Here is a 60,948-nt window from a genome sequence, read left to right as displayed (position 1 = left end):
CGCATGTCCAAACAAGGCTAGATTGATTCTATTCCGGATGACTCATATCTCTTGAATTCATTTTATTTTTCCCAATTTTTTTTTTATCTTGATTCAGTCTTCTGACGTTTTCTTCCCCGCGCAAATGCTTCATTGGCATTCTACCCTATACCTTGACCAATCCCCCCCACGTGGGTATGTGCCATATTACTTGAGGAGAAGAAGAAGAAGAAGAAGAAGACTGCTTCCTTCATTGTATGTGCCATCTTTTGATAGGCTAACCACAACAACATTGCAGGTAAGCCTCAGCAGCGCATTTCTTTGCAGGGATACCGGTATAAGGGGCATTTTCTAGGTCGAACGGAGCCACCACATAGAAAACGTCACGGCCCACAAGTCTCGCGTTCACTGCTGCCCGAAGAAATTGTTGTGGGAAGGTCAGGGTTAGCACTGAACTCAACCGCAACAGCCCAGCGTCTTACATAGTATACTGTTCTTCTTTGCTGTGTTCTACGCCCTAATGCAAGGCGTGCACTGCCGACCATCGCCCGTGTATGTAATCGACAAGATCTCTTCTCGCTTAGCCCCTCCGTGTCGGTTTCACCCTGTAAATCCCCGCTGCAAATTCATAAATTCCTGTTACATTTTACTCCTAACCGTAATCAAGCAGCTGCTTGGTTTTTTTACTGAAACGCAGTTGCATGCTTAAGCGTATAGGTACACTGTACTTACTGGGTGTATTGCGAGGGCTGGGTCTACTGCTGTACTTAAGTTAAGTGTAGTAGTGAACGGATTAGAATCTAAGGCAGCGGATGACGTTGACCAAAGAACACATGCTGTTTATTTTTGACGAGGTGGCCCATAGGCAAATTGAAGGAGCGCTTTGTACTCTCGCAGCACTGGGGTCGCGCCCCGAATATTTCACAGTTTAATGTTGAGCGTATGATCCGAAAGCGAGCACAGCGGCTCCCTTCAGGCGAGAAACTTGTTCCGCAAAACTGCGATGCAGTGTTTGGCCATCATTTTTGTCCGCGGCTTTGCTTGCCGAAAGGCGGCCCTGTTTCAGTAACAGAAGGCAGGCTTAAAATGCAGCGCTTTTGCTTTTGTTGCCATATCTTTTCTCTCCAGCTAGGTGCTGTACTTTTGGCCTAATTAATGTGGCGGCCTTATTACTAGCGAATCCAGCTCGAATATTGCTTAACACAGCGAAATGAAAAGTTAAGAGCGGACTACAGCCTCTCTCCGAGCGAAGCTGGCCTATGCAGGCTCTATGTATACAGTATACAGGGTGCCCTCCGAGCATCACAAGAGACGATCTTCGCGCTTCATAGATAAGCGGACAACGCTCTGAAAATTGGTTTTTGAGGAAAAAATGACGCAGTGTGTGTATCACATCTCGGTGGGCATTCGAATTCCACGCCTTGAGGGAGGGAATAAAGGAGGGAGTGAGAGAAGAAAGGAAGAAAGATGTGCCGTAGTGGAGGGCTGCGGAATAATTTAGACAGACAGACAAAGAAACTTTATTTTTGCAAGTGAGTATAGACTCTGCTGGGTCCCTGGACCACTGCGCGGTCCTGCACTGCATCATGTTGGTCATGTCGGGACATGACGTCGGCAGCCCGAGCCACCGCAGCAAGCTGCGATGTCGGGTCTGCAGACGTGAGCAGGACCTCCCAGTCCTGCCAGCTCGAGATGGCGTGCTGTCCCTGCGGGGGAGGTTCAGCAGAGCAGCCGAAAAGGATGTGATAGAGTGTGACGTGAGGGTCACCGCATAGGGAGCATGCAGAGAACGTGCCACAATAGTGGGATAGCAGCTGAGGGGATGACAGAGAGCGTCTGGAGAGGATCTGTTGGGAGTGCGTAAGAAAGGGGTGGGGAGGGGGTAAGTCCGTTGGCCAAACGGGGTATTTCCGTGAGCTCTGCAAAGGTGTGCGCCCGCTCCATCGAGAATCCTGGATCGGGACTGTCCTGAGCCCGGCAAACCGAACTTCGGGCCATTTTATCGGAACACCTCGATTCGAGGGTTCCCAGAGTGAGCCGGCATCCACTGAAGCTCTACTCTGCGCGGTAAATTTTGGGTAGGGGTGTTCAACAATTGCCAGGAAGGGGTGTGAATCCTGCCTCTGGCAAAGTTGGACAGAGCCGTTTTGAAGTGGCTGAAGATGTATTGGGCGTCCGAATGTGCAAGGTCTAGGGCGACGGCGGTATTTTCTGCCTCCTCGGGCGTATAGCCCGAGGAAAGACGGTGAGTTATGCGGTGGGGTAGGGTTTGATTGTAGGCAACTGCTACCGCTTCATGCACTGTACATGCGGCGTCTACCCAGATTACACCGTGGGCTTGCCCGTAATGCTTGTGGAGGGTATTAGCGCATGCTACGCGTCGAGGGATATAGTATTGGGGATGGACGTTTCGAGGAAGGGGTTTCACAACGAGAGGTGTATGGATGTGTCGAGAGATGGCTATATGGGTTTACTGGTTAACGGGCATACTGATGCGAAGGCAGGAGAGCACATGGCAGCCAGTGGCGGTTGCGGCAAGTCTAAGGTACTGTGTCTGAAGGTACGCTTCAACTTGCTCCTGAATGGTGTTATGCATGCCTAGTGCAAGTAGTCTGGCTGTACTAGTGCTACAAGGTAGATTTAGGGCTGCCTTAGTCGCAAGGCTGATCATGGCGTTCACGCGTTCGGTTTTCGAGCGGTTAAATTTCAGATATGGGGTTGCGTACAGAATGCAGCCCACGTGGGGATCTTGAACGTGCACTGACATCGCACAGCACACGGGCGCCGTTTGCGTTTTGCTCCATCAAAACACGGCCGCCGCGACCGGGTTCGAGCCCGGGAATTCTGGCTCAGTAGCCGAGCGCTTTAACCACTGAGCTGCCGCGGCGGGTCAGACAAAGCTTTCTACACTGCTCATGATTCTGGTTTGCTGCAGTGCACAGTTGAGGTCTTGAGACGCATTTGCAGTGTCACCAGCTTCCCTACGCTTCGCAATGAGCAACTTGAATTATTCGTCTGATATTTCAAGCAGGTTATGGACGTACGAAAAGGAAAGCCTCAAATGCGGTCGCCTCGGTACCGGCGCTATGTGGCTTCGAGGATAGTGGCAGTTCATCAGCTGGTAGCCTTTCAGGGAACCACTGTAATGATCAGCAGCTGGATTATATATACACATCAAAAGCGTCTGTAGGCTGCGCGACTCACAAGGTCGAGAGCATAAGACAGTACACAAGGCAATATGTGACATCGTACTGAGCCTGAAACCCCTCGGTATAGAAGTAGGCTCATGTTTGATTTTTGGCCGATGGCCCGATGCAACCCTTAAGAACATTAGTTCAAAGTCACGTGAGAGCGATAAGCCAATCGTGCAGAGCATACCAACGCCACCTAGGGTTTCATCACGCTAAGGTTGTCGCAAAGACCGCTCGTGGTCGTAACTAGTACTATTGGGCAAATGTGGTCGATAAGTTGACGACCGACAGCGGTGCATTTGTAATTGCACTAACGCTGTTGGAAGAGTTCCTCACAGTCTTAGCAAATTGCGTGGGAGAGTAGGCTTGCGTACCTCGCTCGCGGAAGGTGACGAAGACAACGTTGCGCCTACTAGTTTCTTTTGGAGCAATATTAATTATATTCGAAGACACAAAGTGCGGCCCGACCAACGCCGACATAGGAAGCCGTCCGTTAGAAGCCACCTTGAAACTATAGACTTGCCATCTTCGTCAATGGTGCCTGAAACTCGGTGGTCGCTCTCCGCCAGATCAAGCAGGCCCCGCTAGATCTGGGCGATGACGAGAGTCGACTCGTAGCACTATAGCTCCAGGTGTATGTGTCCTCCTTGTTCTCGTCCGCTGTCTGCCAGCGCTGTACTTCTTGTAATGATTGTTAACCAACTCGCCCAGCAGCACACCTTGCTCAAGGTCACCACCTCCGCGGGGTTCTTCATCTTCTGTCCACAGTGACCCGTGGGGAGAGACCGCGTCCTACTCCTGCCGCTCCCATTCTGAGTAAAGGGAAGATGGGGCGTTTGTTTTCCCCGGCGTCATCAGACACAATCCCCCTCTATTGTGGGCGCCTGCCGGAATGGATTAGAGTTGAGCTTGGGGAGACCCCTTCCTTCACGCAACAAAGGGGAGAGACGGCGCTGCCGCCGCCGCTGTCTGGAGTCGGCGACGCGCCTTCGCGAGGATGACGGCGTTGCAATTGCTCACGGGACACGCGGGCTATGGCCTGCGTTGCTCGTAGGACAGTCACAGCAATGCACAATCCCTCCATCGGAAACTCTGGTTGTACTCAGTCCTGTGGAACGGGGATACGCCTTCTGACGAAGACGGCTGTAGCTCCTTGTCACCGGCACTCTTTCCTGAAGAAGTTGTCTACTGGTCCAGACGACGCAGCAGCTGAAACATCCTGCTTGTGCCTCAGAGAGATGATGTGCTTTGTTACGACTGAACGTCCACAACGCGCAGCCGAGAAGCTAGTTCCGCATTTACCAAAACGGACTTCAAGCTTCGATTTTGTCTCCTTGACCAGCGGGAGCTTTTTAACTAGCTGCTCGCGAATATTGCTCTTGCTTTCCAGCATTACCTTAAAAAGCTCGGAGAATAAAGTTTGAGCCGAGACAATCCTTCGCACCGCTCAACTGGCTTAACGAACGGAACTGGCTTCGTCAAGTGCGAATTTGGGTTTGACTATGGGTCGTGAGCTAAATCGGACCATTGGGCTGCAAATGACGACAGTCATGCAGACGCAGCCAGATTGTCGAACCCACAGCTACGTTTCGCTTGTCCAATATGAAAGAATGGGTAGGAAGTCTCGAGAAATCAATCATCGTCCTCAGGTAGTTGCGAGTCAGAGGTTGTTTTGTAGTTTTTAGTGCATCATAAAGTGGTCATCACTTGACCACTGCACCAGGAGTGGTAGGTACTAGCAAGACTCCCAGGGATCAATGAATGTATAGGATGAGCAATTCCGCATACATGGACATTGACCCATTATCGCTATCCGAGCAACTGCCATCCGTGAACAGTGTAACCGAAGTGGAAACCGAACAGCTCGCGCACCTAATTCGCATGGGGCCTAACTACGTAGTCGAACATCAGTTTTGTTCGCAGCCCCTGGTTCTTTTACACTAGTAGTTATAAACAGTGATCGTTACCAGCTAGCGCATATCTGCACTAACACGTACAGCACGGGTCCCAAAATCATATTGCTATGCAGGCCGTATTGAAATAAAATTTGTCTTCCGCTAGCCGGAAAAAGGCAGATAACAGAAAGAGGGAGAGGGGGTCACTAACTTCGTTTCTTAAGGGTCGTGTGAAGAGCTTCAATCGTGTAATGTGTTCAATAAAAAAAAGATAAATGGTCATGTCCAGACGACGTTTTATTCTTTAATCGCTGGAATTACTCTTCAGTTCTAAGCATGCTTCTAGCTTAAGTTTTACAACGCTCAGTAGTGACAAAGCATGCAATATGTGGCCTTCGGTCTTGTGCGGAGACGATTCGCATGGTTTTTCTGAGTTGCTCGTCTGTCATCTTTGAACGCAGAGCCGATTTATTCACTTGCAATACAGAGAATAGGCGCTAAAAAAAAGTATGTGCTCCCGAATATGGAAATGATCTTTGTCGCTTGGTGCCGCAGAGCTGCAATAATTTTCTCTTATAAAGAAGTGTAAAGCTCTGAGACACCTAAGCTTTCAAACTTCAGTCGGAATGTGGTGCTTGCTCTAAATTCAATAAACTGCGCTCAACATCGTCGACTCGCACAGCGAAGGGCACTGAGAAAATTTCAAACTGCATGAATCGGCTGCGGATGTCTTGAGACCGAATTTTAAATTCTTCGTCTAGATTGCGAAGAAAATCTGCGAAAACATCGCAAGAATCTCGGGCAACGTGTCCTAGCGAAATTAGAGTTGGAAAATGGTCCAGCTTATTCGTTTTTATCCGGCGCTGCCAGAGCTGCAATTTGGCCTGCAGTGCACGAACGCCGTCACTCATCTTCGTTGTGATTTTTCTTTTCCCTGGAGTTCTAGATTCAGAATGTTCGGGCGATCACATATGTCTCAGAAATGCAAAGGAACGAAGCCACTTCTCATTTGGCAGCTCAGCAATTTAGCTAATTTTTCTCTTTCAATAGGCTAATAATAATAATAATTGGTTTTTGGGGAAAGGAAATGGCGCAGTATCTGTCTCACATATCGGCGGACACCTGAACCGCGCCGTAAGGGAAGGGATAAAGGAGGGAGTGAAAGAAGAAAGGAAGAAAAAGGTGCTGTAGTGGAGGGCTCCGGAATAATTTCGACCACTTGGGGATCTTTAACGTGCACTGACATCTCACAGCACACGGGCGCCTTAGCGTTTTTCCTCCACAAAAACGCATCCGCCGCGGTCGGGTTCGAACCCGGGAACTGCGTATCAGTAGTCGAGCGCCCTAACCACTGAGCCACCGAGGCGGGTTTCAAGAGGCTGTCGATTTCTCATCTTAGGGAAAAGAATGTCTTCGGCAGTTTCCTACGGCACAGCCAGTGCACATCCACATGCTATAGTCTCTCATTATGATTGCATTGTTGTTCTTGTAAATGATAGGTGAACTGACTGTGGTTGAGCGCTCTTCCAGGAATAAAGCTCACAGCACCGAGCACAATATCCGTGACATATTTTACACTCGTGCTGCATTGTGCTTCCTGGATGAGATGAAGTGCACGGCTACAAACTGTTCACTGATTTCGAGCCCTTCAAGCTTCGTTTGGAAACATTCTACAGGACCGCTCCTGCTTCCGACCATTCATGGAACACTGTAAGTTGCCACACACACCATCCGCTCCCACTGCATGTCGGTGCGTTCGACAACTCCTTCAGGCATAAGAATGATGCCCGCACCTGTAGTGGTGCCTTTCATCGGGACAATGTCCAGTATGTCTTCCATACTGTGATTTTTGTCTACGCCCCTAATGAAGATTGCGCAGTGTACGTCATCTTTATTGTCAGTGCTTTCGTCAATGGCGAGAGAAAAGGCTTCGAAGCTCAGAAATCTGTTCACAAATACGTTTCCAATACCGTGCCCTATCCCAGTAATTCTCTCTGTAAACGGGTTGGGTAAAATGCTTCTTTTTGAATTCCTTTTACATGCTGGGACAGATTTCGTCCGCGGCTTCAAGCAAATCGTTTTTCACAAATAACACATCGGTGAAAGGGTTTGCAGATTTTGCATTGAGATGGGAAGTAATGGAGCTTGATCTCACCGTTTCTTCAGCTGTTTTGGCAGGTTTTTGGCAAAATTCGTGCTGTTTTCCGAGTGGCGCATTAAGTTGATCCTCATTGCAAGCTCTGTAAGCTTACAGTTAGAGCTTACAGCAAGACAGTTTTCGAAATTAGGTAGAGAAGCTGAAGGCAGCAGGATATCAAACTTATCTTCTAATCTCTACCTCAGAGAAGGGGCTAAATGTCAAAATATTTTGAGTTCAGGCCGCCGTGGAGCCACTGAAAAGCCAAAAGAAGAAAAATAAATGTCGCTGTTTTTCCGTACTTAGGATTTCACAACCTCAAGACGGTGGGTTCACGCTTCAGTAGTAATGTTTTTCTGCACCCGATAAGCTCTCAAAACTTTGTCACATGGTAAATTCTTCCACTTCAAGCAAGGCGAGCTGCGCCGAGAACCGTCAAAAAAGGTTTGTAGAGTGCACTGACAATGTTGTATACAGGATTCCGCTGTCATGTGTTAAACACTACACGGAACTAACAGGAAGATGTCTCAGTGACCAGCTACCGGAACACAATAACAACGTGAGCAACACCGAGGCCGGTCACCTGGGCATTCATTGCAGGGACTGCACGGAAGAAACAGAGGAGGAAAAGAAGAAACCACGTTACCCCATTTTCAGCCAGTGCGATGTTTTGAAAGATAGCTGCATCAAAGTCACAAGAGATATTATTGAATCCTTCGAAATTCATAGACGCCAAGATCGATTCGTAAACACCGCCTCAATAGCACTCTCACATAATGAACTGCGCTGTCTTGAAAGTCGTAAAGAAAATACGCACAGCTGGCCATGTGTCACTGTTGGCGCGCACAGAGCTCTTGTGGTCATTCTTCTCACTTGTATGCGTATGCATTTTCATCTGAAATTGTTCGCCACAGTATTTAAGCAGTGGCAAACCCTCAATAAAGATCAGTTGTAAATTCAGCGCCGTGTCTGTAAACAGATCTCTTCCTGGTTTTGGATTGGAAAACATTTAATTCGTCAGAAAAGGCAGAATGCAGACGATCCGTGCTAGGTGGCTATCAGTCCACGGCTGACAGCGATCTGGGTAGCCCATTCAATTACCCGGGTTTGAACTCCCAGTTTGAGCTGACCAACACGGTCTCCCACTGCTCGAGAGTAGGAACCTGTATTAGAGATTTTTGCGCTGTAACGATAATTAAAACACGCGCTAGAGGCGCAAGACGGGTTTTATTCGTTTCATACATCCATGGTTTCATGAACAATTACCGCCCTCTACTGCTAAGAATTGCAACTAATGCAATTGCCGACCGTGACTCGTCTCAGGCTGTGGAAGGAACGCAACATCGGGCCGGGCGAGTGTGACTCGTCATTGGCGATAATGGTACAACTTCTCATTAGGAGTACAGCTCGGAGTTGATGGTCAAATGGCAAGTGCAGCGCTTTTTGAGAATACGCCTGCTTCATAAGATTGGCGCCCTCTACTCCCCTACTCGTGAAGCGCTTTGTGTTTTCGAGAAAGCACTCTTTTCCGTCATTTTTGTGTCTTTTCCGGGACGCGGACCAAGTAGATGCCGATGTTCACCACCCGCGCATGCTCGGCCTTTCCGCGTAATAAAGGTCTGCTCTCTCGTGTGCATACCACAACCCAACAACACAACACCAGCGACCCCAATCACTCCAGGAAGCATAACGCACAATTTGCGAGACAAAGTCTACAGCCGAATCCACCAAACTCGTTGACTGCCGGGATCCGGGTTGCCGTACTTCTGCTCCTTGCCAGGCTGTGCCAAGGATGACGTCATTGTGCAAAGGGTTGGCCCTAAAAATCGCATGTTTGACACCAGGAATCCGGAGGATGGTTTAGCAAGAAAACCAAAGGGTTTTCAGTTGTGTCGTTTGGAAACACATACTATTGACTTTGAAAAGAACTTACGATACCAACTTTATTGTTATCTGTTAGCACTGTAAGACAGGCAATTGGGCTTTGATGGCCCAGCGGCCAGTGCAGACGAAAAAATTGTCGTAATTTCCGCTTAGCAAACGTTGTAAGGACTGCTGCAAGTGGTGGCCAGCTCCGCGCATAATGAATATACGTTTTTGTCCGCCCTGTTTGTCCGCAGCCATGCTATTTCGGCCCTTCCGGTTTCCGCGGAGGACAACGACCGTCTTTTGCTCTGCAGCTACCTTCCTGCTGTTGCTCTTTGGTAAGCGGAGGAGTCTACCACGCTTCCTGAATTGCAGCAAACTGCAAGCGGGTACGTGCTACAGGTAATCATTAGTCGTGAATAGGGTGGTCTGCGACTTACAACAAAGCGCACCAACGTACTTTGTCGCTAAACAAGGAATCGACATGTCAAAGTTCTTTTACTGTTCATCATATGGGAGAAAATGATGGTTCATGTTTGACTCATTAACTCCTATGGAATAGCACCGCAAGCGAAGGCACCTACGCCTCTATTTTTTTTGCTTATCTCATATACATCATCATCAGCCTGACTACACCCACTGCAGAGCAAAGGCCTCTCCCATGTCTCTCCAATTAACCCTGTCCTTTGCCAGCTGCGGCCGCCGTATGCCCGCAAATTTCGTAATCTCATCTGCCCACCTAACCTTATGCCGCACCCTGCTACACTTGTCTTCTCTTAGAATCCACTCCGCTACCCTTAATGACCAGCTGTTATCTTGCCTCCGCATTACATGCCCTGCCCAAGCCCATTTCTTCCTCTTGATTTCGACAAGGATGTCATTAACCCGCGTTTGTTCCCTCACCCACTCTGCTCGCTTCCGGTCTCTTAACGTTACACGTGTCATTTTTCTTTGCATAGCTCGCAGCGTTGGCCTTAACTGAAGCTGAACTCTATTCGTTCAAGAGGGGAGTCAGCCGGGCCAGTTGGTTCATAATTCTTTCTGTCTTTTCGTTAGCCTCCACGTTTCTGCCCCATAGTTGAGTACCGGTAAGATACAGCTATTTTATACTTTCTCTTAACGGATATAGGTAAACTGCCCTTCATGAGGTGAGAAAACCTGTCATATGCGCTCTACCCACCGGTGATACAACGGGTACAAGCTTTCCCTGGCCTGGTGCCCGGCTTATTAGGGATGAAATGGTTGGAAAATGGGTCGTTGACCCCACCTTGAGTAATCGTAACTACCTTGCGCCATGGCGCTCTTTGGCCATAGATGCCCTTGCGTCATAAAAATCCATAATCATCATCATCATCATCATCATTATCAACATTCTTATTCTTTTGGTTCCTTGAGCGCAGAACATTGAGCAATGAATATTTCCGTCTTGGACGCCTTCGAAGCTCAAGGCACTTGCAACGCATGCTGTGACGTAATGGTAGCATGTGGTGCTTCCACTTGGTCGTATCACTAGTTAATCCTGCTCTTTTGTCACCTTTGCAAAACTCCTGCGCCTGTACGTTGATTGCAAGTCTTAAAAATGAGCTTCCTTTCTGTCGCACCACTCCCTTCGTGTATTTTAACTTCTTGTGATATCCCAAGAGAAGGAAGCATATCAGCGCACTTTACGGCAGCCAGGTGAGCGGCTGATTTAGGTAGCATGGAGGATAGGGCGGCCGAAGATGCGCAGGATAAGATTGGATGCCAGTGGCAGGGAAGTTTCTCCTTGAAGCACATACACGTAGTGGGCCTACGATGATGCTCATTATGAAACTCGGGAGGTCTATTTGAGTTTACTGACGAATGCTGCCACCTGCAGAGGTGGTACCGGACCCATCCTCGTGGAGCTCTGAGGAGCCACTCAGCGTCTACGAGAGCGCCGGGCCAGTGAGGACAGCAGACGCCACGGTGTACGTGGTTACGCACACATACCTCCAGGCTACTCAGGCTCCCGATCTAATGAGGCTGTCGCAGGCGCTCATGTTGGCCCAGGCGAACATCTTCTGGGTCGTCGTCGAGGCCGCCGACCAGCCGTCCCAAACGGTGCGAGTGCTACATGGAGAGATATGGCAGCTCATAGCCTCCTATATTTTCTATGCCTGGACATGGACGCCAAGGTCAATGGATACCGATCGTCGCACTTTTCGTCAATGCGGCGAGCTCCGCTTCTCGGCGATAGGCAAAAGTAGGCGTGCGGCGATGAATGAGGCGCTCGCAACGATGAGGGGCTCGCATCGGAGAACACCTCAAATCTCGTTCATCTCCTAGTTCATCGCGGCGCGCATAGTCTTGCCGCTGGCCGTGATAAGACGCTCGTATCGCAAACAGACAACGCTCTCGCAACAGAGAGATTGATGTGCGTGCGAACCAGCAGCACGCGCCCTTTGGCGCGTAGTGAAACCCTCTCCTTACCTCCTCACACTTCAACCACGAGGAGTGCTGGTAGCCTTGACTAGTCTTGAACAACCGCTTTTGAGCCGATGCCCAGGCATGGAAAATATTGGAGGCTATGGGCAGTTTCATCCAGAATCACGCCCTCAAATGCATGCAAAAGAAAAGAAAAAAACATGCACCGTCTATACTGGCAGGCTGTCGCTGTTTCAACAGGACAGGGACAAAATGGAGACGAACACCGCCGACGAGTAAGTGCTATACACTAATGAGATAAGGGGTGGAAAGGAAGATAGGAAAGGGTAGTCACAGATCACGTGAGTCAGAGTTTAAGCGCTGTGTGCAATCGTGTCAATGCGTGGAAAGCATCCAGTTCTGTTCCTGTCCTGTCTGATCAGCTACGCCGAAACCATCCTGACATGTAACCACTATCCCATTTTCGACGTCCGTTGTTTTTCCTTACGCCCTCATCCGGGGGCGGTAGCAGTGAAAATGGCTCTTCGCTTCGCTCCCTTTCACCCCTCTCCCCTCAAAGAAAGAACCTGAATAGCATTCTCACTGACGACTGGGTAAACACCAGGGCTCTCTCTCGCGAGGTGCAACTCCGCTTACGTCGCTGATATTTACCGTATTACCTATTTGCTAGTAAGCTACAGGTATGAAACCATGACACGGGAGATAGAAGAATTTGTCCAACAGGTATGATAAAACCTTCTGCCCAATGTATTGCTGGGCTGCCTTCTGGACGAAACGCACTTTTCTTCACAGGGCCCAATGCAGCGTCCACTGAGCTTAACTGCGAACTCTAATGCGCAAGTCGAGGGGATCAGCTTACGCCCGGCGCTGGGTGACAAATGCTTTGTTTCTTTTTACTAGGGGAGCATTTATTAAAAAGGATTGAAAATAAAACGTCCTGTCCCCTGCCATTTATGTATAACGAGCTTAAATTAGTAAAAACAAAAAGAAGGCTAGCTAAAAAAAATTCACAGAGCAGCAAGTTCTAAGAAAAAAACAAAATTGTGAATAAGAGATTAAGACAGTCACGAAGGATGGGGCTCAAGGCAAACAATTGAAAAAAGCGTGTACTAGTAAACGATATAACTGTTTTTTTTTTGCTGCGTTGGCTTTTGAAATGAAATTTGTATATATATAGGAGATGCTGCGGAGATCTGGCTTCGGGATGCCTGTTCTTGGTGGGTCCGTCCTCGTTTCGCTGTTGCTTTGGATTTGGAGAAAATTTTCTGGAACAGAATCTAACAATATAATTGATCCCTCCACCCTTATGCTTATTTCGCGGATGCTGATTTGAGCCTAGAAAGAATAATAGATATGACAGTTCTGGCATATGCGTCGAACCCGGTTATAAAGAGCCAGCCGCTGAAACATCAGCACGGCTGAGACCACAAGTTTCGGGCGTGTCACTACGCCATTCCTCCAGAGCGCAGAGCCATTGCAGGCGCCGCGGTGTGCAACGCTTCATATCGGCACACCGCCCAGAAGTTCCTTGAGTAGCTAAAAGGACAGCCTTTTAATGCCATGGAGCTCGCACGTGCGTGAGATAATGTGCGGATTTAAGCATGGGTTCTGTGGGGTCACATGATGAAGGCAGGGGAAGGCGGTCATCTGTCGCTTTTATGTATCTGGGTCATATGATGGAGAAGAGCTGAAACGTGGTCAGAACAGCAATGTGCACTGTTCGGCTCGATGCGCTTTCCGTATACCATCTTTAGAGCCGGCCACGGAGAAAGACTATATAGGAGCGGAAACTCCGCTGTCTGCGGCGACCAGAAAAGGTCACAAGCCCACGGCGCCACTATCATGCTGGCGGCGCCTGGCGGCTTGAAAAGAAACTACTGCATTTTGGTTGCCAGGGCAACCGGTTGAGCGTGTTGCTCCCGTTCAGCCGTGCGCGCGTATGCTCACCTTCTCCCTGCAACACTTGTAACCACTTTTGCAATTTCGAACAAAACACCTGTGTCCCATCTTAGTCTAGCAAACTCCTAAGGAGGCTGCACTGCGCGTAGCAGCGCTGTTAGTATTACGGCCCTCGAACAGACACCAACAATACCGCCCCTGTTGCGGTTTGACTTAATTAAGGGCGCAGACATACAACGTCGCGGCGTGCCCGCTGAAGCAAACACCCGTGTCGTCTGCTTTGAGCGCGCTCCGCCAAAGCCGCCTGCCCGGGCGCTGCTTTTTTTTTTTTTTGCTGCGGCTTCAACGAGGCGCCGCATGGCGCCGCCACTGCATACGACTCCGTCGGCGCATGACTATCTGGTCGCCTGCGCTCGCTCGCGCTGACGGGAGTTTCACCTCCTATGTAGTCTTGCTCCGTGGAGCCGGCGTATGCCTCTCAATTCCAAATCTCCCTCAAACCGCCCACTGCCCTGAGCACAGAGAGCGATTCACGTGTGGACCGTCACATGTGATCGTTACGGCTGTGGCTAGTAGTGCGGCCACTTCCTGACAAGTGATGTTCGCTTGCAGGTGCGCCACATTGTACGTCGTTCGGGCTTGGCCGCTGTCCACCTGGCAAAAAGACCGTCCTCCACGATGAATGCGGCACTGGCCTGGCTGCGCGCCAACGCCACCCTCCCCGGCGTGGTGTACTTCGCCAACGAGCACCACACGTACGACCGGCGCATATTCGCCCAGGTGAGTTCGCGGGCAACTCTTCTGCCCAGTGTCTGCAGCTGCTGAATTTCACTAAGCGTCCCTCCCTTTAATTTTTCGCGTAAATTAATTCTCATAAAAGTACACTGCCTTTTTTTTTCCTGTCATGCGTCCCGGCTAGCTCACACCATTTTAAATAACGCCTTTGGCCCATAAGGATTAAAACTGCAAAATAGAAGTTAGACGTTGGTTTTCATGCTGGTATTTCTTGGCGTAAAGACAAAACAGACAAAAAAGCTTCATTTTAGCTAAAGGTTACCATCTTCTGTCTTACGTGTTTAAAAATGTGATAATCAGTTTGCTGATAATTACTCATCCTACCTTACATTACCTTACCCTACCCTACCCTACCTTATCTTACCTTACCCTATTCTAGCTTACCTTAACTTACCCAACCCTACCCTACCTTACATTACCTTACCTTACCCTACCCTACTCTACCATACCGTACCCTACCCTACGGTACCCTACCCTACCCTGCCCTAGCTTACCTTACCTTACCTTACCTCACCCTTACCGTACCTATGCCTGCCTATGCCTACCTATTGCTGCCTGCCTGCCTGCCTGTCTGTGTCTGCAGGATAGTTATCTCAACGCTTCTCAGCATCTCAGCATTCCAGCGCGCGCACACACACACACACACACACACACACACACACACACACACACACACACACACACACACACACACACACACACACACACACACACACACACACACACACACACACACGCACACACACACACACACACACGCACGCACACACACACACACACACACACACACACACACACACACACACACACACACACACACACACACACACACACACACACACACACACACACACACACACACACACACACACACACACACACACACAAAGATTAGATATAGCATGTCTGAATACATAGCGCGAACAATGTGATGGGTTGTAACCAATAAACTGAAGTTATGCACAATCAACACAACACAGAAGCGAACACGTGGCACCGATAACTGTTTAAAATGAGTTTAATAGAAGAGACCGCGTTATGCCAGGAATTAAGTCCCAATGTTCACTAGTACGAGGAAAAAGCTGTGTTTGTAATTATGAGCAAGATCGAAGTTTGGCTTAACATTAAGGCTGTGATGAATTCTGGTTAATCGGAGAATATCAGGGGTAAGATAGACATTAGGTGTGACATGAAAAAGTGAATTGACGATACAGTGAAATAATTTTAGTGAATCCACGTGACGGCGCACGGACAAGGGGGTTAGATTCAAAGCGGATAAGGAACAAGAAGGTTAAAAATGGCGATCATATCGACGATATATGAATCTGATGGCTTTCCTTTGGATGCTCTCGATTTGATCAATTACATTTTGTTTATGGTGATTCCAGAAGTGAGACGCGTATTCAATTACGGGACGAATTAAGGAGTTGTACATAATAGCTTAGTTTCTTTTGGTGCATTAGTTAACGTTCTCCTCAGATACCCAAGTTTTTTCAGCGCTTTAGTACAAATGAAGTTAATATGTTTCGCACAGGACATGTTAGTCGTGAATATAACGCCGAGATACTTACATTCGAAAGTCCTGTGCAATGGTGAATTATTGAAAGCCATAATTAAAAAGTGCAGGGGACGTGCATTTAGTGAAAGACATCACTACAGTTTGAGTAAAATTTATTTTCATTTGCCATGTATTACACCAGGCGCAAGAACTAATAATTGAGGCGTTTAGTTGCAGGTGATCATCTGGCGTGTTAAATACTTGATATAATAGTCATTCGCAGAGAGGCGCATTTGTGATGTGACATGGCGAGGTGAGTCGTTGATGCATATTAGGAATAATAAAGGGCCAAGCACTGACCATTGAGGAACACCAGATAAAACATCGACATGACAGGAGTTAGTAGAATTATAGGGAACAAACTGTCAGCTGTGGGAAAGAAAACTAGCAATCCAAATAACCAAGCAAGAATTTTTTTTAAATGGCGTTTAGTTTGCACAGGAGATTAGAATGTAGTACAGTGTCAAAAGCTTTAGAGAAATCTATATGGCGTCCACCTGGCCTCCAGTACCGAGGAGGGAGGAAAGGTCGTGCACAAATTCCATTAGCTGTGTTACCGTGCTGAAACCTTGTCTTAATCCTGATGAAAATTTTATAGCACATTGTTAGATTCCAGAAATTCTACTATATGTTTCTGTATTATGTGCTCTAATATTTTACACGAATACGACGTAAATGGGATTGGTCTTTAATTCGATTGGAGCAGTTTTTTATCGGATTTGAACAATGGAAGCACCTTCGCTATCTTCCGGGACGATGGCACTGCACCAGAGGTTAGCGACTCACGGAAGATTATGGTTAGATATTGAGCAGTCCATAATGCATAGCGAACAAGAAATAAGTTGATTATACCATCAGACCCAGTCGATTTTTTGCGTCCAATTTCAGTGTCAAGTTAAGCACACCCTCTTCACTAATTGTGATGGTGTGACGATGCAGTGCACTCGACCACCGAACTACGTCCTTCACTGCAGATGGCACGGGTGCGCCGCGTGGGAGTCTTCCCGGTGGGCCTGATCGCAGAAAACGCCCTCAGCTCTCCGGTGGTGTCTAGGCAGGGTGTCGTGGTGGGGTTCCATCACACGAGATCCACGTTCACGCATGGCCCCTTTAGCATGGACATGGCCAGCTTCGCCGTCAACCTTGAGTTGGTGCTGTCTGCCCGCTATCCCCGATTGCCTAAAAGGAGGGATCGACAAGCGCACGCTTTACTCGCTAGCCTCGGCGTCCATCGCTACGCATGGGAGCCGCTCGCTTACAACTGCACTAAGGTATACGTGTAGGCGCTGAGACGTCGGGGATTCAGTGGCGTAACCACATTTCCTTTCCGGTACCGATAACGTTGCAATTTTGCCTGATGCGTAGAGTACTCTTTTTGGGCTACACGTGTACGAGACATGCTCGTAAAATAAGAATACACGGCGCGCCATCCGGTTAGCTACGAATTAAGCGAGAGGTGGGGTTGCTGTCAATACGTCATATACGTTACATCTTAAACTTCCCTCTCCTCTCAGGTTTACATTGTTTCATCAGAGCATGGCCGAGTAGCACAGTTTATAAACATTTGCGCTTATCCAAGCTGCTGCCAAATGCGGGCTGCAGTCCGTGATGTGCTTTCTCCATGCACGCAAGAGGTGAACCTTCCGCCATCGTACGCAATCTGACATGAGCTGTTTAGACAGAATCGACAGAATGTCGTCAAGTGGCGCCATGTATTCTCGGAAGGCAGAGCCGTTGTTCACGCCGAAAAACCGAGCGCGAGCCAGTCTGTTCTCACTGATTACTTTGCAAAATTGAAGATTGAATTCCTTTGGTTAAGACAGCGACGAGGAGGCATATTTCATGAAATCGAACTTCGTGAATCTAGACACAGTCACTCTGCTGCATATGGTCGAAACTTGGAACAGTTACGGCAGTGCATTTAAAGCAAACAGCAGAGACTGCGGCAAGTAGCGTACGCCTGCTCCATTAGAGCGCCCGGGTCCATACCGCGTACGCCACAGCCTCGCTTGTGGCCAGATTCAAGTGAAAGGTCTAGGAGCATGCCATGCTTAGCCCGGTCCTGGTGCCCAGAAGGTTTTGCTTGTCTCTGCATCTGAAGAAATATCTCGCCGGAAAATCATTCACCGATAACAAGTTCACGAGAAAAGTCATGACGTAGTATACAGCTAGGGTAGGCGCCAGGCATCCGCGACCATAGGATCCAAACCATGGTGGTCAGCCTAAATAATCGTTTGGATAATGGCAGCAAATTAGTTCGAAAGTTAGGAAATCTAAAATTATTCATTCTTAATTTACTTTTTCTGGGGTAACGTTTTCCAGAGCCGCGCTGGCCTTTGCATCCATTTTCAGGACACGCCTCGTACATCTTTTAAAGGTATAATTCTGCAATGGACAGTCTAACAGGGATTTAAATAATACTCCGTGAAAGTGGGTCTACACTGTACGTAAAAGTTGAATCGGAAATTACCCGCGGTACTTTAGTGGAACGGGGAGTGCATCCTTCTTTCGGACTCGCCTACTTTATGCGGTCTGCAGGTCCCGCGGTAGTTTAGTGGAGCGGGGAGTCCTTACTTCTTTCGGACTCACCTACTTTATGTGGTCTGCAGGTCTCGCAATACTTTAGTGGAGCGGGGAGTCCTTACTTCTTTCGCACTCACCTACTTTATGTGGTCTGCAGGTCCCACGGTACTTTAGTGGAGCGCGGAGTCCTTACTTCTTTCGGACTCACCTAATTTATGTGGTCTGCAGGTCTCGCAGTACTTTAGTGGAGCGGGGAGTCCTTTCTTCTTTCGGACTCACCTACTTTATGTGGTCTGCAGGTCCCGCGGTACTTTAGTGGAGCGGGGAGTCCTTACTACTTTCGGACTCACCTACTTTATGTGGTCTGCAGGTCCCGCGGTACTTTAGTGGAGCGGGGAGTCCTTACATCTTTCGGACTCACCTACTTTATGTGGTCTGCAGGTCTCGCAGTACTTTAGTGGAGCGGGGAGTCCTTTCTTCTTTCGAACTCACCTACTTTGTGTGCTCTGCAGGTCCCGCGGTACTTTAGTGGAGCGGCGAGTCCTTACTTCTTTCAGACTCGCCTACTTTATGTGGTCTGCAGGTCTCGCGGTACTTTAGTGGAGCGGGGAGTCCTTCCTTCTTTCGGACTCACCTACTTTATGTGGTCTGCAGGTCCCGCGGTACTTTAGTGGAGCGGGGAGTCCTTACTTCTTTCGGACTCACCTACTTTATGTGGTCTGCAGGTCTCGCAGTACTTTAGTGGAGCGGGGAGTCCTTACTACTTTCGGACTCACCTACTTTATGTGGTCTGCAGGTCCCGCGGTACTTTAGTGGAGCGGGGAGTCCTTACATCTTTCGGACTCACCTACTTTATGTGGTCTGCAGGTCTCGCAGTACTTTAGTGGAGCGGGGAGTCCTTTCTTCTTTCGAACTCACCTACTTTATGTGGTCTGCAGGTCCCGCGGTACTTTAGTGGAGCGGGGAGTCCTTACTTCTTTCGGACTCGCCTACTTTATGTGGTCTGCAGGTCTCGCGGTACTTTAGTGGAGCGGGGAGTCCTTCCTTCTTTCGGACTCACCTACTTTATGCAGTCTGCAGGTCTCGCGGTACTTTAGTGGAGCGGGGAGTCCTTCCTTCTTTCGGACTCACCTACTTTATGTGGTCTGCAGGTCCCGCGGTACTTTAGTGGAGCGTGGAGTCCTTACTTCTTTCGGACTCACCTACTTTATGTGGTCTGCAGGTCTCGCGGTACTTTAGTGGAGCGGGGAGTCCTTTCTTTCGGACTCATTTAATTTATGTGGTCTGCAGGTCTCGCGGTACTTTAGTGGAGCGAGGAGTCCTTTCTTCTTTCGGACTCACCTACTTTATGTGGTCTGCAGGTCCCGCGGTACTTTAGTGGAGCGGGGAGTCCTTCCTTCTTTCGGACTCACCTACTTTATGTGGTCTGCAGGTCTCGCGGTACTTTAGTGGAGCGGGGAGTCCTTCCTTCTTTCGGACTCACCTACTTTATGTGGTCTGCAGGTCCCGCGGTACTTTAGTGGAGCGGGGAGTCCTTCCCTCTTTCGGACTCACCTACTTTATGCGGTCTGCAGGTCTCGCGGTACTTTAGTGGAGCGGGGAGTCCTTACTTCTTTCGGACTCGCCTACTTTATGTGGTCTGCAGGTCCCGCGGTACTTTAGTGGAGCGGGGAGTCCTTACTTCTTTCGGACTCACCTACTTTATGTGGTCTGCAGGTCCCGCGGTACTTTAGTGGAGCGGGGAGTCCTTACTTCTTTCGGAGTCACCTACTTTATGTGGTCTGCAGGTCTCGCAGTACTTTAGTGGAACGGGGAGTCCTTTCTTCTTTCGGACTCACCTACTTTATGTGGTCTGCAGGTCCCGCGGTACTTTAGTGGAGCGGGGAGTCCTTACTTCTTTCGGACTCACCTACTTTATATGGTTTACAGGTCTCGCAGTACTTTAGTGGAGCGAGGAGTCCTTTCTTCTTTCGGACTCACCTACTTTATGTGGTCTGCAGGTCCCGCGGTACTTTGGTGGAGCGGGGAGACCTTACTTCTTTCGGACAACGCCTACGTTATGTGGTCTGCAGGTCTCGCGGTACTTTAGTGGAGCGGGGAGTCCTTCCTTCTTTCGGACTCACCTGCTTTATGCAGTCTGCAGGTCTCGCGGTACTTTAGTGGAGCGGGGAGTCCTTCCTTCTTTCGGACTCACCTACTTTATGTGGTCTGCAGGTCCCGCGGTACTTTAGTGGAGCGTGGAGTCCTTACTTCTTTCGGACTCACCTACTTTATGTGGTCTGCAGGTCTCGCGGTACTTTAGTGGAGCGGGGAGTCCTTCCTTCTTTCGGACTCACTTAATTTATGTGGTCTGCAGGTCCCGCGGTACTTTAGTGGAGCGGGGAGTCCTTCCTTCTTTCGGACTCACCTACTTTATGTGGTCTGCAGGTCCCGCGGTACTTTAGTGGAGCGGGGAGTCCTTACTTCTTTCGGAGTCACCTACTTTATGTGGTCTGCAGGTCTCGCAGTACTTTAGTGGAACGGGGAGTCCTTTCTTCTTTCGGACTCACTTAATTTATTTGGTCTGCAGGTCTCGCGGTACTTTAGTGGAGCGAGGAGTCCTTCCTTCTTTCGGACTCGCCTACTTTATGTGGTCTGCAGGTCTCGCGGTACTTTAGTGGAGCGGGGAGTCCTTCCTTCTTTCGGACTCACCTACTTTATGCAGTCTGCAGGTCCCGCGGTACTTTAGTGGAGCGTGGAGTCCTTACTTCTTTCGGACTCACCTACTTTATGTGGTCTGCAGGTCTCGCGGTACTTTAGTGGAGCGGGGAGTCCTTCCTTCTTTCGGACTCACCTACTTTATGTGGTCTGCAGGTCCCGCGGTACTTTAGTGGAGCGGGGAGTCCTTACTTCTTTCGGACTCACCTACTTTATGTGGTCCGCAGGTCTCGCGGTACTTTAGTGGAGCGGGGAGTCCTTCCTTCTTTCGGACTCACCTACTTTATGGGGTCTGCAGGTGCGTAGTGCACGCAATAAGTAAATGTGAACGAATATTTTGTGGATAGGAATTCTATTTCAGCTATGCACGTCTGCAGGATCAGACCGCTCAAGCGGCTCAGTGGAAGCCCCACATTCTGGAGGCAACGCTCACTCTCTCTCCGGGTTTCGTCGTCTTTCCCATAATTATTCTCTTGTGCATCTGCACTACTAAAATAGAAGGAAACGAACAGGCGTGCACACCTTATATGTGACGACCAGTGAAATACTCCCACAGATTACTGCACTGCAGGAGCGGGGCGGGTGGCTCGCTGCAAGGCGGAGTCGAAAGTGCTACAGAACTGCGGTCGCTTACTCAACGAGCACCGCACAGCGGGCAAACAAGTATGCAGAGCTGCTACCGACAGCAACCAAATTAAGAAGTGTGGGAGACCACCTGAAGAATAGTACCACACGCAAGGAAGTGAAAGTGACACTGGTATCGGTTATGCAGGTAGTACTAGCCGGACACTGCTAAAGACCGTTCTTGTCAATTTTCTTCCAAATTTCTCTGAAAGTCATTTAGTACTTAGTGATTCTAGATAAAAAAAATGTGTTGCATTGTACTGTTTGAAACTGCGAAAATAAAGGCTTTATGCAGACCGCATTTCGTTCAGTTACCATCAATGGATATTGTCCGTTAACAAGAGCGACGCTCAGGAATTCGACTTAGAACTGAGCGCATAGTGTTGCGTTTCAGTCAGCGCAATGACAAAACCTCAGAATACCTTCGAAGCGTGTTTTTGCTTGTAAGCTTTCGCCTTTATCGAAGCACGGCCGCCGCGACCAGGATCGAACCCGCTGCCTTGCATGCGATCAGCAGCCGAACAAAGCCACTGATCTACCGTGACGCGTTTCAAAATATTGGGTTTACAGTGCAACTACAGCTAGAAAATGTAATTAGCCCCAGACGAATTTTCTCGCTAGCGATGTGACTATAGTTTCGTGCGAAACGTGATAGTTGGCGATGTCTATAGTAGCGGGTACCCTGTTCCCTTCAAGCGAAAGCAGGAGCTGAAAGGTTCACATTATTTGTACTCAAAGCAAATCATTTCAATTTTCTGACAGCGGCTAATTCAAGCAGGGTACTACGAAGGTGGAAGAAAAAGCCTGCCACCGCAAGCCGATCGTCCTGTATTAAGGCGAAAGCCTTTCTTGTCTCATCAGTATGCGCATGACCTGTCCGCACGAAACGCGTACAAGAAGTCTCCGCTTCACCTGTCAATCAAACAAAAAGAAAAAAAATTTAGACGAGGATGGGATACGAACCCACGCGGGCAGAGAACAATGGATATGCAGTCCATCGCCTTAACCAGTCGGCCACTTAGTCCGACGAAACGGGGGGGGGGGGGGTAAAGAAATATGTAACTTGAAACAAACCGGATATAGCGAACACACCGATGTAACGAAGGTGTAATATGCCGTAACTTGAAACCGAAAGTAATTCGAGAAGCGTTAGTGTTGAGCTCGAGAGCTCAACAGGACGACACGAAGGCTTTCGCCTTGATGCACGTAAGGAAACTTATAAGTTCTCCTCTAAATTTTTTTTTCAATGACGAACATGCCGACGCACATCATTCAAAGCGCGCCTGCACATTTAATTCAACTAATGATCGATTTCAATATGGAAATGAACGATTTGTATCTGCCCTGCCCTAGAAGTGGGACTCACCAGCCCGCAGATCTTGAGCTGTTTTTAACGAGCGCCTGAGAGGTGACCACTGGCGCTCGCTTAACGCCATTTCTCTCTTCAACAGGTTTTGGTGTGGCACGCGAAGACGGAGAGCGGGGAATTTCCTCCCAAGAAGATTCTCAGCAACAGAAAACTGGTGGACACTAATATACCGATATTGTATAAGAATGTGGTGGACATATAAACGGAGGACAGCTTTATCAATTTGTTTTTGACGTTTTGTGTGGTTTATTGTCCGTGGCATATATGCCACTTCGTCATCGCGATCATGCAGGCACTGCGTTAAAGCAAGTCCAGCTTTCTCGGGTGAAAATTTTGAAAATCCTAAAATTGTGAGACACTGTTATGAAAATATTGAAGGTAATGGTTCATTATTCTGATATGTAGTAAAATCTTTTTACAGAGTGTTTCCAGCGATTGCATCGAACAGTTTAAGACTGTCATAAAAAACCAATGGGGAAAGCTTTTGACGGCAGCAAAAACCTGAAGATAGAAAAAAAAACAAGACTGCCGTCGGGTGATCTGCGGATATATTGATTTATAGTGAAATCTCACACTATATACAAAATAGAGTTCATAAACAATTTCCCGCGCAAAAGTGCTTTTGTCCAGAATTTCTAGGTAGGGAAAAACGTCAGGTTGGGCTGAACTTCGCCTTTGCTATTGAATACACGAGTAAATGTCGAAACCTTTACTTTTTTACCGACACAACCGCTGAGAAAAAAGTGATTAAATTTCTTATTGAGAGAAGGATGTGCAAAATTTTGTTATTGTAAAAACGATTAAGATGCGGGTTCTGAGATTTGTTTGGATCGGTAACCTTGGGCCAAAATCACGCAAGATCACAGTGACAAAACTTAATTTGTACAAGTCTGCAGCTTTGTAACGAAAACGGATATTAAAACTCGGAAACTTCTCCATCCTAGGTTTTTGAGGCGAAGAATATAGGCAGCTTAATTTACACCTTCTGAATTCTTCTTAGATCGCAGAGAAGATCAGAGATTCCCTGGCTGTGAAAAGGTCATGAATTTTTCAATCCAATTTACACGCCTTTTTCGGGGTGTACTGTATGGCGTAAAGTGCTCAATTCACGCGATGCGCCTGTACTATTGTAAACGTGAATGTTTAAACGCATGGCTGCTTGGAATTGGGAGCATTTTATAAATTCCGAAAAATTTCGAGGTACATTAGTCAATTATAGCAACAAGAGCCTGAATCAAAATTCTGCTTAGTTGTAGAGGCACCGAGGAGAAATTGAAGTTGTCTTATATCTATAGAAAACCAGCTCCTAACCTCAAAAAGGCCACTCCTGCTGAAAACAAAACTTTTGTAAGGTAGAAAAGAGCAAGAACGCAAAAACAGGTATCGCCTCCGCAGGCCGATCTAGCGAGTGCAAGTGCGATGACGAAATAGCCGAAAATACTCCGGATATCTGAGGCTGACAAACGTGCATGAAAATTCTCCTTTTTCGATCATGAAGCTCAGAAGTTTGGTTTTGAAACCACCAGTGCACTTTTATCGCAGAAGGAAGACGGAGAAAAGACAACCTGAATGTTGAAAGCCAGAGATGTACTTGGCAGCGCAACAGGCAGCCAGCTGAGCTGCTGTGTGTTTTGGTGCTTCGCGGCTATGCGATTTGTGTTCCCGCGTGGTTTCGTTTTTGACACGCCTCAATTTAGAAGTGCGGAGCAGCAGAGGAATTCCAAGTGCCCCTCGAAGTGCTCCTCAGACGAAGTTCATGCCGCGGCACGCACCTGTAACGTGGAAAACACCCGTCGCTAGCTAATGTTGCACGATCCTCAACGTTAGCGAATGAGGAGTCCGGCAGCGTGTGCGCTTCGTCAATGTACCTAGACGCTGGGCTTTATGACCAGCGCTACGGGGACTATTATTCCAGAATTTAACTATGTCCGTACGTACCAGTCTCAACTATTCAGTCATGACGGTTGCTGCCGCACCGGTACATTGACTTGCTGCCCATGCTGCCGACTCCTCGGCTCTCGGACTATACGGACAGACCCGCCACCTCAGCCTTCAGAAGCATCGCACGCAGTGCGAAGTTCAGGTCGCTGAAGTGCAGGACGCAGTTCTTTGTTAGAATCTCGTTGTTCGGGAATGGGAACGGGAGCCATCTTAACGCTGGTGCAAACGTAAACGAAGCGACGGTAGTGACTGCTCATAGTGGCCTTCGACGTCCGGCCGGCGGTATAGTTTTAATTTCGGCTGGTGTTAGGCTGCACCGGTCGATGCCAGCAATAACGGAGTTCACATTTACTTCAATTTAGAAAAAATAGAGAATTGTGGCGGGCCATCGGGCAAGCTAAAACCAGTTATCTGATGTGGGAAAAATTACGCGGGACACGTAAGCTCCGCCTTAAGGTGATGACGCGAAAGCTAGGTTAATGTCCATATATGTACCCGCCGCTGTGGCTCAGTGGTTAGGGCGCTCGGCTACTGATCCGGAGTTCCCGGGTTCGAACCCGACCGCGGCGGCTGCGTTTTTATGGAGGAGAAACGCTAAAGCGCCCGTGTGCTGTGTGATGTCAGTGCACGTTAAAGATCGCCAGGTGGTCGAAATTATTCCGAAGCCCTCCACTACGGCACCTTTTTCTTCCTTTCTTCTTTCACTACCTCCTTTATTCCTTCCCTTACGGCGCGGTTCAGGTGTCCAACGATATATGAGACAGATACTGTGCCATTTCCTTTCCCCCAAAAAACTTATTATTATTATTATTATTATTATTATTATTATTATTATTATTATTATTATTAATATGTCCATATAAGTAGAATCCATCATTCTATAATTAACATTCCTAGATCCCTGGAAGTCCTTATACCACTCGGAACTTGTGCGATGCACGTTGCTCTTCCAAAGCAACCTCTCGCGACAAATCATTAATTTAACCGCCACCGGCCACGGGGCGCACCTTGCTCACAATCCGATGGGCAGGTTGTTTAGTTTATGGGGTTTAACGTCCCTAAGCGACTCAGGCTATGAGGGACACTGTAGTGGAAGGCTCCGGATAATTTCCACCAGCAGCACTTTGCCTCCATCGGAATGAGACCGCCTCGGCCGGGATCGAATCCGCGTGTTTAGGGTCAGAAAAATGATAGGTGTAACGTTAACAGACCGGAAGCGGGCAAAGTGGGTGAGGAAATAGACGCCGGTTAGCGACCTCCTAGTCGAAATCAAGACGAAGAACTGGACTTGGGCAGGGCATGTAATGCGAAGGCAATATAACCGTTGGTCCTTAAAGGTAACGGAGTGGATTCCAAGAGAAGGCAAGCGTAAGAGGGGGCGGCAGAAGGTTAGGTGGGCGGATGAGGTTACGAAGTTTACGGGGATACAATGGCTGCAGCTGACAATGGACAGGGTTGATTGGAGAGACATGAGAGAGGGCTTTGCCCTGCAGTGGGTGTGGTCAGGCTGATGATGGTGATGGTGCCACAAGGTTACGTGACTAGGCTGCTTTTCTATAGATTTTTTGTGATTTTCGCTCACAGTCAAAGACGCCGGCTACGCTGACGACGACGCCGCAGTTTCTGCTAGACGAGCTTATTGACGCTATCGCTTTAAAATATAATTGCCCTCGCCGCTACGGTCCTAGGAACTTGAGCCGCCCAGAGAAATCGAAGGGCCGTGCGACGGCGGTGAAGCCCGCGTAGTGAGTGAAGTATACATCATAGCGGACTCATCGCACCCTTTTTGTTCTTTACCCCTAGCGGCGGGATGTGATGCGCCTCTATAGTAGGCTGGGAAGAGAGGTGAGCAGTGACTGCTCTATAATCGTGCTTTAACTCGTTGTGATTACGCCTTTTGAGGCAAGCTGGCTTCAGTATTACAGTGAATTAAAACAGTGAAGCTGCGATGTTTTCATGCCTCACATGACCTATACTGAACTTTGTCGTCATAGCCGACAGTTGAAATCAACGAGAGAAGAAATTCGATTATGAATTATCCAGCGGTCGCCGGCGAATATCATGTGCATTGAAGGCAATGTCTTACGCATAATGAAGAAAACTCGTCTCCCAAAAATTAGGTATCTAAACTCACACTTTCGCTTGTTTAAAGTACGACCAGTACGTTCTACTTTCACAGGTTCTGCAAGGTACGCCGAAATATCCTGTCACCGCACTGTACACCCTTCCAATTTTCGAACAATATCATGCGAGTGATATTTTTAGCAACTTTTGTAGCGATAGCTACATTACGGTAGCATTTCGAGCCTTCAGCGTGGCTGCACCGCCACCCCGTGGCTACTCCGCCACGCTGTCGCGTGGTTGCTCACGTCGTGCGGAGCAGATGCTGGTGGCGAGGCGCCGTGACTGATCACGTGGTTGGTCACGTGACCAGCCACGTGGTGCGCAGCAGCTGGTGATGCCAGCGGTGCGGTGCGCTGGCGAAACCGAGCTGCCACAGCTGTGCGCATGCGCCGTGTCAAGTGGGACGAAGATGAAGAAGGAACGCCCAGCGAAACAGAGCGGCGAAAGACTGACTTTGCAATTCATCTGAGCAAGTTCCACTCGGCCAGCTGTAGCTATCGCGCCACTCCAGGTTTAACCACAGCTAAACCACCGCCAATCTTTTTGCTATATTGTGGTTTAAAAAAAGAGAGGACGAGCTACCCTTTCGCTTGATCAGCGCCCTAAGACTGAGAAACTCGACAAACTCAGCGAGAGTTGCCGCATACCTGCGCAGCACAGACTAGGGCGACCGTTGTCTACGTATTAATAGGGTTTCCCAAAGCAGCGCGAAGAACCCCGATTCTTTCCTTCACGTGTCGAGCTGCTTGTCGTACCCGTGCCCTGCGGCGTGAAGAGGGCAAGTGAAATGGGCAAATAGCAGCAGGCCCACCGTTCCGCAATCAAGTCTCTACGATCACCATTTCACTACGGTTACCGTACGCTAAGTAATGAGACAAACGCAGAAAAAAAATCTAAGGCTGCAGACAGCTACAGGGACATCCTCAGTCGCCCTGGCCCTAGCTCAGTGCGCATGCGGCGACTCTTGTCCTGCTTGCCGATTTGCTCCGTAAAATGGCGCTGAACAAACGAAAGGCTGACGCTCGTTTTCTAAAATTTAAAATTTTAAAATTTTTAAAAATTATGGAGGCCACTTATGACTACTTACGTGCTGTGAATGCTATAGCATTTTTCTCTCATCGTGGGTTACTGGTTGACTATATTTGCTTACTACTTACTAACTACTACTAATATTTCAAAGGTCTTTAAGGTAAAGGCCTTTAGGCTGATGGCCTTTATGTCAAAGTCGTTAAGGTTGAAGGCCTTTATGTCAAAGTCGTTTACCCTTAAGGTCTTCAGGCCACTGCGGTGGCTCAGTGGTTATGGCGCTCGGCTGCTGACCTGAAAGACCCGGGTTCGATCCCGGCCGCGGCGGTCGAGTTTCGATGGAGGCAAAATTCCAGAGGCCCATGTATTGTGCGATGTCAGTCCCAGCATTACCCAGCAGAACCCCACATGCGCCACTGCAGCAGAACCCTCGCTCATTTGTAGCGATAGCTACATTACGCTAGCACTTGGAGCCTTCAGCGTGGCACCCTTTGTTCGGCGTGGCTGCCCTTGAGCTCCGTGGCGGCGCCGTGGTTGGTCACTCGGTGCGGAACAGCTGCCCGCGGCGCGGAGCGGCTCGCCGGCGAAATCGAGTGGTGGGGGGTGTGGAGACGAGGACAGATAGTGAATCTACGTCCAGAGACGACGATGAAGAAGGAACGCCCAGCGAAACGGAGCGGCGAAAGACTGTCTTTGCAATTCGACTGAGTGAATTCCACTCGGCCAGCTGTAGCTATCGCGTCACTCCAGGTTTAACCAGAGCTAAACCACAGCCATTTTTTTTTTTCGAACGACGCTGCCGAACGTTAGCAGTGACTGTTTCTTCAGGGCCGAGAGGGAAAGCTCGTGATATTAAAACCACATTTTGTCTGGGCCGTCCAATGCAAAGCAAACATTTGGAAGCTTGACTTTCTTGTCCAAGGCGTTCAGCACGGCCATACGGTCAGACACATCGAGCCAATTTTGGCCATGCTCGTGCAGTTGCCCATGGAAAGTCGGTGACTCAAAAGGGTGGCGAAGCACGGCGGACGTTGGCTGTGCACCAGGGTACATCTTGGGGAGCATAGCAGCGGTGCAGGTCAGCGCCTCCGCCAGGTGTCACGTCAGAAAGACAACGGAAAGGGCTTCTAAAACAAACTGTTTATTGCGCAGACCTGCGCACACCAACGCTTCGCTTTTCAATTTTTAAGCCCTTTTCGCCCATTTTTAGGCTCCGCATTTTGATTTTGCTGTTTTTCGTTATTTACGTGGCGGTCTCGTGGCTTTTAAAGGTTTTATCATGTTCATCATTCCTAACTTCACGTTCGATTAAGTGACACGGCTTCACTGAATTCTGGTGAACGCAAAGCTTTCTGTCGATTCACCGCCCCCTCCTTCCAGTACACATTGTTTGTGCCTTCGAAATAAAATTCATTTGGTAGTGTTTCTCTCTTTTTCTAGCTATGCCTTACATATCGAAAAATCTTGTATATATGTGTCATACGTGACCACACATGCGATACGTGCCCATATGTCATACGTATAATATGTGTCTCGTATGTAAATCTATTGGGACCGAGCAACGCTGGGCTGGAATCGAAAAGATGGGAACGATAAAATTGCTGCCATGCAATTTAGGAAAGTAAAATAAAGAACTGGGGGAAAAAAAGACACCATGCCCAACAGGATTCGAACCACTATCCTCTATATCCGCAGCGCCCTACACTAGCCACCACTCCACGACTTTTTTTTCTTTATTGCACTACTCCACGACTGCCACACAGAATTGCTGTGTTATTTTTGTGTGACAAAATAAACGCTGTCCTTTCGATTACTTTGCAACTGGAATTTAAGGCGTGAACTAGAGAACTGGGCTTCCACTGATGTTGTGAATCTTGCTGTGCACTCCTAATTCAATGCTTAGTAAGCATTGAAGCACGTTTTTCCCACTGCGCAAGTATGTTTTGCTACACCCGGAGACCCGGAGCTCTGCCATGCAAATACCCCAGTTCTTCGTTGCGTAGCTTTACAGTGGCTCAACAAAGCAGGGAATGCCATATTTACGTGCCAACTAAATATATCCAAGCACATTGAAAACGCCGAAATACAGGAAGCTTGCGTAATCGATGTTCAAAGCAAGACAGAGGGCACAAACAGAGAAACAAGGAGAACATTGTATGAAAGATGCCAAGCGTTTTATTTTGTCTTTTTCATGCTCTGGTTCGCATTTGTTATTTGATTTTTGGTCGCTATATTTCCGCGCGTTTCACGAATCACGCGCGACTGTGTGCGAGGCACTCATGAACGACAGTGTTTTCAGGAGATAGATGTAGGCTGATGAGATGCACATCGGAGCTCCTGTCTGCGCACGAGTGCCGCGTACGTGCGTTCACCTGAAACATGTTCACCCGAGACATATGTGTTTACCTGAGACATTCGCAACGCGTATGAACTCGTATTGAACCCACATGAGTTCATACGAGTCACATCTCTGAAACATATGACCGCGTATGAAACACGTGTTAATTGGTTTGATCATAGAAGGTTGTGGCCAAGTACTACACCAGGGTGGCCAAATCCTGCTCTGGTGAGGGAGTGCGTTGTCGGTTTTGGTCACCGAGATCAGGCCGCACTCCAGGCCTGGTTATGCAATTCCATCGACACGCGGATTTTTTTTTTATACCCGGTGGAGAATTGCGCGGCACCCTACGCCATCGCTGCATCGCTGCATCGAAGGCATCTAACACTACCGATAGAATAGAACTAACGGAGCTATCAAAGTTAATAAATAAGCGCAAGGTAGCCGACATAAGGAAGTTTAATATGGAGAGAATCGAGCATGCTATAAAGAACGGAGGTAGCCTAGAAACAGTGAAGAGGAAACTAGGCATAGGTAAAAACCAGATGTATGCATTAAGAGACAAGCAGGGCAATGTCATTAGCAATATGGATAAGATAGTTAACGTAGCCGAAGAGTTCTATACAGACCTGTACAGTAGCCAATGTAATCAGAGCGCTAATGAGAAAGACAGCAGTGCACAGCAATGCGTCATCCCGCCAGTAACGAAAGATGAAGTAAAGAAAGCCTTAGAAGCAACGAAAAGGGGAAAAGCAGCTGGGGAGGATCAGGTAACAGCAGATCTGTTGAAGGATGGAGGGGACATCGTGCTAGAAAAACTAGCCACCCTGTATACGCAATGCCTTATGACCTCGACTGTACCAGAAGCTTGGAAGAATGCAAACATTATCTTAATTCATAAGAAGGGAGACGCCAAGGACTTGAAAAATTACAGGCCGATCAGCTTACTATCCGTTGCCTACAAAGTATTTACTAAGGTAATCGCTAATAGAGTCAGGGCAACGTTAGACTTTAATCAACCAAATGATCAGGCAGGCTTTCGTAAAGGATATTCCACAATAGATCATATTCACGCTATCAATCAGGTGATAGAGAAATGCGCAGAATATAACCAACCTCTATATATAGCTTTCATTGATTACGAGAAAGCATTCGACTCAGTGGAAACCTCAGCAGTCATACAGGCATTGCGTAATCAGGGGGTAGAAGAGCCTTATGTCAAAATACTGGAAGATATATATAGCAACTGCACAGCTACTATAGTCCTCCATAAAGTCAGCAATAAAATTCCAATAAGAAAGGGCGTCAGGCAAGGAGACACGATCTCGCCAATGCTGTTCACCGCATGTTTGCAGGAGGTATTTCGAGGCCTGAATTGGGAACAGTTGGGAATAAGAATAAATGGAGAATACCTAAATAATCTGCGATTTGCTGATGACATTGCCTTGCTGAGTCACTCAGGAGGTGAACTGCAAATCATGATCAACGAGTTAGACAGGCAGAGCAGATCGATAGGTCTAAAAATTAACATGCAGAAAACCAAGATAATGTTCAACAGCCTAGCAAGGGAACAACAGTTCACAATTGGCATCGAGAGCCTAGAACTTGTGCCGGAATACGTCTACTTAGGGCAGGTAGTGACAGCTGATCCTGATCATGAGAGGGAGATAACTAGAAGGATAAGAATGGGGTGGAGCGCATATGGCAAATTCTCGCAGATCATGAGTGGCAGTTTACCAATTTCCCTCAAGAGGAAAGTGTACAACAGCATGATCTTACCGGTACTCACCTACGGGGCAGAAACGTGGAGGCTAACGAAAAGAGTTCAGCTTAAGTTAAGGACAACGCAGCGAGCCATGGAAAGCAAAATGATAGGTGTAACGTTAAGAGATCGGAAGCGGGCAGAGTGGGTGAGGGAACAAACACGGGTTAATGACATCCTAGTCGAAATCAAGAGAAAGAAATGGGCTTGGGCAGGGCATGTAATGCGAAGGCAGGATAACCGCTGGTCTTTAAGGGTAACGGAATGGGTTCCAAGAGAAAGTAAGCGTAGCAGGGGGCGGCAGAAGGTTAGGTGGGCGGATGAGATTAAGAAGTTTGCAGGCAAAGGGTGGATGCAGCTGGCAAAGGATAGGGTTAATTGGAGAGACATGGGAGAGGCCTTTGCCCTGCAGTGGGTGTAGTAAGGCTGATGATGATGATGATGAAACACGTGTACATACCAGGCCCGTTTCTCTACCAATATATCTCATATGAGTTCATACGAGACATATCTGACACATATCACCTCGCTTGAGCCAAATCTGTGTTCCTACGAGGCACATATATATTGACACATATAACTCATATGTTGCCCATTGAGTTCACACGAGACGCATTTGTGACACATATGACCTCCAATGTGTTCATACGAAGCACGATCTTGACCCATATAACTTATATGCTGCCCATATGAGCCCATACGATCCACATTTGTGACACGTATAGCTCGTAAGTACCATATGTGAATTTATACGAGACACATATGAAATCATACCAGATTTTTCGATGGGGTTGCGGTGTATGCCGACCAACTTACGTGTTGTAACAAACAGATAACTCATTGAAGTGTCATCAATATCGTCACCATCGTCAACCTGACTACGCCCACTACAAAACAAAGGCCTCTCTCGTATCTCACTAATTAAACTGGTGCAGTGCCAGCTGCGGCTACCATACCCCTTCCAGACTTCTTAATCTCATCCGCCTCCCGCCTCCTGCAACGCTTTCCTCTTCGAATCCACTCCGTCGTCCTTAAGGACCATCGTTATCATGCCTTCGCATTACATGCCCTGCTCAAACACATTTCCTCTTTTTGATTTCTACTAGAATGTCATCAACCTGTGTTTGTTCATGAGGTTCCATAGCGCACAACAAGGAAGGGACACAACACGAGCGCTAACACCCCCGTTCACTTCCCTGTTTGTTCCCTCACCCACTCTGCCCTCTTTCCGACTCTTAACGTTACACCTGTCAATTTCATTTCTATAGCTACGTTGTCCTTAACCTAAATTGAGCCATTTTCGCTAGCATGCACATTTTCTGGCTTGTAGGTGAGTACCGCTGCGTTGCAGCTGTTGTGTACTTTTCTCTTTCTGTTTTACACTTCCTGGACTCGGCGACTGCGTTCACGAAGTGAGCGGGTGGACTTACGTCTTCTCTCACGTAAGCAGTCTTAAGTGCCCCTGCCGACTGTTCTTTAACTACAAAGTTCCTGAGAAAGCTACACAGCTTACCTTTGTAGCCGAATGGCTGCGCTTGGGTGTATGCAAAGGAGTAATTACTCCCTTATTACTAATCTACTCCACTTTGGGGGACTCCCCTAAAAGAATTCATCAACAGACGGTTATGTTTTTCTCGGGAACGAAGCTTTCTATTCCTGCAAGGAAAGTGTAGCTGGATCAGTGGAAATGGATGTCTCTCAGACGACTAAACAAGTTTATGAGATCAAGGTAATATGCTATTCTATTCGCCACGAGAAGGTTGTGGTTGCAAAGGTATGATTATTTTCGTTCTCACTTTCTTTTTTTCACTCCCACCTTCCTCTTTTCCCTTATGGCGCGGTTCGGGTGTTCACCGAGATATGTGAGACAATTACTGCACCATTTCCTTTCCTCAAAAACTAGTTAAAATTAGAAATTTCATTCTGTTCTCGTAAAATGCAAATTGAAAGCAGGTGTATCTTTCTAACCCTTCGTTTTTACTTGACAACTACCATGTAGTGTTTTATTATGTGGCATTGGACAACCTTTTTAGTTAAAAGATCACTATGCCCTTAAATAACAACTTCGCCATTTTTTCTACCTTTACAGATTTTGCTGAAACATTTGCGGTACGTTCATTCCCAGTCTTCTGACCTTCGGTGTCATGTCTAATTCGAATTGATGATGATGATGATAAACCTTTATTTGCCATCAGAATGGAGCTTCTGACTCCTCGCGGCAGCTATCGCCAGATGGACCGCTTTCTTCTGCACGACGGGGTCCGTGCTTTGCAGAATGGTTTCCCAGGCCTCTCTACTATCTATGTTCTCTCGGAACCCTGGAGAATCCACACATTCCCAAATCACATGGTCGAGGGTCCCCCTCTCCCCACACTTCCTACACTTATCATCAATATCCTCATCCTTTAAGACATGTGATGCCCACACTGGGTTGTATGAAATTTTTTGCCTGTAGTCTCCTCCAAGCCGTAGCCTCTGTGTTAGTGAGCTCTTTGTCCGGGGGAGGAAAGAGTCTCCTGTTTAGTTTGTAATTTTCCACTATTTCTGTGTAATTTATCAGTCTCTCGTCCAGTTCCTTGCTATCGGGCTGTCCTGCCGCGGCTCGGAAGTAGAGATCTCGAGCCAGGGCGTTTGCCGCCTCGTTTCCTGGAACTGCCTCGTGGGCTGGTGTCCAAACGAGACTAATATTTCTATTTATTCTGCGTCCCTCTAGGATTCGCAGTGCTTCCTGAGTTATTCTGCCTCGGGCATAATTTTGGATAGCAGTCTTGCTATCGCTAATTATGTATTGTGCCTCCGTTCCCACGCAAGCGAGCGCTATTGCAACTTCTTCAGCCGACTCTGGATTTCGACTGCGTATGGTTGCGGAAGAGACAGCTGTACCCCGGCCACTAACGACCGTTGCCACCGCTGCTCCCAGTTTCCCGCTAGCCGCATCCGTGTAGGCCACTGCTTTCTCATTCATTTCGCCGAAGCGTTTGATGAGCGCCTCAGCTCTCTTTCCCCTCTTTGCTTTGTTAAATGTAGGGTGCATGTTTCTGGGTAAAGGATCTACCCTGATCTTTTCTCTGATGTCCCTTGGGATGTCCCGCTTTACTAGAATACCCCTGTCCGTCTGGAGTCCTACCATGCTTAGAATCGCCCTTCCTGTGTTTGATTGGCTTAATCAGTCTTGCTGCGCCGTTCTCGTGGCTTCAGCAATCTCTCTCCATGTATTGTGAATACCCAGGCCTAGGGCCCGTTTGTAGCATCCCCTTATGATCGTGTCTAGTTTATCCCGTTCTGAGGCGCGGATCTTCAAGTAGGGTGTAGCATAGCTTATCCGGCTGATAACGTATGCTTGCACCAACTTGATCAAGCTTTTCTCTCTGAGCCCTCGTCCTTTGAGTGCTATTCTTCTAAATATCCCTATGGCTTGCGCCGCATATCCCTCGAGCTTCTTCAGGGTTTCCCCGTTGTATCCGTTGCTCTGAATATGCAGTCCTAATATTCTAATCCTATCCACCATCGGCACGGGTTGTCCTCCGACCGTGATGTTGAAGTTGTTACTCTGTTTGAGTCTCAAGTGCCTAGGATTATACACCAGAAGCGCGGATTTCTCTGGTGAGCACGCTAGCCCTCTATTCGCTGCGTAGTTTACCACTACGTCCGCTGCCTCCTGTAGTTTATGCTCTATTTCGGCATCGCTGCCCTGATTGATCCAGATGTTTACGTCATCAGCATACATACTAAAGTGTATGTTGCCAATCTTTTTGAGCTTTTCCGGGAGACCTCTCATAGCAAGGTTAAATAGAAGCGGGGATAAGACCGATCCTTGCGGGGTGCCCCTACTCCCTAGCGTAATTACCCCCGACTCTATGTCTTGATATCTGATTTTTGCTGTTCTATTTGTCAGAAAGTCCTTTATATAGTCATAGGTTTTTTGTCCTGCTCCTATCGCTTGGAGTTCCTCTAGGATCGCCTCGTGCTTTACATTGTCGAAAGCTTTTTTGAGGCCCAGCCCAAGAATTACTTTTGCATCCCTAGAACTGGAGTCTATGATGTCATGATTCAGTCGTAACATTACATCCTGAGTGCTTAGCTTTGGTCTGAATCCGACCATCTCATCAGGCCATAAGCTGTTATCCTCCATGTAGCGAGTTAATCTCGTTTGAGCTACATGTTCCATCAACTTTCCTACGTATGAGGTTAGGGATATTGGCCGGCGGTTCTCCAGCGTGGGTGGCTTGCCCGGCTTGGGGATTAAAATTATGCTGGCTTCTTTCCATTGTTTGGGTAACTTTCCTTTTTCCCATACTTGTTGCATGTATTTTGTGAGAGCAATGATGGACTCGTCATCTAAATTTCTAAGTATCTTATTTGTTATACCATCCGGCCCTGGGGCGGACTTTGTTTTAAGTCTGATTAACTCCGCTCTAACCTCCGCCTCCGTTATGGGTGCGTCGAGCTCCTCTCTTACTACACCTTTATAAGCCGGCAAGTCAGAGCAAGTTATATTTCCTATATAGGTCTGTTCTATTTCCTCTATGAAATCCTTGTATTCCCCCTGGTAGGCAGGTCTAGTTTTCTTTAGCTTAATGTTCGTTTGAGTTTTCGATTGAGTTGGGTCTAACAGGTGGCGTAGGATATTCCACGTCTTGGCTAGACTCATTCCTTGCTCCATATCATCGCATACGCCGCACCAATTATGTTCACATAGCTGCATGGCGTACCTCTCGATTTCTTTATTGTGTCTAGCTATCCTCCTTTTCAGGTTCCGGTTCCACCTTTGTTTTTTAAGCCTGCGTTCTAACCCGCGTTCTGCCTCCACATGTGGAGTAGCTTGCTGTCGGCTATCGCTGGGGCGTCCAGTCCTTCTAAAGTTACTGTTGCCTTAGCTACATGCTTTTTAAGCTTGCTCGTCCAGCTTTCTATGTCAGTAATGTCTTCCGCCGGGATACCTTCCGGCATTTACCTAAACGTTTCCCATTTCGTGATCTTCGCTTGCTGAGAGCGATCTTCCGAAAGTCCTGTTTCCAGGGTAGTTGCTATTATGTAATGGTCGCTTCCTAAGTCCTGCTCTGTATTCTCCCACCTAATCGCAGGTGCGTTTTTGGAGAGCGTCAGAGCAGGAGATGTGTCTGCCATTACGCTATTTCCTTTCCTTGTCGGGCAGCCAGAGTCTGTGTGCAGCGTGAGGCCTAGCTCTTGGATGTCCTCCCACAGCTGTCTGCCTTTGCTATCCTTTTTCTTGTAGCCCCATTCTTCATGGTGCGCATTAAAATCTCCAACTATAACAAGGGGATTCCTACCTGCAGCCTTCAAAGCTGCACGAAAGAGGGTCCTGAACCTTACTTTTTGTTGTCTTGGCCTCGAGTAGATGTTTAGTAGGAAGAGGCTGGGCTCCTGTTTCCTACCCGTAATCATCTCCACTAAGACTCCTTCTATCGTTTTCGAGTGAATTTCGCGTTCTACTGTCGCAATGTTTCTTTTAACCAACGTTGTTACATGCGATTTTTCCCCCCGATCGCTATGAAAGGCTTGATAGCCCGGGAGTGTTATCTTTTTGCCAGTTTCTTGCAACGCTATTGCTAGCGGCTTCTCCTGCAGGGTTTCTATGTACTGTTGCACCAGCGCTCGCTTGCGTTGGAACCCTCGGCAATTCCATTGCCAGATTATGGATTTCTGTTTAGTGCGTCTGGACATGTTGTAATTGAGTTAATGCTTCCTCACATGTGGCCTGGCGCTCTTCATAGGTCCTCTGTCTTTCCACCAGAGTTGTTATATCGGCTCTCTGGGCCGTAAGTTCTGCCATCATACTCTCGAATCTCTGGTTCATGTTCTGGAATTGCAGCGACACCTGCGTCATGAATTCGCGTAGTTCTGTTCGAATTGCAGCCATCTCGGCTCTATGGGCTTCCCCTTCCGTCTTTAGTACCACCCATATGTCCGTTTCTTCATCCCCCCCTTTACGTTTAAGCGGGGGCCTCCTAGGTGGGTCTGTTACTTCTATAGCCTCACTCGTATCTTTTTGCGCTCTGGGTGCCGATGGGACAACCTGTTGGACCACTTGTTTCGCTTGCTCAGGTTGTGTGAGGGGAGGGGGAGCAACGCTCTGCTTCCCTTTTGTCTCATGCAACATCTGTGTAAGATTGTTTACGAGTTTTTGTAGCTCGTCTATTCTCTTTTTAAGTTGCTCTATCTCCTTATCTTTAACATCTTTGGCCTGGGTCTGCCCCTCTGCAAAGCTTACTTGTTTCGAGTCCTTGCTCGGATCTCTGCTCTGGTCTCTCTTCTTGCCCCAGGGGTTCTTTGGATCCCTGGATCTCGATCTCCTGGGTTCCTTCGAGGGAGCCTCTCCAGAATCCGCTTGCTTCTCACCCAGCCTTTGGAAGCTGTCGTCCCTGCGGCGGTCCTTGCTCTTTGTTGCCTCTTGCTCCTGCTGCTGCTTTCGCTGCTCCTTGATTTTCTTTTTTTCCCACGTTCTTTCCTTGACTATGAACGGAGTTCTATATATTTCTTTGCATCTCTTGTCTCCGAGTAGGTGCTCCTTGCCGCAGAGCTGACATTTTATCTGGCACTGATGTCCATCCTGAGGGTTTTCTTCCCCGCAGCCTCTACATCTCTTGTTCTCGGGGGCCGGGCATACGTCTTGCCTGTGTCCCAAGCGGCCGCATGCATAGCAGACCTCGTACTTTTTTTTGTAAAGTACGCATCTGGTTGGCGCCGCTGAGAGGTGGCGCCGCTGAGAGGAATACCCGCCACGGAACCTCCTTGCTTTCGAACAGGATGAGGACCGCTTTTGAGTCCTTTCCCAATCTTCTCACCCCTAGAACCTGGGGGTTCATATTTCCAAGGAGTTTTAGTCTCCTCATAATCTCGTCTTCCGACCAGAAAGTGGGGGCGACGTATATAACACCCCTCCCGCAGTCTTCTGGTACCGCCATATATGCGTTGACGCTTATAGCTTGTTTCCACACGATGATTTCACGCACCGCCATGTAGCGGTTTCTTTTCCCTTCGTCTCCCGTTGCGATGAGCACGGACTGTTGTTTTAAGTTGAAGGTGATAATGTCTCCAGCTCCTTCGTCGCCTATGCCTGCCGCCCTGCTGATTGCATCAGCCAGGTAGGTGCCGCCGAACTTCATCAGTCTTTCCAGGCCTCCTTGCGGTCTCATAATAACTGTCTCGTAGTCGCTTGGAATCTTCATTCGTTGCCTCTCCACCGATTTTTCGGCGAGCTTCTTTCCCGCACGCGTCTCCTCCTTGCGTCGCTGTTCCGGCGCTGCCCTGTGGCCGCCGGCTTCAGTCTCGTCCGGTATTATCTTTCCGTTTTTCTTGGCTTTGAACCATTGTCCAGGTATCTTCATCTCCTCAGGATCAATTTCAATCCCCTCTACGACCTCCATGTCTGTTGGAGTCGCCCCGGAGGGCCGTCGAGGGGGTCCGGTCTTTGTTCTCGCTCCTAGGCCTCGTTAGGCTTAGCGGCTCCCTCGGCTCTCGGCACTTGTGCGGCTCTTAAGATGGAAAAATTCCGCTCCCACCTTGATAATTTCGGCCAGGCCGGCGCTCGGTAGACTCTTGTCGATGATTCCAGCTTGTTTTGTGCGCATCCAGGGCCCTGGGTGCGGCGCAGCCCCCGTAGTCGACGGAGCTCAGCGGACGCACGTCCGCTCACCTCAACAGCCGGCGGAGGATTCGAAACTTGCCTGCATGACGTCACAGTACGCACGTTGGTTGATATTCAGTGCTTGCGGAAGGGCAAAAATTTCGAACTTATTTTGAATTATTTCAAACAAATACTGATCTAAGTTGCCACTTACAGTGCCTAGTTTAGCCAATCAAAGTGCGCATGCAATATTCTCAGATAGGTGCACAGACACGTGATGTCATAGTCGAAACTCAGCTTCTTGGCTTATGGCTTACGGGTGTTTAACGTCCCAAAGCGACTCAGGCTATGAGGGACGCCGTAGTGAAGGGCTTCGGAAATTTCGGCCACTGTACTGTATTCTGTGATGTCAGTGCACGCTAAAGGGCTCCAGGTGGCCGAAAGGCCGGGATCGAACCCGCGTCTTTTGGGTCAGCAGCCGATGCCATAATCATTGAGCCACCGCGGCGGCCCAGCTTCTTATTTCCTTTAAAATAGCCACTCTCCGTATTTTGAGAAACTCCTTTTTGAGCCGGAGCGAGGATTCTAGAGACCGACATGTGATTATGACCTCCGAACACACACACACAAAAATCAGGAGCTGCCCTTTAAAAACACCGCTTGTTAAATTTTTGTTTTCATATGAAACCCGTCGCGGTGGCTCAGTGCTTAGGGCGCTCGACTTCTGATCCGGAGTTCCCGGGTTCGAACCCGACCACGGCGGCTGCGTTTTTATGGAGGAAAAACGCCAAGGCGCCCGTGTGCTGGGCGATGTAAGTGGACGTTAAAGATCCCCAGGTGGTCTAAATTATACCGGAGCCCTACACTATGGCACGTCTTTCATCCTTTCCTCTTTTACTCCCTCCTTTATCCCTTCCATTACGGCGCGGTTCAGGTGTCCAACGATATATGAGAACGATACTGCGCCATTTCCTTTCCCCCAAAAAAACAATTATTATTATTGTTTTCATATGAAGTTCGACATCCAGCATGTCAAGGATAAAAACCAACAACCTCCCTCCTCTCCCTCCTTGATGTTTCTATGTTCAGTATTCTCACTACGTGTCAGAGGCACATGCGAATAAAAGGGGCCGATGTTGTGATTGCCGTCAACGACGCGACGTGAGCAAATGGCATTTGCGCCTGGCGTGACAAAGATGACTGGAGCGGAGTACCTTTGCGCTGTTTATTCGAGTCCCCACAGCCGACGTGCAGAGCGAACACTTCGGCGAAGACTTTCTACCCGCAAGGTCATCTGGTTTTAAAGACGCTAGCATTTTCAGTGACATTTAGGCCCAAGTGGGAGGCTGTAGCATCGGCCTTATATTGAGTATCGAATCGATTTTCGGCATGCCCTTAACTTTTTCTGAAACAACATTCGCACTGTTCAGTTCTAGATCTTTTTATGGCACACTGGGGTTGCCACATAAGGGCCCTAATAATTTTTTTTGCCGTTCTTTCATTAAGTTCTTTATTTATTGCCAGCGGAGTGCGGCGTTCTCTTTCGTTCTGCGCTGGAGATGACCAGAGTCAGCTGAAATGATTGTAGCCGGCACGCGATTTCCCCATTATCTTTCAGGTTGTGGTACAGCATGTGTCCGAGCTTGACAACACGTCCCCTCACTGCTCAGGTGGGCAGCTTTTTATGCAAGCCAAATTTTGATTCGTTGAAATACTGATGCTATGTGGCATGTGGTTGTTGTATGGTTGGAAAATTGGCAGTTGCTGTCCTATAAGGTGGGGGGCATACGCGGTCTTGTGGCAGAGCATCCGCCTCGCATTCGGGAGACACTGGGTTCGACCCCATTTGCCGCCGGGTACCAATCGGTTTTCTAATAGGTACAAGATTTCCCTCGGCCTAGTACTCGTCTCTTCTGGAGCAAAATGCTTGGCAAAGACCCTTTGGTCAACCTCACCTCTCCGTTCAATGAGCAGGAGGAAACTTTATTCTACTCTGCGGTTTCGGGGCATCTTAAGCAGTGTTCTCTCCTTGGCTGTAGCCCCAGGAGTCTTCTCTGTCGAGCTCGTCCACTTTCAATCAATGGTCGCCTGCCTCCAGGGCTCCGCTGGCCACTGCCGCCTGTTGAGCTCGCTGTACCAGACCTCGTTGGTCTTCACAGCGGTCGCTGGACAGCAGACTCTCCCATTGCTCCGCACTAGGGTTGTGTATCTTGGGAACCACGCCAATGTTCTGGCAGGCCCATGATATGTGATATAGTGTGGGTTTTTCGTCGTATCAGGGACATCGGTCCGCGTATATCGCACGGTGCATTTTGTTTAGTAAGTGTAGGTTTGAGTAAGAACCTGTCCGTAATTGTCTCCAGGTGACAGCCTCCTCTCTGTTGAGAGGTTTGTGCGGCGGGGGATATCGGATTCTTCGGCCTCTGTAGTTTTGTAGTATGGCCGAGTATTCCTTGGGTGCTGGCTAGATGTCCGTGGTCTCATCGGATTCTTGGAAAGTATAGTATCCTCGAGCTATCCTGTAGGCCGCTTCGTTGCCTGACACCTCCACGTGTCCCGGCACCCTCACAATTTTGTGTGTGGGCTCATCGTTTTATATTTCTTGACTTTTAATTCTGTCGCTCGCTGCGAGGAGTATACGGAGCACATGACAACCTATCCTGCCATTCACGTAATTTTGGCAGGCTGCTTGAGAGTTCGTGAGCATTGTTAGCCACCGCCAGGTTCTATAGCCCTCCGCCACCGCTAGAGCAACGGCTAGTTCCTCCACCTCTGCTACTAGTCTCTCATAGACGCGCTAGTTATTTCGTGCAGAGACGAATCGACCACCGTGGACACTGCAATTTTGGTGTCTCCTCCTTTCGAGGACGCGTCTGATACACGGTCGTGTCGTGAGGAGCGTACGTTTTCTTGATAACTTCGGCTCTCGCTTCTCTTCTGCCTCGGTGGAGGTTGGGGTCCATGTTGCTTGGTATTGGCGCTACCTTGAGGGACTAGCGAAGCTCGCTGGGGATCGTTTACGTTCTCGTCATTTCTCGCATCTGCTCGTGGTATCCTAGTCCCTCTAAGAGCGCTCTTCTAGTCGTTGTCTGCAGCAGCCTGTGATTTTGCGACTCAAGCTGCGCCTCCCATAACTCCTGGAAGGTGTTTTGCACTCCCAGGGCCATGAGTTTTTCATTAGACGTGTTGTGCGGCAGTCCGAGCGCTGTCTTATAAGCTTTACGCAGCAGGGCATCCGCTTGCTGTATTTGGCTCTTGTTGAGGCACTGGTAGGGGAGGCCGTACGTGATTCGGCTAACGACCAGGTTCCTGACTAGTTTTCGTGTGCCCCTTCGCGCATGCCATGTTGCCTGTTGGTGATGCGGATGATAATGCGAGCGACCTATAGCGTTGTTGCTTTCAGCAGAGAGAAAGTGTGAGTACTGCGTTGGTTGGATTGAACCCACATGCCCAAGATTCGTGTTGTGTTTTCTGCATGGTATAGGTGGTCATTCCTTGTAGACCTTGAGTTTCAGGTCCTCACTGGTTGGGACGATCAGGTTTTGCTTGCCTCTCCAGACTCGCAGCAGTTCCGATTTCTCGGTCGAGCATGTCAGTCCTCTTTCTTTCTCTTTCTCCCTTGATGAAAAAACAGGGCCACAAGTGGGCTGTACCGCACGAGCCGTATTTAAGCTGTTTGACGGCGGAATGAATCATTGACCCGCCAACGCAGCGGCTTGGTCCAAGACCCTTTTCCCATGCACTCCACGCCAGAGAAGTCGAGCAGCACCCCGGGAGAAATTATGTACAAACTAGAAAACCGGTGGGTACCTGGCAGCACTGGTGATCGAACCCAGCACCTTCCGAATGCAAGGCGGATGCTCGACTGTAAGGCCATCGCTTCGGTTCAAACCCGTATGAGGAATACGGATTTTGGAATGTATTGGTTTGAAGTCTTCTAATGGTTGGTTACTCATTTTCTCCAGTTAACGACTTGCGAATGTGGGGCATTCTTGTCGACTTAGTTTGTAATCTTGTGGAATGTGATAATATGATATTAATGGTCCCGTTTTTACATAAGTATCTGTGTGTGGGCCCGCTTTGCTAGCTCTCGAGCAGCGGCATGGGCGCTGTTGTTCCGACGAAGAAACCCATGAACACGAGTCTAATTGATGGTTACCCTTCTGATCTTGTCATTTTGCATTTTAGAATTCTGTTGTCTCTTTCGCACGGCTGGTCTCTAATGAAGTTACCATGGGAGGCCTGTGAATCGGTGATAATCATCGCACTGGGGCTGCATAATAATCGCAAGCATAATGGCAGTTTCTTCTACTTTTTCGGGATCTGTTTTCTTTTTTCTGTTGAGGCGTATGTAATAACATTTAGGGAGTTATTTGACCACAGACGTGTTTCTGTGTAAATATTGTGCGGCATCACTAAAGGAACATTGACTAATCCTCCATGTCGCTTTTGAAGGGAGATTCTTCTGATTTTGTCTCTTTCTGGGTGATATTGTGGATGAATACATATTCGCTGAGGACAAGTTCATCCAATTTTTGGTCCCAGCAAGAATTGATTCTCTGGTTTTTTTTTTTCTGGGCATATTAACGTTTGCCTGGCAGTAAATAAAAAAAAATGATTTATGGCTGACAAAATGAAATGTATTAATGTTCTCATCACGCGATTTTAATTCATGGCATCAACACACGTCACGACTGGTTACCGCTAGTCAATAGTGTTGCAGAATAGGCTCCGGGGTCCTCGCAAAAATTTAGCATCAGTGCACGCAGCTTACTTGCGAAATGGGCCGGTGATGGCGACACCAGTACACCGGTACCAATACAGCTGGACCTCGTTATAACAGAACGGTTTGTAACGGAATAATGGACATAACGAAGTAATGCCGATTCCCATTGGAAGCTCGTTGAACAAGGGCTATAACGAAGCTACGGCTATAACGAAGTAAGCTCCGGGCCCTTTCAAATTTGTTATAACGAAGTTCAAATCTATTTTCTTTTCATGGTCTTTTCTAACTTATAAAAATTTTAAAAACTTCGTTTTTGTTGATAGCGATCTTTTTGTCGTTAGAATGCGGTAGTCTATTAATACAAACCGACTTCAGTTAATCCTCCGTTTCGCTTTAAACTAGGTGCTGCCGAGAGCTGCCGGCCTCCTGACCTCCAATGAATTCCGAGCACATTTGCTGCTATCGCCGCCGCCTTGTTGTTCCTCTTCGCAGACACGGGATCCCCGATAAGCAGTTTCATTTGAAAGCGCTCAGCCGTCTTGGCGGCCTCACCCTTGAGAACCCGACGTGACAATATGAACTATGCTGAGCATTTCTTTCCCTATCCCCTTTCCTGTGCAGCCGCACTTTAGATTTACCCCTAGCCCCGACGGCATGCTATGGTTTCATGCGAAGCGAAAAAGCGTGAATCTACGCAGCTGTTGTGATAACTCTCCAGCACCGGACACACCTCGTCACGACACCGACAACTCGCCTGCGAAAAGGCGGTCTCATAAGTTGCCGCGAAGGCGTGCCTTATGTGATTGTGGCCTCATGGAGTCGTCTTTTTACAGTCCGCAACCACAGGACCGGAGGCGATCCTGAGATGATTGAGGTAGCTGTTATCTATGTAAGCTCGATGGCCATTCATGCAAGGTCGTGGTCATGTAAGGCTCCTTCCCGAAATTGACAAGAGAAGTTTATGGTCTTGAATTTGCGCCTCATCTTGAACTACGAAACACGAGAACGACGGCCAACACCAGCATTTTTCAACTGTAAATTATAAGCGACATGACTCGAGTTCCACACACTGAAGTCACTCGTCGCGATTATATAGCAAGGGATTACTGCACCTTGCATTTGTACTGCTTCCCTACTCTTTGCTTCCGCGGGATATTCCCATTAGATAAATCTGCAAACTGAAATTTCCTATATATGCGGTCTACCTGCTGATAAGCTAAATTATAACCAAGAGCTTTAGTCCGAAAACACTACTTCACGAGGTCTAGGCGGCTCACCGAGTTTGTGTGAAGCTTGGCCTTGAAGGTTTTTCTGGCCAACAAAATAAATAAATAAATAAATAAATAAATAAATAAATATTCTAGCAACTGGGATTCCAACCCAGGCGGCGCGAACAGGTTAGCTTCGCTGGTCACTACACGAGAACAATGTGCTGTCGCCGCAGCCGCTCACGTCTCGTGTTAAACTGCAACACAGCCTCGCGCTGTGCATTGCCCATGGTCGCCTTCATCAACTAATGCTACTATCGAACTAATATCGTCGCCAGACGTGCCGACGACCCAGCACAGCAAAACCATGAGCCAACTAGGCTGAACACATGCTTTCGCTTGCCTACTCGGTTTAACTACGTTAACACCCTACTGCTTCTTTGGTAGTAATTGCAACGAGAAGTTCGCGCGCGCGCGCGTGTGTGGGCGTGCGTGCGTGCGTGCGCGTGTGTGTGTGTGTGCGCGTGCGTGCGTGTGTGTGTGTGCGTGTGTGTGTGTGTGTGCGTGCGTGCGTGCGTGTGTGTGTGTGTGTGCCTGCGTGCGCGCGTGTGCGTGCGTGCGTGCGTGTGTGTGTGTGTGCGTGCGTGCGTGCGTGCGTGTGTGTGTGTGTGTGTGTGTGTGTGTGTGTGTGTGTGTGTGTGTGTGTGTGTGTGTGTGTGTGTGTGTGTGTGTGTGTGTGTGTGTGTGTGTGTGTGTGTGTGTGTGTGTGTGTGTGTGTGTGTGTGTGTGTGTGTGTGTGTGTGTGTGTGTGTGTGTGTGTGTGTGTGTGTGTGTGTGTGTGTGTGTGTGTGTGTGTGTGTGTGTGTGTGTGTGTGTGTGTGTGTGTGTGTGTGTGTGTGTGTGTGTGTGTGTGTGTGTGTGTGTGTGTGTGTGTGTGTGTGTGTGTGTGTGTGTGTGTGTGTGTGTGTGTGTGTGTGTGTGTGTGTGTGTGTGTGTGTGTGTGTGTGTGTGTGTGTGTGTGTGTGTGTGTGAAACACTTAAAGAGCGGACAAAGTCGAGGCTAGTTGATTGGGCCCTCATTCGAGGGTACCTTAATTTTACTCGATATTCTTGTTTCAAACCTTGAGTGACTGGAAAGATGCCCCATCACCTGGCCATAACCCTCCCTCGGTCGTATAAAACGCGCTCTTGTGCTATGAAAATACTTATTATCGTGTAAAACTTTGTTCAAAAGTTATATGGCAAATGGAATTGAACATTAAAAAAACAGCCTTCTTATGTGTAACCCGTAAAAAACAAATGTCCGAATATGTGTACAGCATCAATAACATACCGCTCACCCGAGTTCACGAACACAAATACCTTGGATTAATCATTTCACATGATCTAAGATGGGAATCACATATTAACAGTATAGTATCATCTGCTTTAAAACGATTGTTCTTCCTTAGAAGACGGCTTCGAGAAGCGCCACCGGAGACCAAACTGTTAGCATATAACACATTTATACGATCAGTTCTCGAATATGGAAACACGATTTGGTTTCCCTACACACAACAGCTTATTAACAAACTAGAAGGAGTACAGAGAAAGGCAATTAGATTTATCTTTAACAAATACAGGACCAGTGATTCACCATCCCAACTACTAAACCAAGCATGTATTCTTACTTTACAGAAACGCGCCAGACTAGCATGACTAAAATTATTGTTCCAATTAGTTCATAACTCGTTAAACATAGATACTTCGTTATATATATCTGTAGATGAGTGGAGACCATCCCGGCATAAGCACCCATTAACCCTTAGAGAGTACGCATTCCGAACCGACTGTTTCAGATATTCATTTTTTCCGCTTGCCATAAAAGATTGGAATAGTTTGAACCCCTCTATCACTACTAATACATCTTTGCAGAAATTTGTAACTCTGGTAGAACAGTTGCGCGATAATTAAAATAGATAAATAAATAATAATTATACAAGTACAACAGACCGCTCATATCACTGCATATAACAGCATCTGTATGAACATACTACTTACAATGTATAAAATCGCACCCTTTTCTGTGAAATATACTCTTTCGTTATGTGTTTTATTTTCTGCTATCTGTGTTTTTTTTCCCATACTCATGTAATTACTTGCAAACAACAGTGTTCTTAATATATACCATTCCATTTGTATTCGCTTTGTACCTTCTTACTATGTGCCCATCCTGTAAAAATCCCAATGGGATTGACAGTATCTGAAATAAATAAATATTTTCGTTTTGATTTGCGTGTTTTTGAAGCGCACCTCTCGTTGTATAACACCCTTTGGTGTCATCATCATCATCATCATCATCCTTTCTACACCCACTGCAAGGCAAAGGCCTCTCCCATCTCTCTCCAATTAACCCTATCCTTTGCCAGCTGCATCCACCCTTTGCCTGCAAGCTTCTTAATCTAATCTGCCCACCTAACCTTCTGCCGCCCCCTGCTACGCTTACTTTCTCTTGGAATCCACTCCGTTACCCTTAAGGACCAGCGGTTATCTTGCCTTCGCATTACATGCCCTGCCCAAGCTCATTTCTTTCTCTTGATTTCGACTAGGATGTCATTAACCCGTGTTTGTTCCCTCACCCACTCTGCCCGCCTCCGATCTCTTAGCGTTACACCTATCATTTTTCTTTCCATGGCTCGCTGCGTTGTCCTTAACTTAAGCTGAACTCTTTTCGTTAGCCTCCACGTTTCTGCCCCGTAGGTGAGTACCGGTAAGATTATGCTGTTGTACACTTTCCTCTTGAGGGAAATTGGCAAACTGCCACTCATGATCTGCGAGAATTTGCCATATGCGCTCCACCCCATTCTTATCCTTCTAGTTATCTCCCTCTCATGATCCGGATCAGCTGTCACTACCTGCCCTAAGTAGACGTATTCCGTCACAATTTCTAGGCTCTCGCTGCCAATTGTGAACTGTTGTTCCCTTGCTAGGCTGTTGAATATTACCTTGGTTTTCTGCATGTTAATTTTTAGACCCATCGATCTGCTCTGCCTGTCTAACTCACTGATCATGATTTGCAGTTCACCTCCTGAGTGACTCAGCAAGGCAATGTCATCAGCAAATCGCAGATTATTTAGGTATTCTCCATTTATTCTTATTCCCAACTGTTCCCAATTCAGGCCTCGAAATACCTCCTGTAAACATGCGGTGAACAGCATTGGCGAGATCGTGTCTCCTTGCCTGACGCCCTTCCTTATTGGAATTTTATTGCTGACTTTATGGAGGACTATAGTAGCTGTGCAGTTGCTATATATATCTTCCAGTATTTTGACATAAGGCTCTTCTACCCCCTGATTACGCAATGCCTGTATGACTGCTGAGGTTTCCACTGAGTCGAATGCTTTCTCGTAATCAATGAAAGCTATATATAGAGGTTGGTTATATTCTGCGCATTTCTCTATCACCTGATTGATAGCGTGAATATGATCTATTGTGGAATATCCTTTACGAAAGCCTGCCTGATCATTTGGTTGATTAAAGTCTAACGTTGCCCTGACTCTATTAGCGATTACCTTAGTAAATACTTTGTAGGCAACGGATAGTAAGCTGATCGGCCTGTAATTTTTCAAGTCCTTGGCGTCTCCCTTCTTATGAATTAAGATAATGTTTGCATTCTTCCAAGCTTCTGGTACAGTCGAGGTCATAAGGCATTGCGTATACAGGATGGCTAGTTTTTCTAGCACGATGTCCCCTCCATCCTTCAACAGATCTGCTGTTACCTGATCCTCCCCAGCTGCTTTTCCCCTTTTCATTGCTTCCAAGGCTTTCTTTACTTCATCTTTCGTTACTGGCGGGATGACGCATTGCTGTGCACTGCTGTCTTTCTCATTAACGCTCTGATTACATTGGCTACTGTACAGGTCTGTGTAGAACTCTTCGGCTACGTTAACTATCTTATCCATATTGCTAATGACATTTCCCTGCTTGTCTCTTAATGCATACATCTGGTTTTTACCTATGCCTAGTTTCCTCTTCACTGTTTTTAGGCTACATCCGTTCTTTATAGCATGCTCGATTCTCTCCATATTAAACTTTCTTATGTCGGCTACTTTGCGCTTATTTATTAACTTTGATAGCTCCGTTAGTTCTATTCTATCGGTAGGGTTAAATGCCCTCATGTTTTGTCGCTTCTTAATCAGATCTTTCGTCATCTGAGATAGCTTCCCGGTATCTTTTCGAACTGTCCTACTGCCTACTTCTACTGCGCACTCCGTAATTATTGATGTCAGATTATCGTGCATTGAATGAACATCAAGATCATCTTCCTCAGTTAAAGCCGAATATCTGTTTTGCAGCACTATCCTAAACTCCTGTGCTTTCCCTCTTACGGCTAACTCGTTAATGGTCTTCTTCTTCACTAGCTTCTTCCGTTCCCTATTCAAGTCTAAGCTAATTCTAGACCTTACCATTCTGTGGTCGCTACAACGCACCTTTCCGAGGACGGCCACATCCTGAATGATGCCAGGTTTAGCGCATAGTATGAAGTCGATTTCATTTTTAATCTCACCATTGGGGCTCTTCTAGGTCCCCTTCCTGTTTTCTCATTTGCGGAAGAAGGTATTCATGATCCGTAAATTATTTCTCTCCGCGAATTCGACTAATAACTCTCCCCTGCTATTTCTAGAGCCTATCCCATAGTCACCTACCGCGTGGTCGTCAGCCTGCTTCTTGCCCACCTTCGCATTGAAGTCGCCCATCAGTACCGTGTACTGCGATTTTACTTTATTCATTGCCGATTCTACGTCCTCATAGAAACTTTCAAAGGTCTGGTCATCATGGCTGGATGTGGGTGCGTAGGCCTGCACCACCTTCAGCTTGTACCTCCTATTCAGCCTAATTACTATAGCTGCTACCCTCTCATTAATACTGTAGAGCTCCTCTGCGTTGCCAGCTATATCCTTATTAATGAGGAATCCCACACCTAGTTCTCGTCTATCCTCTAACCCGCGATAGCACAGTATGTGTCCGTCCTTTAGTGCTGTATACGCCTCACCTGTCCTCTTAACTTCGCTAAGCCCTATCACATCCCATTTAATTCCCGCTAGTTCCTCGAACAGCACTGCTAGGCTAGCCTCACTAGCTAAAGTTCTAGCGTTAAACGTTGCCAGGTTCAGATTCCAATGGCGGCCTGTCCGGAGCCAGAGACTCTTAGCAACCTCCGCTGCATCACAGGTCTGACCGCCGCCGTGGTCAGTTGCTCCGCAGCCGCTGGGGACTGAGGGCCGAGGTAATTGGTTTGATCATAGAAGGTTGTGGCCAAGTACTACACCAGGGTGGCCAAATCCTGCTCTGGTGAGAGAGTGCGTTGTCGGTTCTGGTCACCGAGATCAGGCCGCACTCCAGGCCTGGTTATGCAATTCCATCAACACGCGGATTTTTTTTTTAAACCCGGTGGAGAATTGCGCGGCACCAAGATTTGAACCCCGGTCCTCTTGCACGCGAGGCGGATGTTCTACCTCTACGCCATCGCTGCTTTGGTGTCAATAAGGTGATAAATAATGAAATGAAAGAAGAAATTTCTAGTCGCACAAAAAAAGCCCCGAACTCATTTCCGAGGCTGAATAGCTAAATAGAAGCGTGCTTATTAATTTGGATATTGACTATAATGATAAACTTTTGACTATAATATTGACTATACGACTGGATCTGGTTGATGACAAAAACCTTCGGGCTCGACAATGAGAGCTGTCTCAGCTCTCCTCCTCCGAGCATCTGGCACGCAGCATCTCTCTTTACACAGTTAACAACACCTCACCCTTGCAAAGCGACGCAGAAATTACGGAGTACTATGAGATCAAAAGAAGAAAATGTCCTCTTCCTTACAAAACCCTTAGCAAATCTGAAGAGCACATGATCAGGCGACTACAAACTAATACTCTGCCCAATCCCTATTTGATGAGTAAATGGTATCCTGACACATACGATTCGTCCTGCCCCTTCTGTGAAGCAGTTGGTACACTCTTTCACGCAGTTTGGGAATGTCAAGAAAACCCAGACTTGGACAGCAATCCCGATCCGACATATGAGCGCTGGGAGGCAAACCATCGTAGCCACAGTCCTCTCGACCAGATGATGGCGACCAATGGGTTCTCCTACATAGCCCACCCAGTATAGTCGAGCCCACATATAACGGCCCCACTTAAGACGAACTTTCCCTTATACGAACGAGACCTGCGCGACCGTCAAAATATACATTGTTTCAAAGGCACAAAATCACACGTATAGCTAACGTCATTAAGCCCTGCTGATCGGTTACACGTAACGGACGGCGTAAACCCGGCGCCGCGATGCGAGACAACCTGCCTGCGACCCCATTGTGCGCTTGGCGCGCGGTATGTTTTCCCACTCCTCATCGCAGGCGAACTGCCCGCTCAAGCGCTCTCAGGCGAGCTACCCTTTCCCCGTTCACGCGCCTTCCAAAATCGCCCTCCCGCCCCTCCTCGTATCTCCGCTTCCCTCCCCTCATTCCCTTGCAAATCCGCGCATGGCCTCCGCGATCAATATTTCCGCCCCCGAGCATATCACGGAGGCCACGCTCCGTGAAGCAGGCCTTCCGTGGGAGCCAAGAGGTGGCTGCGCTGACGCACACGGACACCCCTCATTGCTCTCTCCGGTGGCGCTGTGCGTCTGTATGTTTAGCTTGATTGACTTCATTGCCGCCTGTGTGCGTCGAACGCCTACCCCGTATCCCCCTCCGCACAAGTCTCTCACTAAATTGCAGCAGGTGACGTGGCGACAGCTACAATCCCGCACCTTCCTCTCCCCTGCCCACTTAGCCCTGGTTCACCCGGGACTTTTCACGCCAGTATGCACCCTCTGCGGCGCTCCGAAAGCGGATTTTGCACACATTCTTTATTCTTGCTCTGAGCTCCTTCCACCAGCCGATTGGCAACTCACAGACCTGGAGCGATGGGAGTCTGCGGTTTCCAGTTCTGACCCGGCTGCCCAACGGCAGCTAGTGGACTGGGCTTTGGAAGTCGCTGAGAAGCATCACCTTCCGGCCACGACACGCATCCAAGAGCAATCCCATCACTAGGATGTAAAAATTAAGGCTTGCTCTACTTTATAGTAAAGTTTTTCGCCACCACCACCATCGCGCGCTTTTGTCACTCTTGCTGCGGTGCGGACGTTTCGGTGTCTTCGTTCAAATCTTGGCCCCTGGTTGTAATTCGGGATGGTGGACGAGATCACCGTGCCCATTTCCATTGTATTCAGCGGTTGAGATGATGAAAGCGGCCTGGGCGGAGGTGACGGCCACTGGCGAGCTTAACTGCTTCCGCAAGGCCGGTTTCGTCGACACAGGGTCTGATGCCGAGCCTGATGCTTCGGAAGATGCCCGGCGGCGATTTGTGACAGCGCGTCGTCGACTCCGGCATGGGGGGTCATGACATTGGTTGGAATGATTTTATTTCTGTCGATGACGACGCCGACACCGCGGAGCCGTGCACGGACGAGGGCACCGTTTCTGAAGTGCGGGAAGAGAGTGACGCGGAGGAATCGGATGAGGATGAAACTTCGGAGCAAGCACCCTTAAGCGCGCCTGTAGCAATGGGCTACAAGAGAGCCTCAGACAACTTGCCTATTCCAAGGGCCTCCGCGAAGAGCACGCTTCTGCTTTAAATAAACTGGAAACCTCCCTCATCGGATCTGCGCTGCAAAAACAGACGTCCATCACGGACTCTTTCGCAAAGAAAAAATTATGTGTTTTGACAAGCAACTGTCTTTAAAGGTGTGGTCCGCTTACTGCGAACTTCGGGATATAACGAAAGGACGCCGCGTGACACTCATGTTCGTTTTGAAGCGGGCTCGACTTTATTTATGCTCTTAATAAATCCTTTTCCTCCTCCTCGAAACCTACCCCAGGAGGGGAGACTAGAATGTTCTAAATCAGCGTACACTGGCATATCAAGTAGAACGTCAGTGTGCGCTGGTGGAAGATTTTCAAATCCTCATTCGCAATGTCAGTGGAAAAAGCTACTTACACTCATCGAGATGCTGCCGAAAGCTTGACAAACGCGTTTTGACACCGGGTTTATCACTTCGTTAAAAGTATGCGTGATGCCTCCGAGAAAACAGGGAAATAAAACTCTGCATCGCTCTATGCGGCTGCTGCTGAAATGCTGTTGTTGTTGTTTACCTAACAGCTGATGGCGTATACCCGCAATGAAGGATGGAAAAGTTTCGGGAAGCGCAGAACAGCTAATCAGTCGTATATTTAAATGCCCCCCCCCCCCCAAAAAAAAAAAGCAAATGGTAACCCAAGCACGAGTGCAACGCCTATGCGTCCTGATTCAAGTAAGACATGGACTGAAAAGAAATATGCGCGCCTCTTTTCTCTCCAAAGCCTTTTCCTCTTCCGCTTTTATCGCACTATTGCGGCACATCCCCTGCATGCTCCCTATGCGGTGACCCCCACGCCACACTCTCCCATATCCTTTTCGGCTGCCCTGCTGACCCTCCCCCGCGGGGATAGCACGCCATATCGAGCTGGGAGGACTGGGAGGTCCTGCTTATGTCTGCAGACCCGACATCGCAGCTTGCTGCGGTGACTCGGGCTGCCGACGTCATGTCCCGGCATGACCTACTTGATGCCGTGCGGGACCGCGCAGTGGCCCAGGGACCCAGCTGGGTCTAAAACTCACTTAATGAATAAAGTTTTTCTGTCTGTCTGTCCCGCATGCACTAAGCGCGACCGTCTTCGAGCGCGTAAGTGCTACTGCGCCTTTTTTCCTCATCGTAATCCACTCAGAGTTAACATACCTCCCATCTCCCATCGAAGCCTATGCCTCTCATGCACCCCATAAGCGATGATTGGCCTTCCCGGTTTAAGTCTAATAAGTGGCTGTCGGTAGAAAGAGAACGAAACTTAAGCGTCACATACGGTCTTGTGCAGCTGCTGTCACGCGCTGAACACGCGAGTTGAAGAAGAGGAGAAGCACTTATCCTTTCCCGCAAGACACATCACTTTTAACATCGGCGGATTATGAGCACCTTAAATATTATTGGAACAGGAAAATTTGTTGCTCTCGGCAGCTTGAAATATCACTGACGAGGCTACGCTGCCGCATCCCCCCTCTAAATTTCTATTTACACAAGTCGGGTTTGGCGCTCTCTCCCCTTTGTGCATTTTGCCGTGAGCCAGAATCTATTGAACATTTTTGGCTGTATTGTCGCCGATTCAACTCACTGAGAAAAAGGTTGCTGGAGGAGCCCTTGCAGCATCTTGGCCTTAGTTTGAGCAGCCCGCTCTTGCTATCATTTGGCGCCACCACATTTGGGTTCAGCCACAGATCTGTTTGCAGCGCTGTTCAAAATTTCCTGATAGAATCTCACCGACTGCCTTGCTAAGTGTTCCAAACTTTTCTTTTCTATCAATTATTACATTTTGACTAAATCATTAATATTTAATCTCTCTCTTTATTATTATTCTTAAAATTTTAAAATCAAAACACTCATCCCTTTTCTGTTCATGACGAAAAATTCACCGGTGTTGCGCTCCCACGTGCTTTTCCTTTTTGTTAACTGCGTTCAGGTGAACAGCCACCCGATTCTTGGCCGATCCCCCATTGTGGGTATGTGCCATCTTTTGATAGGCTAACAACAACAACAACTACTCTATACCTTGGCCAGTCCCCCCCACGTGGGTATGTCCCATATTACTTGAGGAGAAGAAGAAGAAGAAGAAGCGTCTTTGTGCTATAGGCTATCCTTAATCATTGTTCTGCGCCGTCTTACATCTGCGCAACATCGACGACCACAGCGTCAACGTGGCAGGGTGCAATGGCAGCTCCAGGCCCCTCGGTAAGTGCTGCTTTTGCAGTCAGGGCTGCGGTCGCGCCTTGGCCACTGGTTGTAGTGCATGCGTCGCAACGAGGTTTACTGCGGCTTGGATGACGCACCGTCGGCCATTCTGATACTTTGAGGGGACCACTACGTGTATAGACGTCACGAAAGAAAACAAAGGTGCCTCGCGTAGCAGTGAAAAGACGTCATAAACTTTATTCTTTTCCACAGAGCGGTTTTTATCTGCTATATAACGGACTGCGCCTAAAATTATTTTTCCGGTCATTATTCGTAATCTTAGGCATCTTTCTTTGTTTAATTTCACATAGTAATAGCCAGTGTACATTCAAGGGCCTCTCCCACTGATCACTCTTACTGCACGCGTTGCCCGACAGACTCACCTACTGAACGTACTATACTTCATCGTCCGTCCTTAGACCGAGTAATTAAGGTGTCTTTTTTTTTAACGGACTGCAGAATTATGGGTTAACTTAGACGGTTCTCAACGTTCAATGCCCACTAATCAAAATAAATGGAACAAGTTCCTAACCATGTTACTTGACATTGTTGTAATAAAATGCTGTGTAACCCACCCCTGCTATGTTTCTAAGGTAATAGACAGCAGTACTTGCAAAATAATTGAATGAGAAGATCCACGCGCCCGACTGCTGCAGTGATATTGCCACTTCAGCCGCCTGTAACTGCCGTACTTGAACAATTTACCATTGCGCGTGCGATTCTGTGGCGGCGCACACCTCAGTCAACTGCGATGCAACAACTTCAGCCTCAAATCTGCGGTAGTTGCAACGGGAAGCCGTTTTAAAAGCGGCTCCTGTGCTTGGTCTTTGCTTGGCAGTCATTTCCGATGTTTTTAACTGCATCCACATTCCTGCGGCACACCCCTTCGCTCAGCTCGACGCAAACACAGAAGCGACCGTAGCTATCTCAAATTTGACGCAGGATGGATCCCTTGTTTGGAAAGATTAGGTGCCTGTATTCCTTCTTAATTAGGCCAAACTATGACGTGGCGTGGTTTCAGGTATTGAACGATGAGGAAGGCGATCATATTTGTCCACATGACCACCTTTTTCCGGCAAAAAATTTTGAAAATTGAAAATTGTAATACACTGTTACTTTAAAGTTGAAGGTAATGGTCCATTATTCTGATATGTAGCAAAATATTTATTTTAAAGTTTTTCCATCGATCGCATGCAACAGTTAAGACTGCCATAGAAAACCAATGGGGACGCTTTTGAAGTTAGCGAAAGCGTAAATAGAAAAAAAAATGCAAGACTGCCGTCGGGTGATCTCCGGATATATTGATTGTTGTAGTGAAATCTTACATGATATAAGAAAATTGCGTTCACAAACGGTTTCCCGCTCAACAATGCTTTTGTCAAGAATTGCTGGGTTTGTGACTTCTGTGATCGTCCCAGTGCTAGTCGAAACAAATGAGAAATAAAAAATAACTAGCTTGTATTTTTGCCCTTGGAAATTTCAGCTGAATATTATACATTTCCTTGCTTTTCACAAGAATTCGCAGGTCTCAAAAAAGTCCCATGAATCTGCACTAGGCAAGCCATTCGACGCCTCCAAGAAGCAGCCGTTCGATTGGAGGAAGACAACGGCTGAGCTGCAACAGCCAGTGAGCAATATTGAATTCAAACTTCCCGAATCACTCATTCTGTTGCATGTGGAAAAAGGTCTATAAATCCGCATCTTAGAACATAAATAGCACTCCTGTGCATTTCATTAACTGAAGTCACATTGAGGCAGAGAAAGCGCCCTCAACTTCAAAATAGACAATGCGCGAGATTCGCCATTTCACTTCTGGGAACCTCGGTTTTGGAGCAGAGCATCTTTAAAGGTAGGAATTTCTGTGCACTCAAGTTAAATTCGACCTTCTCTGGTGTCGGGATTTCGGCCGTACTCCGCTCCTGCGAGCGTGCGGACGGAATTGCTATCATATTCTTGCTTTTGCCATGAATATAAATCAACGCGAAATTGGCAATTTCCCATTTTAATGCTGGGGTGGCAGCTATAGAATAGGTGCAGATAGATGATGGCGCCGCGATGCGACTCGGCGAGGAGGCATGTCACGTTATGGTAACGGCAGACGATGCATACTGGCGTTAATTTGCATACTTGTACACTCGCGATGCGTACTGCGTTACCATCCCACCATAGAGCTCTGTAATCTCATTAACACGCCCAAAGTGTACCGTCTTTGTAACTTAAGATTAGCCCTTTGTTGCAAGCATGAGTTAAGAAATTACACATTTCTGCAACGTGACTGGACTTGTAAACTGCAAAAGTCTACCGTTTACGTCACACGAAACAAATTAGCGTCAGTACACCTCGAAGAAACAATGGTTTGCAGAAGCTGAGATATAGCCTTCCCTGCCTTCTCAGTGACATCACAGATGCTAGACTGAGCGTTTCCACTTCTAGCCAATCCAATTTGTTCCATTATTTTTGTTCATAGCTGTGTGAACCTGTGTTTGTGGGAAATTCAAAGTGCTGAATTTTGCATGGTTTTGTCGGACACTTTTATTTTATGCCTTTTAAATGTATTTAGTATGTTGTTGTTATCTCATTCCTGTATTAATCGAGCTATCCTGAGTTGCCACAGTGTGATGAGCTTAACCCTCTGTTCCTTAGTCGTGAAGCAACTTACTTTTTCCGCTCAATTTTGGAAGGAAGCCTTGTGTTCCCGTATTTAATGAATTACTGCGTCCCTTCTGCTGTGTCTTTAATGTTTCCTTTACTTATATATCTGGTTGGAGTGCTGCCGTACTTTTCAGGGCTCGAGAGGTTGTCAAGCTCCTAGGAGCTTTTTCCTCTCGATGTCCTCTCTCGTTAAAGAGTAAATAAACTTCAACTTTCTGCGTACTCAACAGAGGTTCGGGAAATCGGGCGCCAATTACTACGTTGTCAATTGCACCAACAAACCAACAATTTTTAGCGCTGATTACTTCTTTGTTTTTTGGCGCAGTCGTGCGTCCGTGACGAAAGAAGCAAACTTCTTACCACAACGAATCAATTTCTTTCAGGTGCTATTACTGCTCCCTGTCGGTTTTACCTACGGTGGTGGTGCTGGCAGAAAACGTTCGCGTCCGTTTTGCTGGCAGAGAAGCGCTGTAGCAACGCCTGCTTTATTTCAATGCCAGCCAGATCATTTGCTTCGAAGTGGGATCTCTTTGTACGCCGACATTCATTTGCTTTCTGCGAAGTGGCGCTATTGATGGGGAGCAGTGGATGGCGTCATAGTTTGGCCTGCTCGAATAGCTGTAGAATGTTCACAATGCTCTAAGCAATTGATGTTAAAGCGCCGGGCGCAAAATAGATGCGTTTATCGGTGTTCATGCTGCAGTGATCGTCCTGTCGCCTTTTTGTGACGCACGGCTTTACAGTTGCTAGCACGCGGTTATGTCAGTCTATTATATCACTGATTATGCCATAATTCTGCTCCGGGTTATCGAAACATCGCAGTTCCATATGTACTCCTGCCCCGTTTCTTGGTGTACATTACCGAAAGCCTCTCTCTCAAGGATAGCGCAGGAAAGTGTTCGGACATAGTTCATTATGTAAATGAATGGCAGACATAATCGCACGCTGTAGAACTTAGAACGTGAGTAGGTTAGTTTATCTTTGTTCAAGGCAAAACACGGTGAAGGAATAAAAGTAGGGACAACACAGACTCTCTTTAAATTTCATTTATTTCCCCTCTTGCATGAAAAGAACAACCCCTAAAAACTACCGTTCTCGGCTGCTTGACGAGATGGCTGCCATATTTATCTTAAGGTTAATCTAATAAACGGGACGAATATCCTGCAGCAAATGGCAATCCAAATAAAGACACTATGGCGGTAAAAAATTATTGTTCTTCTAATAGAAAGGGTTCTTCGCACGTTGTCTCTTACGCTGCATGAGCCAAGGATCGATGAACACTTTTTTATTTCTCGTTCAAGTTTACTGTCAAGAGCGCAATACACAGCTTTCATTTGACTCCCTTTGTTGCCAGATTTTGAGTGCATTTTTTTTTCAGCGCCCAAAAAGAAGTTCTTCTAAATTTCAGCGCATCCTCGATGGCCGATAGTAGTCGTGAAGGTTTATCGGACTCTCAGTTTTACTGTCATGAATATAGCGACATCATATTTGCTTTCCAACTGCCTGTTTGTATTCTCATTAGAGGTGCAGTGCGAGGTCCTTGTCTGAACCAGCAGTCGACAAAGTAACACGGTCAGCGAGCCAATGTAAGCAGTTATCTGTCATGGACCAAAGTAGTCGACACGGTGATCGCCTTCGCGTTCTTGACAAACGTTCCGAAGAGACCTTTTAGCGCTGCTCAGGTTTTTCGATCAGGATTAAAAAAAAGAGGCTTCGGATTAAAAAAGGCGCGCTGAAACTTTAATATTTGAAGAGACTCTCGGCCTATTATATAGTCCAAGTTCACAAGAATCATTTGGTGTCGTGACTTTTGGTTCATGACTTTTCGAAACAAGGCGCACGAGACGGTACAATGACGGAGCACCTTGTCCGTTTCCTCCATCCTTGAACCATCTCGTGCGCTTTGTTTCAAACTGTGGACTAATAGCAGTTAGGATACTTAACTAACGTAACTTTGATGTATGGTTTCTCAAGAGCACATCTCAACCTCAAGTCCAGGCTTCAGCTGCACAACCTGTGGCACCAGGGACTTCGACAAAGAAACGGTACCTGGATTTTCTGACAAAGAAGAGGTCTGTAAGTAAAGGCACTTCAATTTGCGATTGATAAAGTCACCTCGCCCTTTTTCCGGTGCGAGCCACGCTTTCACACCATTGCACCAATAAAGGTGTGGCAGCGAAATGAGCACGACATCATGCACACATTCAGTACCTCAGTAGCCGTGGCTCAAATGATGACCGTCAGGAAATTGACTCTGCGACGAAATCGCAAATTGCGAACAGTGGGATTAAACGAACGAAACGCACATGGGCAACAAGGGAAGCAATAGTGGAATGCTCCTGTGTAGTTTAGACCACCTGGGGCTCTTAACGTACGCTGACATCGCCCAACACAAAAAGCATGTTTGTGTTGTGCTTTGAAATCTGTGCTCACCAACACTGACCTGTACTACATCTCGTCGAGTCTGTTTTTGCGGGTGTTCCATCCAGCTACAAGCATCAAGCCCTGAGCAAATCCTGATAATGAGAATTTCTCGCACTGTACACAAGAGCGATACAATGCTATTGCATGTGCGGCACGCAAAATGTTGCATGTTCTGAGGTTGGTTGGAAAATTCGCGGCGCATACTTTTAGGGCAATCAGCGCCAGAAACAGGAGGACATTTGCTCTCAACATAAAATGGAGAACTGCTTTCTTTTTGCTACTCTGTGGGCGTAGTGAAGGGATGTCTCTGATAGCGATTAAAGCCGGTTCTTCTTTTAGAGCCTTGAAGCATGGTGATGCATGTATGAAAGCCAGCGGTG

The 60,948-nt window shown here is 47.8% G+C and overlaps 1 protein-coding gene across 3 annotated transcripts; it reads left to right on the top strand.

The window, feature by feature from the left end:
* The first annotated feature begins 210 nt into the window (after positions 1-210).
* Positions 211-23,142, top strand: LOC144097331 (galactosylgalactosylxylosylprotein 3-beta-glucuronosyltransferase sqv-8-like). 3 transcript variants are annotated; one of them, XM_077630071.1, is made up of 6 exons: positions 211-277; positions 9,323-9,406; positions 10,927-11,150; positions 13,986-14,153; positions 16,701-16,997; positions 23,022-23,142. In XM_077630071.1, exons 2-6 carry the CDS (start codon positions 9,325-9,327, stop codon positions 23,139-23,141), a joined length of 891 nt encoding a protein of 296 aa, XP_077486197.1. In that variant the 5' UTR covers positions 211-277; positions 9,323-9,324; the 3' UTR covers position 23,142. The 3 variants fall into 3 exon arrangements, with proteins under 3 accessions (XP_077486197.1, XP_077486195.1, XP_077486198.1); XM_077630069.1 differs by having other exon boundaries at positions 9,323-9,457; XM_077630072.1 differs by lacking the exon at positions 16,701-16,997 and having other exon boundaries at positions 9,323-9,457.
* The last annotated feature ends 37,806 nt before the right edge of the window (positions 23,143-60,948 follow it).

The sequence above is a fragment of the Amblyomma americanum genome, chromosome 7 (assembly GCF_052857255.1).
Source record: "Amblyomma americanum isolate KBUSLIRL-KWMA chromosome 7, ASM5285725v1, whole genome shotgun sequence".
Taxonomy (NCBI): Eukaryota; Metazoa; Arthropoda; class Arachnida; order Ixodida; family Ixodidae; genus Amblyomma; species Amblyomma americanum.
This window is presented reverse-complemented; position numbering and strand designations above follow the sequence as displayed.

Bases quoted from the DNA above. Each gene is read 5' to 3' on its own strand.
- LOC144097331 (XM_077630069.1), top strand. From the start codon at position 9,325: ATGCTATTTCGGCCCTTCCGGTTTCCGCGGAGGACAACGACCGTCTTT. The intron at 9,458-10,926 runs GTACGTGCTACA...TGCCACCTGCAG, and splicing joins TTGCAGCAAACTGCAAGCGG to AGGTGGTACCGGACCCATCC. The intron at 11,151-13,985 runs GTGCGAGTGCTA...GTTCGCTTGCAG, and splicing joins CCGACCAGCCGTCCCAAACG to GTGCGCCACATTGTACGTCG.